This window comes from Dasypus novemcinctus, chromosome 8, assembly GCF_030445035.2.
Source record: "Dasypus novemcinctus isolate mDasNov1 chromosome 8, mDasNov1.1.hap2, whole genome shotgun sequence".
Classification (NCBI taxonomy): domain Eukaryota; kingdom Metazoa; phylum Chordata; class Mammalia; order Cingulata; family Dasypodidae; genus Dasypus; species Dasypus novemcinctus.
This window is the reverse complement of record NC_080680.1, coordinates 53,110,946-53,183,034: the sequence shown is the minus strand read 5'-3', so window position 1 is coordinate 53,183,034 and position 72,089 is coordinate 53,110,946. Positions and strand designations below refer to the sequence as shown.

Genomic DNA, 72,089 nt, shown 5'->3' with positions numbered 1-72,089 from the left:
TCTCTCTCTCTCTCTCTTTCTTTCTTTCTTTCCTCCTGACATTCAAGGAAAGCTCTGTCATAACACTAACTGTGTACAAACTTAAGGAATGAATGCCTCAGAGTCTAAATTCCAGTAATAATATTAAAATATCAAAATGGCCAGGTTTCAACAAGAGTATAAAACATAAAAAAGCACAAAATAGGAAGAAGATATAGGCAAAGGAGAAGATTAAAGTATTAGAAACCATCAATGAGGAGGATCACTCGTGGGGTGTTCCGACAAACACGTTTTTAAAAAGGATGCTAAATATGCTCAAAGAACGAAAGGAAAACATGGACAAAGAACTAGAGGAAATCAAGAAAACTATAGATGAACACAAACAGAACATAAAAAAGAGAAATGAAAATTGTGATAAAGAACCCAAAAGAACTAAAGACCATGGAAACAGAAATTAAAAATTCCCTAGAAGGTTCAATAACAGATTGGAGTTGGCATAAGAAATAATCAGTTAACTTGAAGATAAGACAATTGAAATCATTCAGTCTGAGGAGCAAAAAGAAAAAGGAAGGAAGAAAAGAGCCTGAGGAACCTGTGGGAAACCATCTATAGTACCAGAACACACATTGTCCAAATCCCAGAAGAGAGAAAGGAACATAGAGAATATTCAAAGAAAAAATGGCTAAAACCTTTTAAAATTTAACAAAAATCATGAAAATACATATCTAAGATGCTCAAAAATCTCTGGAAAATATAAACTCTAACAGACCCATACAACACCATGTTATAATCAAATTGTCAAATGCCAAATATAAAGAAAGAATTCTGAGAGATGTAAGGGAGAAGCAAAATGTTACAGTCAAGGGATCCTCAGTAAGAGTAAGTGCTGATTTTTCATTTTAATCATGGAGGCAAGACAGCAGTGGGATGAAATATTTAAAGTGCTGACAACGAAAAAATTGGCAGCTAAGAATTCTATATCCAGAAAACTGTCTTTCAAAAACAAGAAATAGATTAAGACATTCCAGAAAAACAAGAACTAGGGGAGTTCATCACCAGTAGACCAGCCCTATAAGAAATGTCAAAGGAAGTTTTAGACAATAGTTCAAAGCCACATGAGGAAATAAGGAGATCTGGTAAGAGTAATGCTGTTTGTAAATTTAAGTACCAGTGCTTGTTATTTTTGGTTTGTATTTCTACTTTTTTACTTCCTACATGATCTAATAAGCACATTTGTAAAAGGTAATGATAAATCATTGGTTTTGGACTCATACTGTACAAACATACATTCTGTGACAAGAGTACATAACTGGGAGGGGTGCTTGAGTGTAAGAACATAGTCTGTGTAGACCATTGAAGTTAATGGTATCTAGGCAAATGAGAGGGCTGTAGATTGAGGATGTTAAGTTTAAGCTCCCTGGTAACTAAAAAGAAAATATCAAATAATAAACAAGTTCTTAGAGGCTGAAATTAGAGTACAGGTTGCCAGGGCAGGAAGTCAAGGGGAATGATGAGTTAATACATAATAACCAGAGGGTTTCTCTTTGGGGTGGTGGGGAAGTTTAGGCAATGGAAGGTGGTGAGGTTACTACAACTGCAAATACGCGCAATCCCACTGAATGGCAAGCTTGGGAGTGGTTGCGATGAAACATTTTATGTTGTACATAAGGTCCCATAATTAGAACAAAAGAGGAACTAAATAAACAATGACAATTAAATGCCATATAAGGCACTGGATGGGATCTATCAAGGAAGGAGAAAAGGCTCAAAAGGACATTACTGGGAAATAAGAAAAAAAAACTGGAATATAGACTGTAAGCTTCATATCAATGTTAAATTTCTTGAACTTAATAAGTGCACTTAAGATGGTTAACTAGAGGAGCAGATGTGGCTCAAGTGGTTGGGTACCTGCCTCCCATGGACAAGATCCATGTACCAAAGGGGGAAAAAAGTTGGTTACCTAAGTGAGTATCTTTGTTCATAGGAAATGTACATGGCAGTATTAAAGGTTCACAGGTCATGATGTATGCAATTTACTCTCAAATGTTCAGAAAATGGATTGATAAATAGACTGACAAATATACCGAAAGACAGGTGGATTAATAGATTCATGGGTAGATAGATAAAATGATAAAAACAAATGTTTAAACATGTTGAAATTAAGGTATCTCAGTATCGGAGGAGATAGGGATATGTTAGAATACTCTGCTTTGGGTTTGAATTATTTGTATAACTACCTTGTAGTTTGAAAGTATTTCAAAATAGAAGTTAAAAAAAAAAGTTGTTTTTTAAAATTATGACCCCAAATCCTGTCTTCATCTTCATCTTTACCCCTGCATCACTCAGGATATATTTTATATCACCAATTACTGAGTTATTTGGGGATTCTGTAGTACAAATGGGGTGCTTTCTTGCTATCAAATAGTTGTTTCAGGATTCAGCTTTTTCAGATCTTGTTCTAGCTCTTGCATTTTTAGTTTTTCAGTAGTCTCTTCCCCATTCTCTTTGTCACACTGTCTTTTATGTCTTTACAAAATATTTAATAATGTATTATAATGTTTTAGATTATGAGATATGTTTTAAATATTAATTCAAAGGCCTTTGCATTTCAAGTCAAAATAATTCTTTGTCACCATTACCTCTCTGGGGAAAAATAATAACATTACTGCAGAGTTAGGCTGAGTAGGTCAAGACTCAGCAACGGTTAGGTTACTATATATATTTCATCCCTGCTACTTAGTACCTATGTGATATTGTGCAAGCCACATAAAGTGGATAAAACTAGGCCTCAATCAAGCACCTGTGATATTAGGTTAATAATATCTCTTACTCAATGCTGTTCTGGAGATAAAATTTGATAATATGCACAAGCATGATAGGTGAACACCTGGGCCCTAGCTGATGGAAGACTCACGCCTGATCTGTTTAATTTTATCTTAAGGTTTGAAGTTTATCCTTAAAAAGCTTTGACCTCACATGAAGTATCTAAAACTTCCAATTTTTGGACTTCCAAAGGTGCAAGGACTGTTTAGTGTTCTTAGATAAAGCATCAGCAGGGTACACAGATATAAGAACAGTTTGGTGGTATTTCCCACAATGTTCCATGGATCTCAGCACAAGCGGCCTTTCTTCCTCTTCCCACACAAGGATTTTGACTCCTTTTATACTATCTTCTCTAGTACATTTATCCCCTTGATTCTCTCTGCTCTAATCAAACACAGTTTCAAGGAGTGAGGGAGGAGGGGTTCCACCAAACAGGCATGCATTTGAATTATTCTTCCCACAATTATTTAGCTATTTCTCTGAGACTTTGTGTATGGTTTTATTTAAAGAATACTTGCTTTTAAATTAACAATAATAGATCAGATAAAATGGAAAATGAACAGAAAGAAAAAGGCTAATGTTTGTATTATAACACTTCTACATTTACAAATAGCTTAATAAACTATTTTGTACAAAGTATGCCCCTAGAAATTTCACATTTTCCACATGCATTTTTCTTTGTGATTTTCTAATTATTAATGATAATTATAATGTTAGATAATATATACTGAAGGGCTTCTAATACATAGTACCTCATGATCCACACAACTATTCTTTGCATGGATGCCTTAATTTTTCTTATTTTCTGAATGAATCTTAAGTAAATTAAATAATTCCCCCAGCTTTTATATACTCGCACCAAATGACAGCTTCCTATCCAATTGATTTTATGTTCCATGTACTTAATCATATATTAGGGGACCCAGTTTTTTTTGTTTTGTTTTTTTATTTTATTATCTTATTTCTCTCCCCTTCCCCCCCCCGCCCCCCTTGTCTGTTTTCTGTGTCTATTTGCTGCGTATTCTTCTTTGTCCACTTCTGCTGTTGTCAGCAGCACAGGAATCTGTGTCTCTTTTTGCTGCGTCATCTTGTTGTGTCAGCTCTCTGTGTGTGTGGTGCCATTCTTGGGCAGGCTACACTTTCTTTCACGCTGGGCGGTTCTCCTTACGGGGCACACTCTTTGCGCATGGGGCTCCCCTACATGGGGGACACCCCTGCGTGGCACGGCATTCCTTGTGTGAATCAGCATTGCGTGTGGGCCAGCTCCACACGGGTCAAGGAGGCCTGGGGTTTGAACCGCAGACCTCCCATGTAGTAGGAAGACACCCTAACCACTGGGCCAAGTCCACTTCCCAAGGGACCCAGTTTTTGAGTCCTAATTTCTTTCATAACTCACATGTATATACTTGACTCCCATATACATATATTGCCAATCAGATCGCATAGCTGACTATCATTTGTGAAGAGTTAAAAATAAACGCCTATGTGACATGGTTGATGGATACTGTAGAAATAAATGATCCCTCCCCCAAATTACTTCTTAAAAATCTATTATTGTAACATTTAATTTTGTAAGTATTCCATTAAAATGAATATATGATGTCATGGAAGTAAGATGAGCCCTAAATTTTTTTCAGCATAGAAAAATTTTTCACCTTGGAAATGCAGGCAGAAGACTTGACACTGGGCAGGTAACTTCTTATCTGCAGATGGACTCAGGTAGAGAAATGATCACTAATGATATGATCGTGTATCTAAAAAATCCTGAAAAATCCACAGCAAAGTTACTAAAACCTAATAGATGAGTTTAGCAACGTGGCTAGCTACAGGGTTAATATGCAAAAATCAATAGTATTCCTATACACTACTGACAAGGAATATGAGGAGTTAATTTTTTTAAAATCCCATTTATATTAGTAACTAAAACAATCAAATATTTAGGAATAAACTCAACCAAGGATATAAAATATATTCAGAACAGTACAAAACATTGCTAAAGAATCCAAAGAAGACTTAAATGGAAGAGCATTCCATGTTTAAGGATAGGAAGATTAATGTCTTTAAGATGTCAATTCTACCCAAACTGATGTATAGATTAAAAACAATCCCAATAAAAATCCCAATAGCCTCCCCCTTTTTTTTCAGAAGTGGAAAAGCCAATTATCAAATTTATTTGGAAGAATAAGGGACCTCAAATAGTCAAAAATGTCTTAGAAAGGAAGAACAAAGCTGGAGGATTCTCACTTCCTGACTTTGAAGCATATTACTTAGTTCAGTGGTAAAAACAGCATGATACTGGCATAAAGACAGACAGATTGAACAATGGGACAGAATTCTGACTTCAGAAATAGACCCTCACCTCTATAGTCAATTGATTTTTGACAAGGCTGTTAAGCCTTTCACAGAACAGTTTATTCACAGTCTATTCGACAACTGGAAAACAGGATATCCACATCCAAAAGAAAGAAAGAAGACTCCTATCTCACATCATATAAAAAAATTAGTTGAAAATTGATCAAGAAACTTCATATAAAAGCAATAACCATAAAACTCCTAAAAATGTGGGAAAGCATCTTCAAGATCTTGTAGTAGGCAGTAGTTTCTTAAACCTTACACCTAAAGCAAAAGCAACAAAAGAAAAAAAATAGGTAAATGCAAACTCCTGAAAATTAAACCTTTTGGACCTCAAAGGACTTTGTCAAAAGAATAAAAAGGCAGCTGACTCAATGGGAGAAAATATTTGGAAATCACATATCAGATAAGGGTTTAATATCCATGATATATAAAGAGCTACTACAACTGAGCAATAAAAAGACAAACTACCTGATTAAAAACTGGGCAAAAGACTTGAACAAACATTCGTCCAAAGATGAAATAAAAATGGTGAAAAAACACATGAAAATATGTTCATTACTAGCAGTTCAGGAAATGCAAATCAAAACCACAAGATATCATTCACACCTATTAGAATAGCCAGTATTAAAAAGCCAGAAAACTGTAAATGTTGGAGAGGTTAGGGAGAGATGGGAAAGCTTAGTCATTGCTGATATGAATGTAGAATGGTACAGCCACTATGGAGTACTGATTGGCAGTTCCTAAGAAAGTTGAATATAGACTTTCCATGTGACCTAGCAAAACAATTACTAGGTATATACCCAGAAGAACTGAGAGCAGAGACATGAACAGATATCCGCACACCAATGTTCATAACAGCATTATTCATGATTGACAAAAGATGGAAACAACCCAGGTATCTATCAACTGAAGAATGGATAAACAATTGTGGTGTATACACATGATGGAATATTATACAGTGGTAATAAGAAATGAAGTCGTGAAGCATATGACAACATGGAGGAACCTGGAGGATATTATGTTAAGTGAAGCACAGAGGACAGAAAAGGACAGATTACTGGATTATTGCACTATTAAGAACTAAATATATTGTATAAATTCATAGTGTTAATATTAGAATTTAGGTCACCAGAAAATAGAGTGAGGATAGAAAATAGAAAGCTGAGGGTTAATTGGTCCAGAACTGATAAAAAATCATGGTTTATAAGTCTTTGGAAACTAATATAAATGGTGAAAGACATCATAGTGTTTGTTACTAGCAGAGTTGTTAAAATGGTATGACAGTGATTGAGAGGGAAAGTCTAAAGACATGTATTTACTAGAAGGAAAGCTAAAAAATGTAACATGAAACTGTATAATATAATGAAACCTCATGTGAAGTATGAATATGGGTAATATTTCATATATAAACCTGTTTTTACAAAATATAAGTACAAATAAACTAGAGAGATGGAAACAGATTAGCAGCTATGTTCAGCAGGAGAAGTATGGAGATTGAGAAGTGGTGAGTTTTATTTGTTTGTTTGTTTTTGTCTGTTTTATTAATATTATTGGAATAATGAAAATGCTTCAATGATTAAAGTAATAAATGATTAAAGTAATAAAGTAAATAAATCACACAATTATGTGGTTATACCAAATACCATTGATAGTACACTGTGGATGGTTTTATGCTGTTTTAATATGTATCAGTAAAATTGATTTTTTTTTTAAAGTAGGAAACTATAAATCATAAATCCATGCTGAGAGTCTTTGCCTGGGGATTGCTCGTGGGGATCAGAGAGCAGAGCTGTGGAGAGGAGCTCTGGCGCAAAGGGGGCATCTCTAAAGACAGACTTCATCATTTTGCCTAGAGTCAGCTCCTATCTGAGATGCCAAATCCATGGCTAAGACAATTATTTTGATGGCTTCAAGTCTTTAACCATATTATTTTTAATGAAATGCCTTTTTTTTTGCCTATAACCCCATTGTCTTACTAATGTAGAATAATTTGTATAATGAGAATTAATGAAATTGTGAAAGTTTATGAATTTTTGGCAGGGTCTAGGAGGACTAGAATTCTAAATAGCATTACTTCCCTCAAAGCAGCTAAGAAACAAATCTCATCTCTAGTTAGTTTTTTGTTGTTATTTTTTTCCACAATTCTTCAAAATAAACATACCTAAACTGGAATTATTTCAACCAAATGTGGTAAGATTGAACAATTGGTTTATCTACTATATATGATTTGAGTCAGATGGCAGAGATTCGAAAATAAAATATGATTCTGGGATATATATGTGTGTGTACATGTGTACATGTATGTATTATTTGAGTATAAGCAGAGGAATAAAAGGAAGCAGTGAATAAGTAGGTTATACATGATAATTTCCCTCCAATAACTATTTGTCTATAGGTTATGAATATCTGTTAGTGATTATACAAAAATTCATTTCATATAAATACACTTCAGAAAGGCCACAAAAGCCAAGATGAAAGAGAAAATGAGCACATTTGAAAGTAGTGCAATTTGGGATACTGATAAGCCATCTGGCACTAATCTAAATAAGGGGAATCAGAGATCATAAATTCAAAATGAGGCTGGACTTTGGTGTACAGGAGCTGAGCATAGTTAAGAATAGCATCCTTATTTCCTTTAATGAAAAATCCAAATATGATGACAAGTGGGTTAAGAAGATAACCTTTTTTGAATGTGTACCATATGCCAGATACTATTACAGGCCTTATATATGATATTGCCATTTAGTATTTACAAAGACATTGTGCAATAGTTTGGATTTATTTGGCTTTGATTTAATCATTTTTAGCAGTTGATATTCTGAAAATTCAGACTGGCATCAAATTTTGTGTTCTTTATTTAATATAAATATGACACTTTTTTTGGATTTGGGCAGTCTAATCCTCCATTTGAAAAGTGAAATTACTTTGTATTAAAAAGAGACCTGGGAATCTATTTTGCTTCTAACCTCCTCATTCTCCCTCATTAGTACTTCGCTATTAGAAATGTCTACTCAGTTGCTATACATTGTTTTGGCAAGACAGGAGTCATGTTAAAATAAAATCCAACTCCAAATTTTAAATAGTTGAAGGTGCACACTTTCACTTACACCTTAGTAAGAATGAGTCTTATGTGAATGTAAATGATGATGAAAAAGACAGCATTAGACTTGTGGACTTCTGAACAGACAGAACGATCATGCTAAGAAAAAAGGGAAATTATAATTTTGAATAATTTCACTGCACTCAGAATTGTTTTACGTGTCGAATTCTTCCAACAAATCTTGTGAGGCATATAGCAAGTTCACAGATAAGGAAAATGAGGTTCTCTAAATTTAAATTTTACATTCTTACTAAAATATCATCAAGAAATGATGTTGCACTGTGGAAAAGTGCAACAAAGGGAGTCTGGGACACTGCAAAGTATACTTTACTTTAAAAACATGCGTGGAAAATGGTAGAAACCCAGCAGAACCAACATTTGCTGTTTGTAAGCAAGTCTTCAGTTATTATTAACAATAAGAAGCAAAGAGGTTTTTTTTATATTTTTCTCTGCTATTCAGGGCTTCCTTGCCATTTTTTTAGAATAAAATAGGGCTTTGTACTAATATTGCTCAGTTGACAGGGGAATACTGGGCTTTCCTGAAACTCAGACCTTAGGTTCTACCTCTTCAACACCACTAAGATTTGAGCATGGCAACATTCAAATATAGGCCTACATTTTTACTGTTTGTAAAACTCTCCTCAGGTATTCTTTAAGAACTTTCCTATCTTGAATTTTGTTCCACTTGGAAGTTCAAAGCAATTTTATAAGCAAATTTATTCTTTTTAGTGTAACTTTCTTTAATTTGCTTGTACTTGGTAATAGTTAAAACAAACAAAAGGAAAAATAGTATATAAAGGTCTGGACTGGTAACTAATAATGTAGTGATATGTCTTTCTGGAAGAATACATTCTATTGTGTAAGATACTTATATCTTAATGAGTATCCCTGGAATTACAGTCTCCATACAATACAAGCTCAGATCAGATCCTAAATGTTAGCTACCAGTTTACCACTAAGTGCAGTTCAAAGTGGGGCTTGAATTTTACTCAGGGTAAAAAACTATTTTGGGGCTTATTGTTCTACTTCCTTTTATTTATTTATTTATCTGTTTATCTATAAATGTATTTATTTAACGCAATCATCTTCCTTGACTTGGTTCAAGCATTTCTTTCTCCAGGCAAACTTTAACTCCAAGCTAGAAGCACCATTTTCTTGTGTTTGTTCATGGGGCCATTGCATTAACTTACAATATGGTATTGAAATCATTTTCTTATGAACCTTTCCTCTTACATGTTAAGTTCCTTGAGGACAGACACTACATATTATTTTCTTGGTACAAACAATATACAGGACTTGACATACAAGAGCTGGAATGTTGACATCCTTTATATAACATAATAAATTAATTATAGTTCATGCAACACCCTGATATGATCTTAAGATAATCTTCACATTAGGGAAAGGAATGCTTATATTTATAGCATGTCATAATTATTTATACTTGTTTCAGTTTAATTTTATTACTTTCATTGAAACTTTCTATAAAAATATCCAGAGGATCTTAGAGAAAAGAGACAGTAAGTACATGACTCATGGGGAGAAATCCATATTTTATAGACCACACTTATAAAAGAAGGATAAAATATTTTGGATTTTTGCTAGAAATTATCTATTGTGCTAAATCCCTATATTAGTAAATAGTAGTGTTTTTGCTTTAACTCTTTATTTATTAAGAAATATTGAATGCAATAGGTCTTCTATCAATCATATTAAATTTTAAAACATATTTTTCCATCTAGATTTTTAATGCAATGAAAATACTGTTTGCAATATGGTCATTTTTTCCTCTTATCATGTTAACATCATAAGGGCTCCTAATACTGACAATTGACTTCTGGAGAATTTGCCAGTGACTCATAAAAATATCCAATGGCAGAAGCTGATGTGGCTCAGTTGATTGGGCTCCCATATACCATATGCCATATCCTTGTGAAGGCAGGCTGGCCCACACCTGCAGAGAGCTGATGGCCCACACCCATGGAGAGCAGACAGCTTGCACCTGCAGAGAGCTGGTGCAGCAAGATGACACAACAAAAAGAGACAAGCAGACACAGAACTCACAGTGAATAGACACAGAAAACAGCAAGCAAGCAGCAAGGGAGGGTATAAATAAATAAATAAATAAATCTTAAAAAAAAAATCCAATAGGTGGTTTTTGCAGCTCCAAGAAAATATGAGTTCAAAACACATAAGCACTTACTCAAATTAGAGTTGTCCTCTGTAGGCAATAGTAGGACCTATTAAAGTAGAGTCCATCACTAAATCTTGAGTCCTACAGAAGGACCAAGATACGGGTAGATATACTTAATGCAAATATCCCACAACCTACCCTAGCAAAGCAACTGAAAAATTGTATATCAAATAAGACAGAATTTTAACCTTTAATTACTTTTTAAAAATTGGTATTTTTCACCCAATTACCAAATTCTTGGCACTCAATTTTTAATAACCATGAGATGTTTGACATTTTTTTCTAATAAAACATTAGTAACATAATTAAAACTTTTTTTACAATAAATTAGCAGATTCTAAATCTTTCTTTCTTCAAAATATTACTCCCAATTACTTTCAGGTAGTTTTTCTGGGTACAAAAGGAAAAGGTGGAGTTATAGCTAGTATAGAGGAAATTGTATATGACATGTAACTACTCATATTATGCCAAATCTACTAGGGAACAGATTTTGCTGATTTACTGTTCATAGTTGTGCTAATTATCCATTGAGCTCTATGGTACAAACACCCCTAATCCAAATGTGTCATGGCCTAAAACATATGGACACGACTTTTCATGTGTCACTGACTTGAAAAAAATAATTGGAACCACTGCCCATCATGCAAACACCTTAGGAAGAGGAACTATGTATTTACCATCACACGCCTTATGTTCAATGAAGTACTATGCCCACAAGGGGCCTCTGTAAAATGCCTAATTAATAACTCTGATGGACTAATTTAATGATACATATGTGTCCACACTGGTCCATGTCAGATTAATTACTTTGTGTGTTGATATAAGAGCTGTATATAATTCTTAGTATCTTGATATATTTTTTTAGTCAAATGAATTTTGATACATATTAATAAAGCATAAATCCATCCAAAGTGTAAAATCAATGGTATTCAGTATAATCACATATTTGTGCATTTATCATTTCAATCACTCTTAGAGCACTTTCATTATTCCAGTAATAATAAAAAGCAAAAACAACAACAAAACTCATCACTTCTCAATCTCTCTGTGCTTCCCCTACAATACATAGGTACCTTCTTTCCTTTTTTGTAGTACATTTGTATTTATATTTTGTAGAAAGTCTTAAATATGCAATATATATAAGATTTCTTGATACCTTTGTGGATTTTTTTTTTTAAAGGTTCTTGATACTTCTGGTTTTCTTCTTTTTAAAAGTTTAAATCCATTCCCATCAGTCAGTTTTACTCAGGTCTTTGCAGATTCCAGAAGCTGCTCTTCTTCAAGTTTCTTGAAAAAGAAGGAATATATGAAAAGACGTTACAGTTTCTCTTCGCTTTTGATAACATCAAGGCCTGGTGGATGACCAGCTGAAATTGTTAATGGCAATTTTTATGCTTTGGATAGTTTCCCTAAATGTGTCACTGCTATAAGTATTTAAACACGTATGCACGTGCACACACACACATACACAGGGCATTCTTGACATTTTATTGTTCAGTTATGTGTATTAGACTTAAAATTCAAAATTAACTTGGCACATGTGTTTATAAATTTATCAGGCCTTCATTTTATGTTGAAAGGGATGATATAGGGTTGGAGTAGCACTACTGTCTACATTTTCAAAATATCCAAGAATATAACTTTAGGTTGAAGGAGAATAAACACATCAAAACAATTTGCCATCTTCTACAATGTAAAATGTATTTCTTATGTTGTAATTAGTTTGAATAGTGAATAATAGAGAAAAAATTCTGTTCTTTCTAATGATTTCTTTTTTTAAATTTTCCATGTATTAATCAATTTGTGAATATTGAAGAAGAGCAAAAATAAATATTCATATTGATATTTTTGGTGGATTTTCTTTCAAGAACAAAAATTGATCCCTATTTATGATAATGTGTTTTAGAAGAAAATTGCTTCTAACTTCTAAACAATTGAATTTGCAAATGCAGATTTGGAATACAACATTTTTATTCAGGAAGTTTCTTGTTTATTTTGCAAAATTACCTCCTTGACCAATATCATATTTTTCGCTTTGCATGTGATACTTATTCTTCAACCCATATTTTATTTCTTTAAACTCAGTTGTTCAGTTTCCAAGGACTTTAAACCTTTTCAATTATATTCTCCCAAATTCAATCATTTCACTAAGTTCTTCCCTTGACACTCCATGCAACAATGGTTCAGAAAAAAAATGCTGTAAAACAACAATTGTTGTGAACATTGTTATGAATCTCATGTTCTAGGTATGATGCCTCTCTGAAGATTGGGAAAATGTCTAGTTTGTTCACTGCTACACTGACTACAGCTAATACTATGCCTGGTGTTAAGCAAAGATATTTAGTTATTGTGTGCTTGATTTTCATGACAGCCTATGGGAAAAGTAGGTTTATCCCATTTTTAAAATAAGGAAACTGTCTTAGAATGAAACAAGCCACGTTTTCTAAAGCTACTTAGCTAATACATACTAAAACTTACTTAAATTTATTTTGCCTGATGTGGCAAGCAGTGCTTTGTAATAATGCCATACATCACTTTCCCAGAGAAGAAAGATTAAGTAACTTCTTGAAGGCTACAAAGCCTGTGATAGAACAAAGACTTCTATCATATTAATTCCAATTTTCCATAGATATACTTTGCTCAAGAGCATATTTCACTGTGAAACAACATCTCCTAGTTGAATTTACTTCTGTCAGTGATTCTAACTTATCAAACACAGTGAGCTATCCAGTCATTATCTGGCCCATTCCATTTGTCTGAGTTTTCCTTGAGTTTTCACTAGCTGATTTGTAGGAATTTTATAAATTTTGTGACCTAGTGGAACCTCACCACTGGGAAAAAGCTCGAAGAACCGCTTCACATAGAATGTATGGAGCACCAAGGTCATTTGGGATTTTTTCTTTCCTGTTCACAGACAGTAGTTTAGAGACCCCAGTGGCTGAGTGCTTGCAAAATGAAAATTAGAAATTAGAGAACATTTTACATTTTTCCCTTAGAACTTATCACAGTCTTTCTGACACAGAATCATCAAATTTATATTCAATCTAAAGAAGAATCTATATGAACCCCCCCACACACGCTAAAAATGCAAAAATCATTCATTCAATGCTCAATGTATCCATAGCATTTTCAGCATACGTAACCTGACAATCATCTTACTGCTTTAAAATGTAATTATTTGTAAACATTTCTGTCTCCTCTGGTTGGTCTTGGATTCAGGGTAACCAAGAATCATCCATTAACTCAATGATATTTTACACATCCCTAGACCAAAGGAGAACTCAAAATAGTCATCTGTGTTTTTGTTAGATCAGCAAATGGACAATCATGTTGGAAAACCATGAGATAGTAGGAGGACATATTTTCTTAATACTGCATAAAAGGAAAAGATTTATTTTCTTTCTATTATCTTTGTTTCAGAGATGGCAGTATTACTATTTATTCAATATTTTTAAATTTATAATTCATTTAAAAAATTCCCTGCATCTTCTGTTTGCTTGGGAGGGGATAAATTTATGGAAATTTTGGATGCCTAGTTTCTGTCTACATATTAATAATGATGTATTTTGTGGATTATTATCCTTATTTTGGTACGGTATGTTTCTAGGGTAATATGGTGGAGATCAATATAACCTGCAGAGTTTGTTAGTGCCATTTTAGCATGAAAGCAAAGCTAAAAGCAGTGCTCATCTTTGCTCAGAGAGAAAAGCTTGACACAGGTTTAAATAAGCCAAAATTGTCTTTACTTCCCTAACATTTCAAAATTTCCTCCATTTTAACCTCATTCTCCTTCCATTTAAAATGGTATTACCCTTATCTTTTGAAAAGTCATGAAATGACTCTATAGCTGCATCATTCAACACAGTAGCCAATAGGCTTATATGGCTGTTGAGCAACTGAAATGTGACTAAAGTTAGTAATAAACTTTTTAAAATTTAATTTTAATTAATTTAGCTTTACATTTAAAAGTTGAAGTACTGTGAAATATTCTTCTGTTGAACATAACCAAGAAAGCAAATACATAACTCACTTTAATAGTAAGCATTGCAGTGTCGCATATTTCAGGCATGTGTCTTTTCTATTTTACAAATCTTATTATTATGAAGTTTGATTTAGTTCAAATGATTTTTTCTCCTCACAGTAGTAATGTGGTTTTTTTGCATAATAATTTTTTATTATCTTTTTTAAGGATGCATAAATCATACAAAATGTTATAGTAGTAATGTTTTAATGTATTTATTCAACTATCTAACAGTAACAACTATCTAAATTGTAATGGTATTTAAAATGTAACATGTATTTAATACTTCCCCCTTTTGGTTAAGGTATATTTCCAGATGCATCACTAATCAGCACTTGGTAATAATAATCCCTTGGTGCCAGGGATGCTCATCCTCGGAAGTCATGTCCCACTCCAGGGGAAAGGTAGTATGTATATAGGCTGAGCTTGGCTTAGAGAGAGGCCACATTAGAGCCACAAGGAGGCTTTCTTGAGGTAACTCTTAGTCAATATATAATACTAGGCTAAACGTCAATTTCATCAGAAAAGGTTCCTAAGTACCACTATCAATATTGCAGGCTTAGTGTAATGGTCTGTCCTCCGTTACTAAGCACTACCCACGTACTTATGGAATTATTTCTTCTTTATTAGAGAATGTGTCAGGACTTCCCAGAAAGTGCTTTCAATATTCCTTCAGCTATTGTGTGGGTCTTCACTCACCAAGACAATGCCCAATGACCACATAAACATATCCATAGGCCTTAGAGGTGTGCCCCAGGTGCCCCCTCCCCACACATCCTCCCATCACTGACACTCTGCACCAATGATCCTCCCCTACCACAGTTGTGATCCTTCTGTGATCCAAAACCTCCCCAAAAACAAAGCCAAAAATTGAAATAAAATTAGTAAGAAAATAAAATAATAATAAATGAGTTTTTATGGCTAAGAGATTTCAAAGTGAGTTCAGAGGTCATTCCAGAGTTTATGCTTATGGATGTCTCAGCAGGATCTCATTGACTGTCACAGGAAACAGTCTCAAACAGTGGGATGCCCAAGGGCTCTAGACACATCGAGATACTATAGGCAGGACAGACAATCTTACGAATTCAGCATGCTGTCAGTGGGCTTTTCTTTGGAATATATGCTCCCCAATGAACAGACTTAGACATTTATAATTTCCCTACAAATGGCTTTTCTACTTTTATTTGAACCTATAATTAGCACTATACTTGTTAAATATATGTCCCAGCTGCTTACATTTTCAGTCTATTCAGATGCTGATTGAGTCCTAAATCTCAGCAGAGTTGCAACACCTAATCTCCAGTTCATTGGAATCACCCAGGACAACTAACAAAAGGAAGATGATGGACAATGCCCATTCCAAAAATCAGAGCATCTATAACTGCAAGCAAGACAGTTCCATCCATCTGCCTCATGGGATCTAAGCCCCTTCTCAATCAGAAACAGAGTGGGCATCACCCTCCCCAAATCTTCAAAAGCAAGGAATGAGCATACGTGATGGGGGCATGCAACTGTGGAGTAAAGTAGAATTAATATCATTCTAGCAATGGAAGAACTCGTATCATTGATATAAAGCAGTAACCCCCAGAGGTTCAGAGGCAAGGGAGAGGGAAGAATAGGTGTAAGATGGAGCATTATCAGGGCATTGGAATTGTCCTGTATGACATTGCAATGACAGATGCAGACCATTATACATTTTGTCAAAAGCTATAAAATTGCATGGAACAACGTGTGAACAATGTAAACACCCAAAGTTAGTAGCAGTGCTTTAATATGTGTTCATCAATTGTAACAAATGTACCACACTAATGAAAAGTGTTGTTAATGGGGGAAATTATGATAGTGGGAGTGGTGGAGATGTGGGAATCCCCTATATATTTGGTGTAACATTTATGTAATCTAAAGCTTCCTTAAAAAAAATATTAAAAATAAAAAATGTAATATGTATTATTAATTATAATATAATAAAATGACTTTTTCTATTTAAAAAATCAGTAAAGGAATTTTTAAAAATTTAAAACAAAGGTGTGATACTAATGCAGACTGAGTATAGATGATAGTACTATGGAACAGTAAAGCAAAAAGAGGCTGAGAGAAGGTAGAAATATGATAAATTGATTTGAAATTTGTTGTATCTGAGAAGAAAAGAAAAACCTTTGATGGTATAAGAATATAAAGATGATAAAATGGAGACTATTGAGAGGCATTTTCACCAACAATATAGTTAATTGATAAGATTTCTCACAATGTTCAAAAGAAAAGTTGGTGAAATTTGCTTCCTGAACTAAGAATTCAATTTCTAACAAAGCTTTTTAAATGGCTCTCAGTTGACAAATTATAAAATGGTTTTTAATTTTGTGTAAAAGAGAAAGCCAGTTTTACATGGAAAGGTTGCAAGAGAAATTATTTCAGTTGTGGAAATTTTGTACCAAAATTATGAGAAAAAGGGTAAAATGTTATGGTACAAAAAGTGAAAGCCATCACAAAAATGTCTATAGAATATCTGGCCTTTCTAATCATATAACAAAAACAGTTGATTCAAAATTTGAAAAATTACAAGAAATTTAGATGTGTGGTGCTATATAAAATACTTTGGAAATTAGTATTTTGCATACATTTTGTCTCTAGAGGATCCTGATTTACAAAGAAAACCATCAATGTGTAGCCTAAAATATCATTTTTGTAACATAGACAATTTTTACAATTTTTGTAAGTGAATAATTCCATCTTGATATAAAAAAATTATTTTATATCATGATTGGATAGTGCTCCAACTAAGTCAGGTGAAAGTTCTGGATTTATTTGAAATTTAAAACAAGAAATGGATAGTCCCCCTATTGCTATATTCCTCCATCAGATATATGTGGGAATGATTTGTATACAATTTTCTGAAGCAGATTTTCTGAAAAGTATCATTAATACAGTTCTTAAAATCATTTATTATATAAAGAGAAAGATGCTATGAAACATCACCAGTTAATGGAACTGTTCAAAATATAGAAGATAATGAGCTAAATGATCCTCTATTCTTTGCTAATAATCACTGTTTGAGTCATAGGAATGTTTGCAAAGACTTCTGTATTTTTAACTCCAATTCAAGATTTTCTTGAAGCAAAAGAAATTTTTGACAGAATATTAAAAAACCTGAGACTAATGTTTTTTGCCTTTGATTTACATTTACAATATTGTTCTGCATGTAAATGAGCTGAATTTGAAGACCCAAGAAAAAGAAATCTAATTTGTGGCTTAGGTAGTTTGGGGGCAATAATTTATGCTGAAATGGATATTTTTCAAATAACAAATCAATAATACTGATTTTACATGGTTTCTGGTATAATCAATATGCAGAAGTTGGTAATTGTGATTAATGGCGTAATACAAATTGGTTATGAAAACTACAAGAAAATTTTGAATACCGTGCTTATATTGATAAATTCAGAATTGCTTTTCAATATATGTCATAATCATTTTAATTCTATGTTAATTGGCAGAAGAGTTAGTGAAATTGCTTAACATGGAAAGGTATAGTTTTGAAAATAAGCTTTTGTTTCAAAGCTAAATCATTTTTTCTAAAAATGGAAATTGCTTAGGTAATGGGAGTACAAATATTAAAGTAAAATAATGTTTTTAATACTTATATTATTGGAAAACTTGAGTATGTAAGGCGACTTCTTTAACTGTAATTTTATTAAATTTTAATACGGATCAAGTATATCTGATGAAAATTTAGTGTCTAAATTGTTACATCCTATAAATGTAAAATATACACCAAATTTTGAAGACAGTATGAAAAGTATGTAGCATACTTTATTAATTATATTTTATTGATTACATTTTATGATGTTTATATATACATAAAATATATATTGCTAAATCTAATTTCACCTGTTTCTTTTTTATTCTTTTCATGTGGATGCTAGAAAATCTAATATTAATATGAGGCACACATTATGTTTCTGTTGGACAGTACTATTCTATATCTTTCACATTATCAATGGAACCATTTCCTCAAATGACTAAGAACCATTGCTTCAGGAAGAATACTAAAATCAAAAATCCTCTACTAGAATTAGCCTATGAGTATTTTGACCACTATTCATTACATTCTACCTACTGTGCTTCTCGGTGATGTTTACACGGGCATGGATGGAGGTTTACATGTAAAAAGGTGATTTGGTGCATCCAGGCCTGAAAGTATAAAGCTAATTAGAGATTGAAGTCAACACTTAAATTTACACTTAGAAACAATTTTCAACCTGAGCAAATGTCAGAGCCCAGATGTTATCTGATTTATATGCAACTAAGACTCTTTGGAAAATAAGCAACTGATTTTAGCACTTGAAGCTGCCAGGAGGTGTGACACTTCATCTGTACAAACAACAGCTTTAGACTCTCCAGCCTCTCACTTTGACAGTGCACTTTCTAATTGTCAAAAGAAAACATTCAACTCCCCCAAAATATCTTCTTTTTGAAAACTAGATATTAAAATCACTCAATTGCATAACACACACCACATTCAAAATGTTGTTACTACAGTCTCCAGTTCTAATCCAGCCAAGGACTTGGTGAAACAAATGCCATGGTTTTGTACAGTAAATGTAACCTTTCTAGAGAATGCATGTAAAAAAAAATCCTCAATTGTTGACGAGAGCTCCTTCAATTGTTCCCAATTTCACAAATACGAATGCAATTCATTAGTATATAAAGTTTAGAAAATAACAGCTAAATTTAAATACATTGATGTGTAATACAATAATATGAAAATGAAAATCATGCCTTGAAATGGAAATAATAAATATGAATTTACCATATATTGATGTTTTAGCACAACTCTTTTGTCCCTGACACTTTCTATATTTCACTTTTCTTGGTGGTAATGTCCTTCAGCTTTGTGCACTTTAGCGCAGAAAGATATTAAATCAGAAAATATGTTAGTCAAATCTAAAGAAAATTTCAGCACACAGAGTCTAAGACATAGTTTTAACACATTATGATTAAACCTAAAGCTATTCAAGATCTCTACTGAGATTGAGATGAATCAATGGCAATGAAGGACAATAGAATGCCTTGTCCATTGCTTGAAGAATGAGAGGTTGCTTAAAACGTCATGCCCTATGCTTTACAATTGGACTTCCAATTTTCAGGACTTAAATAAATATGCATGAGATTGAATAGTTTAATCTCTTACATGATTCTACATTTGCTTTAGGAAATCAAATCTCTCCAGTCTATCATTATCATAGAGAATCAGTAAAAGAATGTTGAATAAATGATATTTTACCTTATAATAGCGAATCTATGATGATAGAATGAGAAAACTACAATGCAAAAATTTCATAGGCTGTAAAAGAACTTATAAAAAACATTATGTCATTTATTTTTGTTATTCCTAGAATATCAAGTAATGATAAATCACTTTTTGTCTTCTTCCGGTTGACCCCTGTTTTATCCTCCTAAATTGCCTGCCAGATGCTTCCTTCCACTGGATGTTTTTCTTCACAAAGGAAAAACAAAAATAAAACTAAGACCAAAAGAATCTTTTCTCCAGGGGTGATTTTGAGATAATGACTCATCAATTAGTGCTGCTACTGAATAACTAACTATTTAGTTAGCAAATTAAGATGTTATGTGTTAAAATAAGTTTCCTATAATATGCTTATAATTTTTATGTGTCCCTGAGTTACACAATATAATTTGAAATTAGAAAGCCTTTCCATAGCAACATACAATTTTCTAATTCAAACTTAAGTTTGATGGAACACCTACTGCAAATCAACATATAAAGTCAGGAAAAAAGCAAAGATAATTAAAGCTCTCATTTTGGATGAATTCATGGAGAAAATGTTAATTTAACAAGTGGTGATATGCCAGTATTAAAGGATGGGTTTCGCATGCAACTGGCTTAATACAGAGGAATCCTGGCAATTAATTATGTAAAATGATGTCAGTATGTGACATATCTAAATATGGTGACATGTACTCTTCTTCTTAACAGCAAATAATGCAGTGTGGATTCTCTGGGCAAGTGTGAATATCTCAGACAAATAATAACCTCCAGTTTCTAAAGCTCTACTCTACAGGGTAGAAGCAATGGCGTTGATAGCTTGTTACTGATGCTGTTGCAAATTTATTTGTATCTTAGTTTTATAAGTAGAACCGCTAAAGTCAAAGCTTTTATAATTATAAAACCATACATTTGCTTATGTGAAAATTGCTTACAATTTAGAGCATCTAAAAAGAATGTGTCCCTGAAGAAGGTCTTTGGAACTGTGAAATGTTTGGAATGATTATAGGTGGACCTAGATTTCAATTCTGACTCTAACAATTGTTGAGTAGGTGGACTCTGGCAAATTTCTTCCATCATGTAAAAGGCTGGTTACTGCTCTGTATATTAGGTTGTCACAGGTGTTCTGAGTATAGCAGGTAACAGTATAAAATGACAGCTTCCCACCAAACTGAGAGGGATATATCAGACCAAGGAAAGAGTCAGACAAGTCCAGCTTGGTAAGCAAAGAGTGTTTAATAGGGGACTTGAGTGGGGCCTTGCCCTCAGTGGTCCTGAGGGGAGATCCTCTCGGAGAGTCTGAGCCTGGTCATGGCCAGAATCCTCATCCGTGGTGAAGGGTGAAGAGTATGGCCTTCTGAGGCTCCAGATGCCGACCCAAGCCTGGCCATAGCTTATATCTTTGTGGTGGGCAAACATTGTTGGTGATTCCACACTTGACACAAAGCAAGAGGTGTCTTTTATACTACGCATCTACATGTGGACGGGGGTGGGGGGGCAAGTCAAGGGTAATGGACATCCACATTGTTTCTCAGAGGGAAGAAGTTTACTTTCACAGTAATTATTAATATTAATAATTTAATATTATTATTACCAATTAATATAAAAGGGATGTATTGATACAAAAGTAGCCAAGCCATTCACTGATCAGATTATTCTTAAGAGTTTCCTGGGAGAGAATTCTAAGCACACTTTATCAGTCATGAGCTCACAAATAGTTATTTCTCAAGGCTTGCTGTTCAACTTTTAAGAAATGAAATACTGACTAAAGGGGAAAGAACTGAAAGAGTTGTGGGAAAAATACAGTCATATATGATACAACAGGGATTAAACAAAATTTTAGATAGATAGATGTAGATAGATTGATGATAGATAGATTGATGATGGATGGATGGATGGATGGATAGAGAGATAAGAGCTCAACACAGTGACTGGCTCATAATAATGATTCAATTAAAACAACTACTCTTTTAATAGCAAAATAGGAAAAGTGCCTGGCATTATGCAAACTCTCAATAAATAAATTATCAGGTATCATGTGAACTCAATAAATAAACCATGAACACCATTATGATTTAATAAATGTAATTTGTGACTCCTGAAAAAAAAGGTAATAAAATGTTGATAATTAACACATGAAAATAAATGTTGACCATAGTATTAGAAAGCTTTGTCTAATGCTATAATCTCAACTAAAGATAATTAGAGATGATACTGCCTCCTATCACTGTAAAAAGCCAGACTATTCTTGAATAACTTTTTGAAAATTAATGAATATTTCTAGACAAGATCATTATATTTATTAAGTGTCAATACTTGAAGCTTAAACTTTTTGAAAAGCAGATGCCTTATTTTGGTTTCAAAAATGAATTTTATTTTCAAATTGCACAACAAGATAAAACTTACAGTATTTCAATCAAGGTTACTGGAAACTTCTACATATATTTATGAAATTTACAAATAGAATACCAGGATATGTTTAAAAGTTTGCATCAGCTTTTACCAAAATTAGCCAGCTTTCAATTTTCATTAAAATTCAATTTCCTTTGTTCATTAGAAATGCATCTTTTGCTTATATCCAACTTATCCATGTTTTCTATTATCATCTAGCAGCACCCGCCCAATTACTAACACTTAACAGTTCTAAATGAAATTAATATCTATTAAAGGTAAGCCTCAACTAATTATCCTCACTGTTCTGTTCATTTCTAATCAAACTTTTGATTAGTCTCACAAGAGCAGAGTGTTCCAAACACTGTGTATCTCTAACATGATGTTATTAACTTTGTTCAGTGACGACCTATTTATGGTGCAGGCATCAGAATGTGGACAGAAAACAAAATAAAGGTTATCAAAACCTATTTATTAAAGAACCTTATATTCTCTTGGCAGTCTATTTGGTTACACATGACATGTTTCTCTCCTGATTTGTTTTTTGTTTGTTTCTTTGTGTTTGGTAGGTGGGTATATGTTAATTATTCTCTTTACTATACATAAATTAGAGTTTTACTTAGGCTATATCTAATAATTATTATAAGGAAACACATTTTAACAAGAGAAAATAGAAAACCGCAGGACTCAGTCATGACAACAGACATGGGCCTCTCTGAAATGGGAACATAGTTTGAGGCTCTGAAGAAGGTCGAGGGTGAGCACTGTGGAGGCCTCTCATCACAGCAGGAGCTCTTGGGTCTTCACTTTAGTGCACTACATTAATGTAAACTAAGAATTCTCTTTGTTTCTGTTTTTCTTTGACTCTCCTACTTGTTCCTTCTACTAACTGAATGACCCCTTAGGCATAATTCTTGTGCAAAATTCAAGAGAGAGTCTACTGACCCTACCTAATCTCACTTGTCCCTATTTAGGGAGAGTTTTCATTTAAAGCTGAGTAAGTCAGTGATATATTTTAGCATCCATTGAACCAGTTGTCAATTCTACTCTAAAATTTTAGCCAGTGTCACTTGATATTTGTCATAGTTTGCTAAAAGCTGTTAGGAGCAGTATACCAGAAATGAGAAGATGTTTAAAATGGGATTTATGAACAATTTTGAGGCTGTAAAAATGTCCAAATCAAGGCATCAGGAGAAGGTCTCTTAGAAAGTTGGCTGCCAGCATCCAGGACTCCTGCCACATGGCAGGGCACAATGGTGGCTCTACCCATCCCTGCCTTCTCCTCCAGGCTGTGTTGCTTTCAGTTTCTTCCTTTCATGGTGTTCTCTTTACTTATGGGGTCCTTTTCTGTCTCTACATCTTTTTTTCTGTGTCTATGGATTTTTATTCATCCATTTATAAAGAACTCCATTAATAGGATTAAGAACCACTCTGGGTTAAGAAGTGTAATCAAAGATCACTTAGTCTAACAAAAATTTGAAGTAGTCAATTTAACCAATAGGTCCTATCTATAATAACTTTGCATGCAACGAATGGATTAGTTTTAAGAACATGGGTTTTGGGGTCCACAAAATAGTCAAAGACAGCTCTGTATTGAAGAGGTGATTTCTGCCTAGGCTTTCTTGCTCAGCAGGTGTTTGGGAATGTAGTGGTTTCGCTCTGAAAAGGGCAGTAGGTTTGGTCAGCATTATGAATGCCCTCTCTAAACTTTCATCATTTCTTTTGAGCCAGAGGGGAGGTTTAAGGGTAACAATGTGTTTAAATATCTGATCAGTGTTCTCCTAGTCAGTGGCTATTTTCAGAGTTCAGAATTTCAGATAACAGTAACTGTGAGGGGAAAAACGTAGAACTGGAATAGAAATAAAACAAAACAGAAATAAAGAAATAAGTTTCCTAGGTAGGCTCAATTTCTAGGAGTGGTCCTTGAAATAGGAAATAACAGATGAACACTTGGAACAAATCAACAAACCAATCAAACTTATAAACTGAAGGTTGGAGACAGTTCAGAAAAGCATGACAGAAATGAAGTAAGTAGATCTTAGATTTGGGAAAGAGGCAGAGTGTTGTGTATTTCTGAGGACAAGTAAAAATGTTGGGCAACAAATTGAAAGAAACATCACTGAGCAAGTTCAAATATCTGAAGCAGATTAAATTTATTTTTGTTGACCTCGTCATTGTTGTTGTTGTTTAGTTCTTAGTAGATAAAACCAGACCAAATGCCTCTTTACTACTTTCAAAAGAAGACAAGAGACTGAGAATTCTAAGACATCTAAGGCAATAAGTGAGCTATCCTGGATGTTGGCATTATTTTAAAATTTGAGCAGGAGAATCCAAAGAACTTTAATAAGACTTCTACTTCTCTCTCTCTGTTGATTGAAAATAGGCTGGCAAAAAGACAAACGTGACCTATAATATTGGTATTTTGTCCAAGTAAATTAGAAGGATTGGGAGTATCTGAGCTATTCAAATTAATCCCTAATCATAACTAGCTGCAAGAAACTTTGCCTCAAAGCCCATGGTGGGGGGGGGGGGGGGGGAGGGGGAAACGACTAGTAAAATAGCCTAAAATTGTTTAGCCTAATCCAGAAACTGGTAAAATATAGCCTGTACATCAAATCTAGCCCATAAACTGTTTTTGTAAATAAAATTCTTTGGAACACTGTCACACTCAATTATTTCAGTATTATCTATTACTCTATTTGTGCAACAGAAACAGAGCCAAGTGGTCTCAATAGTACCTTTATGGCTTGCTGCACCTAAAACATTTACTATCTGTCCCTTTATGGAAACATTTATTGAGACTGAGTCAGACCCATGTATCAACAAAAGATTTTTAAATACAAATTTCCCTATACTTGTCAAAATGAAGATCAATTTTCTAGTTGATGATGTTGTTTAGTGGTACTGATTCTAAGAGTAAAATAACATGTTTACCATAGAAAAGCAGGGTCAATAGGTCTGGAGTGAGAAGAGGAAAGATAGGGAAAAGGGAGGCTGGGAAGAGTGAAGAGGAAGAGAGGAGAATGGAGATGGCAATAGAGGACAGGAGATAGGAGATCAGGATACAAAAAGGTTGAAGAGGAAAAGAGAGGGAACTAAGGCATAGTTAGGAAAAGAGGTGTGCGAGGCATCATCCAAATTCTGGTTACCAAAAGCAATAATGACAATTTCCAGTAAAGGCCAAAAGTATACAAAACACTCCTGGAGAATGGGAGCTCCTGTAAAAATGGGACTATGGAATAAGACTTAGCAGGGAGCTACCACTTCTTCTTATTGAAAGAAATATCCGTATTATGCATTTATATTAGACTACGAGGACTATAAATTTACTTGAAAAGGCTATGTTACTTTTCTACTACTGGAATCTCTTCATTGAAGTGGAATGCAGATAATTATCAGCAAAAACTTTAATAATATATAATGAGTTGTATTTGCTATCAAAATCTATTGATATTAGAAATTGCAATGTCTGGATTTATCAAATTAAAAATAAAAGTTTACTTACCATGATCTTAAAAGTTTCGGGCAATTTAATAGCATGTGTTTACAACCTTATCGTTTGTTAAAATACTTGGCAATCAAGCCACTATAGTCAAATGGACTCCTTTTCTCTTAAAACATTACCACTACACGTGAAAAGTAATAAAGTCAGTTAAATGAAAGTGAAATTGGCTCCTCGAGGTTATTCTATTTTATATAAAGCACACTAATAGGTATTTAGCTCGGCTATTATAATGGATTCTTTGGGAACTAATTAAAACCTACCAAAGAAAAATATTGGCTTTGTTATGTCTCTACACTCAACTTAAATAACCGCAATATGAGTACTTACTGTACACAAAGTAATGTGCAACTCACTGAAAAAATAAAGAAGGTAAAGATACAGACCTGTCCTCTAGCAGCCCAATAGTTCAGAAGAGTCAGTCCAATAATCTTCTAAATATCACAGATAGTCTTAACTGAAATAATGGTAGAAAAATATATTATAAGAATGAAAAGCAAACAACATCTTCTCCTGTTTTCCAGGCTGCAATGACAAATACCCCACAATGTATTGGCCCCAACAATGCGAGTAAACTGGCTCACAGTTTTGAATGTAGGAGAAATCCAAACTTGATGTGTCATCAAGATGGTATTTTCTACCCAAAATCTATAAGATGTCCTGGTGTTTGGTGACCCTTGCGGTTCCTTGGCTTGTAACCCTGCCTCACTTCACATGTCTGTATCCACTCCTTTCTTTTCCAGTGCCAATGGAACTTTGGAACTTTGGAATCCTCACTTTGACTTTTTCAATAAGTCTGACTTACTTTTGCTTCATAAGTACTCCAATAGAAGAATGAGAAAAATACAACAAATGTAACCTGTGGACTATAGTTAACAGCAAAACTGTAATATTCTGGCATTAATGCCAAAGCTGTACTGTGTTAGTAATAGGGGGTATGGAAAAAATATACCAAATGTATACTATAGACCATAGTTAGTGGTAATAATCTGAAGATATTATCTCAAAATCTGTAACAAATGTTCCACAACAATGTAGATGTTGATGGAGGGGTGTCGTATGGGAGTTCTACACTTGGGATTTTGGTTTTGTAAATTCACAACTTCCCTTATAAAAATATATATTTTTTAAAAGTACTCTAATAATCCAGATTAAAGCCAACCCTGCTTTAGTTGGCCACACCTTAACTAAAAATAATATTTTCAAAAGATCTTATTTATCATGAGTTCACACCCATGGGAATGTGAACTAAAATTAAAAATATATCTAGGCAGCGGACTTGGCCCAGTTGTTAGGGCATCTGTCTACCACATGGGAGGTCTGCCGTTCAAACCCTGGGTCTCCTTGACCCGTGTGGAGCTGGCCCATGCGCAGTGCTGAGGCGCGCAAGGAGTGCCCTGCCACACAAGGGTGTCCCCCGCGTAGGGGAGCCCCACGTGCGAGGAGTGCGCCCGTAAGGAGAGCCGCCCATTGTGAAAGAAAGGGAAGCCTGCCCAGGAATGGCACCGCCCACAGGGAGAGCTGACACAACAAGATGATGCAACAAAAAGAAACACAGATTCCTGTGCCACTGACAGCAACAGAAGCAGACAAAGAAGATGCAGTAAATATACACAGAGAACAGAAAACGAGGGGGGGAAAGGGAGAGAAATAAATAAATAAATAAACCTTTAAAAAAATATATATGTGCATATATATATATATATATATATATGTATAAATGAGGGTACGTGATTCTATTTACCACTTCTTCATTCAACTGAAACCTGAATATCCTAGAAATTATACCCATTTCTCCTTCCGCATTTGTTCTTCTAATGATATTTAGCGTAGTGATAGGTGTTCATATAAAAATCCATTTGATATACACATAGGAGATACTTCCATAACACAATTATTTTTTCACAGCATTTGAAAAGAGAAATCTCTATAGGGTGAGAACCTACATAGTAACGTGTATTCAAAAGATGTTAAGAGAACAGATAGATAATACATGAATATGATCAAGAGAAAACTTTGAAAAGAGCAACTACTGTTAAGGAAATTGTGTTTTGAATGTGAAAATATTAACTGCCCACAATTAATCTAAATTAATCTAAATTTTTATCTTTTTTAACCCATAAAATCTTCATTATCTAAAAATTTAAGTGATTTTCCTTGACCTTCCTTAAATATTTTCCTATTTGATCTAATCCCTATGTCCTTTGTAATAGTGACTGTAATAGGCAAAATGATGGTCTCCTGAAGGTTCCCAAACCTTAGACATGGGAACCTATAGATATTTCTTATGTGGCAAAAGAAATTTTTTTGTAATTAAAGGTAAGGACTCTTGAGATGGGGAGGTTACACTGGATTATCTGGGTCAGTTCAATTTATTCACAGGAGTCTTTAAAAGCAAAAGAATGGGTGAGAGAGGTGAACCATGAGAATGGCTCAACCCACTGCTGCTGATGTTGAAGTTGGAGGATGGGGGATGCGAGACAGGAAATGCAGTAGCTTCTGAGTCTGCGTATGGCCTTCATTCAACAGCCAACAAGAATACCTGAACCTAAGTCTTACAACCTCAGGGAAATGAAATCTTCCACAGAGACTCACGAAGAAATACAGTGCTTCTAACCCCTTCCTGTTAGCCAGTTGGAACCTATGTCATATTTCTGCTCTAGAGAAACGTAGGGTAATAATTTTGACTGTTTTAAGTCACTAAAGTGGTAATTAGTTACAGCACAATAGGAAACAAATATACCTAGTCATTAATTCATGAATAAAATTTATTTCACTCTCAAGTCAAATACATCCTGATTAGATTCTTGATCAACTTCTGCCAATAAACAAAATCCTAAGCCAAATGTTTTCAAATAGTCCTGTTAAATTTAATATAATGTGGAGTGAAGAAAACTTCTTATATACAAGCTATTAACATTTTCAGAATGGATTTGCTAGCTTCTCAAGCTCTAGCTACAGGATCTATATATTAGACAATAAAGAAATTTTCTGGACCACTTACATAGTTTAATTTATGAGATAAAAATGAATCTTTGAGGTCCATTCTAAGACACCCTGTAGTAGCTGCCAAATATATGACATCAATAAACACCTAGCTGAGGAATTCTGCTTTTGTCCCTTGGTACTACTCCCTTTAAACAACATCCTCCAATAGCTCTTACTTCTAGTGCGAATTCCAGATTCAGATTTCACTAATGGTTCCTCCCTTACCTGGGTCCCAAGTCCAGGCTTTCCCAGACTGGGCCATATTAAAGATCATTACAGTTTTTAACCCCCATCATGAAAAATTACCTGACATACACTTCTCATAGTGGGACCCTGAATAGGAAACACCAGTGAATTAAATATAAATTCTATCCTGTTCAAGTGTAGCATTGTTAAATGAATTTTATATGCTACCTAACATCTCATAAAAGAGATAGCAATAAGGCTTACTGCTCACTCTAGCATATTTTTAACAAATCAAGTTTATTGATACTTATTAATAAAACATAAATCCATCCCAAGCATAACATCAATTGTATTCAGTATAATCACATAGTCGTACATTCATCATGTTAGTCATTTTAAAGCTTTTTCATTATTCCAGTAATAAAAATAATAATAATAATAAACAAAACCAACCAACCTACCAAACAGCAAAACTCACCACCTGTCAATCTCTCTAAGCTCCCCTTGCCATATATAGCTGCTACTGTTTCCTACTCTCTAGTTTATTTGTATTTATATTTTGTAAAACAGTCATATATACAATACTTCCCATATTCATATTTTACATGAGGTTTCACTTTGTTATACTGCCCCATGTTACATTTTTTAGCTTTCTTTCTAGTAATATACATGACCTTAGACTTTGCCTTTCAACCCTGTCACACCTATACAACAGCCCTACTAGTCACAAACACCACGATGTGCTCTCAATATTTTCAATTCATTGGCAAAGATTTACAAGCTTTTTAAATCAATTCTGCACAGATTAACCATCAGCTTTCTATTCTCTATCCTTCTATTTTCTGGTGACCTATACTCTAATTACTAACTCCAAGAGTTTACATAATTTATTTAGTTCATAATAGCACACTCATACAATATTTGTCCTTTCGTGTCTGACTTTCATCACTCAACATGATGTCCTCCAGGTTCATCTATGTTGTCATGTTTTTAACAACTTCATTTCTTTTTACTGTTGCATAATATCCCATCATGTGTATATACCACAATTTGTTTATCCATTCATCAGTTGATGGACACCTGGGTTGTTTCACCTTTTGGCTATCACTCATAATGCCACTATGAACTTAAGTGTGCAGATATTTATTCATGTCACTGCTTTCAGTTCTTCTGTGTTTCTACCTAATAATGGTATTGCCTGGTCCAAAAGCAAGTCTATATTCAGCTTCCTTAGGAACTGTCAAACAGTCTTCCACAGTGATTGTATCATTCCCACCAACAGTGAATAAGTATTCCTATCTCTCCCTAACCTCTCCAACATTTACAGTTTTCCCACTTTAATAGTGGCCAGTCTAATAGATGTGAAATATAACATTGTAGTTTGATTTACATTTCCCTAATTGCTGGTGAACATTTTTTTCATGTGTTTCTTTGGCATTTGTATTTTACTTTGGACAATTGTCTTTTCAAGACTTTTGTCCATTTTTTGTATTGGGTAGTTTGTCTTTTTATTGTTGAGTTATATGATCTCTTTGAATATCATGGATATTAAACCCTTATTGGATTTGTGATTGCCAAATATTTTCATCCATTGAGTAGACTGCCTTTTCCACCTTTTGACAAAGTCCTTTGAGGCCCAAAGGGTTGAATTCTGAAGAGGTCCCATTTATCTATTTTTTCTTTTGTTGCTCATGCTTTGGGTAAGTTTTAAGAAACTACCACCTATCACAAGATCTTAACGATGTTTTCCTACATTTTCTTCTAGGACTTTTATGCTTGTTGTTTTTATATTTAGGACTTTGATTATTTTTTAGTTGATTTTTGTATAAGGTGTGATATTGTTGTCTTCTTTCTTTCTTTTGGATATGGACATCCAGGTCTCCCAGTAACACTTGTTGAAAAGACTGTTCTGGCCCAGCAGGGTGAGCTTAACAGTCTTATCAAAAATCACCTGACTGTAGAAGTGAAGGTCTCTATCTGAATTCTTGATTCAGTTCCATTGTTCAATCTGTCTCTATATACCAGTACCATATTGTTTTTAAGATTGTAGCTATGTAATATGTTTTAAAGTTAGGAAATGAGAGTCCACCAACTTAGTTCTTCCTTTTTAGGACATTTTTGGCTATTTGGGGTCTATTAGTGATCCAAATAAATTTGATTATCATCTTTTCCCTTTTTGCAAAATAGACTGTTGGGATTTTTATTGGAATTGCTTTGAATCTGTAAAACAGTTTGGATAGGATAGACATCTTAAGGATATTTAGTCTTCCAATGAAAATGGTATATCCTTCCATTTATATGTTTTCTTCAGATTCATTTAGCAATATTTTGTAGTTTTCTGAATATATGTCCTTTATGTTGTTTATTCCTAAACATTTGTTTTACTCACTATTAAAAATGGAATTTTTATCTGATTAACTCCTCAGATTGTACATCAGTAATGTATAGAAAGGCTATTGATGCTTACTTACTAAGCTCATAGCCCACCACTTTGCTAAACTCATCTATTAGCTCTAGAAGCTTTTCTGTGAATTTTTCAGGATTTTTTGGATAGAGGAACAGATCATCAGTGAATAGTGAAAGTTTACATTCTTCCTTTCCTATTTGTGTTCCTTTTATTTCATTATCTAGCTAATTGCCCTAGTTAGAACTGCTAGCACAATATTGAATAATAATGGTGAGAGTGGGCATCCTTGTCTTGTTCCTGATCTCAGCAGGAAAGCTTTCAGCATTTCATATTGAGTTCAATGCTAGCTGTAGGTTTTCAATATATGTACTTTATCATATTGAGGAATCTTCCTTCTATTCTTATCTTTTGGAGTGTTTTTATCAGAAAAGGATGTTATATTTTGTCAAATGCCTTTTTTTCATCAATTGAGAGGATCATGTGACCTTTCTTCTTTAATTTATTAATGTGGTTTAGAACACTAATTGATTTTATTTTATTGAACCACACTTGCATACCTTAGATAAAGCCCACCTGATCGTGGTGTTTAATTCTTTTAATGTGCTTTTAGATTCTGTTTTCAAGTATTTTGTTGAGGATTTTAGCATCTGTATTCATTAGAGATATTGGTCTGTAACCTTTTTTTTTTTTTGTAGTATATTTATCTGGTTTTAGTGTTAGGGTGATGTTGGCTTCATGGAATGAATTTGGTAGTGTTCTTTTCTGTTCAGTTCTTTGGAAGAGCTTGAGCAAGACTGATATTAGATCATCTTTGAATGACTGGTAGAATTCACCGTAAAGCCATTTGGCCACAGGCTTTTCATCTTTGGAGGTGTTTGATGACTGTTTCAATCTCTGTACTCATGATTGGTTTGTCGATGTCTACTATTTCTTCCAGGATCAATGTAGGTAGTTTGTGTGTTTCTAGGAATTTGTCCACGTCCTCTGTATTGTTTAGTTTTTTGGCATATAGTTGTTCTTACTATTCTTTTATGATCACTTATTTCTGCAGGGTCAGTGATAATGTTCTCCCTCTCATTTCTTATTTTATTTTTTGTGTCTTCTCTCTTTTTTTCTTTTTCAGTCTCACTAAGGGTTTCTATTTCGTTGATCTCAACAAATCAACTTTTGGTTTATTGATTCTCTCTAATGGTTTGTTCTTAATTTCATTGTTTTCTGCTCTAATTTTACTATTTCTTTCCTTTGACTTGGTTTGGGATTCATTTGCTGTTCTTTTTCTAGTTCCTCCAGGTGTGCAATTAGATCTTCAATTTTAGCTCTTTCTTCTTTTGTAAAGTAAGCATTGATGGCTATAAATTTCCCTTTAGTACTGCTTTGCAGCATCACAATAATTTTGATATGTTGTGTTCTCGTTTTCATTCATCTCAAGAATATTTGCTGAATTCTCTTGTAGTATGTTCTTGAGCCACTGATTATATGAGTGTGTTGTTTATTCTCTTTGTATTTATATCTTTTCCCTTTTTCTGTATACTAATTTGTTTTAAAGATTCATGTATTTATTTATTTCTCTCCCCTCCCTCCTCCCCGGTTGTCTGTTCTCTGTGTCTATTTGCTGCGTCTTCTTTGCCCGCTTTTGTTGTTGTCAGCGGCACGGGAGTCTGTGTTTCTTTTTGTTGCATCATCTTGCTGTGTCAGCTCTCTATGTGGGCGGCACCATTCCTGGGCAGGCTGCACTTTCTTTCCCACTGGGCGGCTCTCCTTATGGGGCACACTCCTTGTGCGTGGGGCTCCACTACATGGGAGAAACCTCTGCATGGAAGGGCACTCCTTGTGCGCCTCAGCACTGTGCATGGGCCAGCTCCACAAGGGTCAAGGAGGACCAGGGTTTGAACCACAGACCCCCCATATGGTAGACAGATGCCTTAACCACTGGGCCAAGTCTGCCACCTCCATACATTATTGACTTCCAGCTTCATTCCATTATGATCAGAGAAAGTTTTTTTAATCATTTCAATCTTTAAAAATTGTTTGAGTCTTGTTGTGTTACAACATACTGTCTATACAGAATACATGAAAAGAAAATATATCCTGCTCTTTAAGGGTGTAATACTCTACAGATATCTGTTAGGTCTAGATCATTTATCATATTAATCAAGTTCTGTTTTTTCTTTATTTTCCTCTGTCCAGATGTTCTACCCATTACTGAGAGTGGTGTATTGAAGTCTCCAATTATTATTTAGACACATCTATTTCTCCCTTGAGGTTGCCAGTAGTGCCTCATGTATCTGGGGCACTCAGGTTAGGCACATAAATATTTAGTATATTCTTCCTGGTGAATTGCCTTTTTTATTATTATATAATGACCTTCTTCATCCCTTAGACAGTTTTGCATTTAAAATCTATTTTGTCCAATATTAGTATCGCTACTCCAGCTCTTTTTGTTTACTATTTGCAAAGAATATCTTTTTCCAAATTTCCACTTTTAACCTGGTTGTGTCCTTATATCTGAAGTAAGTCTCTTGAAGACAACATACAGATGGCTATTTTTTAATCCATTCTATCAGTCTCTGTCTTTTGATTGGAAAGTTCAATCCATTAATATTCAATGTTATTACTGTAAAGGTGTTATTTCCTTCATCCATTTTGTCCTTTGACTTTCTTGTCATATTGTACTTTGTCAATCTTTTTACCCTTTAATTTATCCTTCCTAATAATCTTCATTTTACACTTTTCTCCAAGTCTCTTGCCCTTGCTTTCTTTTTTTTGTTTTTGTTTTTGTTGTTGTTGTTTCTCCTTTCAGTTTGCAGCACTCCTCTTAGTATCTCTAGTCATTCTGGTCTTTTGGTAACATAGTCTATCAATTTGTCTGTGAAGACTTTGAATTCACCCTCATTTTTGAAGGACAATTTTGCTGGACACAAAATTCTTGACTGGCAGTTTTACTCTTTCAGTACCTTAAATACATCATACTGCTTTCTTCTCTTCTCCATGGTTTCTGGAGAGAGGTCAGCATTTAATCTTATCAAGGGTCTCTCATATATGATACTTTGTTTTTCTCTTGATGCTTTCAGAATCCTCTCTTTATCTCAAATATTTGTCACCCTGAATAGTAGGTGTCTTGGGATAAGTCTATTGAGGTTTATTTTGTTTGGGATGGGTTTTCCTTCTCGGATATTGATATTTATGTCTTTCATAAGGGTTGGGAAATTTTCTGCCATTATTTCCTCAAATATTTTTTCTCCCTCTTTTCCATTCTCTTCTCCTTCTGGGACACTGATAATGTGAATATTTGTGTGTTTCATGTTGTCATTTTTTCCATTCCCTTCTCTTTCTGTTCTCCTGCCTTTTCCATGTCAGTTGCTCTGTCTTCCAATTCACTAATTCTGTCTTTGAACAACTTAAATCTGGTCTTAAGTGCCTCTAATGTATTTTTTTTTTTTTTTGCTATTCATTGTACACATTTTATTTACAATTTTGTATACCTTCTTAATATAAATGGGGCCACTTCTCTACTTGAGCCATCTCTAATCAAAGCAAAATAACCTAAGTAGAGCAAAGTGTTAAAATACAGCACACATATACACAAACTGAATTTCTAATTCTAATTAGGAATATAATTATTATGTTAATTTTTTAAAATCCACAATTATATTTAGGAAATCACACAAACATTGATCACTGATTTGATTTAGGTGCATAATTTTGTAGCAAAGCTTTGTAGGTATTAAAAAACATTAAAGTTACTAGAAAATGCACAAAATTAACATTTATTCTAACTTTGTCTTATTCCAGGAGCCTTCACAAATGTTACATGAAGAAAAACAAAAGCAAAATGAATATATAACTGAAATCAGAATCTCTAATGTTATCAAATAGGAAAACAAATAAATTAAAATCTAGCAGCCATCAGCAAAAATGCAGCAAAGACAATGCTGTAAAAAGAAACTAAAGAAAATGGCTAGAAAATTCTATGCATCATATTCTTTCAAACCAGCAAAATATGCTCCTGCATACAATGGGATATAAAAATAATTTTTTTTTTTCCTGCAAGGTATAGAAAAGCAAGTTCTTTTTTGAATACTTTTTTGAATACTGTAATGGAAATTCTAAGATATTACAGAGTGGACCAGGAGCACATTTATGGAATCTGGGGGCAACAGGCATTGTAATTCTATGATTGGCATAGTGAATAGACAACCCAAAAGTTTAAAAATGAGGAAAATAATATATAAACATGAAAGTAAAAGACAAAGACAAATGAGACTTTTCATATCTCTTAGCAATATTTAGATGGATATCAAATTTAAAAGTAGTCCACTCTGCTTTTGAAGAGGCTTTGGTTCAGCTCCCAAATCTTGAATACTTGATACAGTCTCCTGTGTGAATTCTCAGAAGGTGTCTTCTTAAACAACAAACCTATTTTTAGTGCTTAGTAGCTATGTCTGCATGGTACTGACAACCAGTCACTGTCTTTGGAGGAAGGCCTAACCTTTCCTTGTAGACCCTCCCTTGTAGAGAAAACAGCTTCTTTGTTTTCCCATTCAGTAGTCCATATTGCTGTCTTACCATCTTTAATTCTAATGTTAACAATAACTACACATACATCATCACTCTAGTCATGAAATGAGTCCCCAGTAAGGTACAGCAGTGTCTCTAACCAAAAGCAGTTAAGTACACTTCTTCTCTGCTCTTTGTTCAATGTAACTAGCCATCATCATCCTCATTTGTTTTTGTTTGTTCTTTTGTTTTTTATCTTCCCATATAGGCTCAAAACCATCATTAAAATTGAGTAGTCACAACCAGGCACTAAATTAATAGACAAATGGATATGATTGTACATAGCCCAAAAGTCTTTAACAGTATCAAGCTTAGAGATTGGTCAAAGGTTAGCTTGCCAAATTTTGCTTTCATCGCTTTTAAAAAAACCAAAATGCCTATTTGTTCTGTAGTGGAAATTTAATATAGTGTTCTGGGTTAGCAATCTCCTGATTAGGTTCTATTTTCTGTGCTCCTATAGGCAGGGGATTAGAAGTAGGGGTGGTTTCTGGTTCCACAGTCACCATTTTAGATTGATCTGATTGGACCTCTATTGTACTTTTAATCTTATCCACCATATCAACTCATTCCTATAAGTTCTGTTACCTTTCTTTGCAGGCTTTCAAATTGTTCTTTATGTTCACCCAGTCAATCAAGGGGGTGCTGATATAAAATACCAGAAATTGGTTGGCTTTTATAAAGGGTATTTATTTGGGCTAGAAGCTTATAGCTACCAGGCCATAAAGCACAATTTGCCTCCCTCACCAAGGTCTGTTGCAATGTGTTGGAGTAAGATGGCTACCAAGCTTTGCCAAGAGTTCAGGGTTCCTGGGTTCCTCTCTTCCCGGGGCTTGTTCCTCTCTGGCTCAGCTGCCCTGCTCTCTCCACAAGACCACCTGTAGACTCTCAGGAAACTGGCTCTGTCTCTCTCCCCAGGGCTTGATTCTGTACAGGCTCAGCTGTTCTGCTCCTCTGTGTGCTTACTTCCAGGGTTTCAGCTCAAAAACCTACAACCACCCTTCTATGTGGTGAAGTTTCTCTGTGAATCCCTGCCCATCAGGGTGACAGGAACTCAGTGTCCTACTGACATGGCCCAATTCAAGCCTTAATCATTATTTACTTGAGCGAAAGTAAAACATTTGAATCCAATATAATCTAATATGCTCAGAGAATAAGACCAGTTCACAAACATAATCTAATTTCTATTTTTGGAATTTATGCACAATATCGAACTGCTACCAGTGTCTTAATATTATTTTATCTCTTTAATCATATTTTATTTCAATTCTTTGAATAAATTTAGGAGCGTTGTATGATTATCATTAACTAATTGTCTTAAATCCTGTATCTCTTCAGTACATTTAGTTTGTTTCCTTGGCTGAACCATCTCTCCCTGTTTACTAGGAGGGCTTTTAAGTTTTGCTGATGTCTAGAAATCTGAATATGTTAGTGAATTTACACTGATGGCCAATTTCTCTCTCTTGTCTATATTCTTTTTTTTAGTCACAGCTCTTCTTTGATATTGGGTCAACTTATTCTGTCTCTACAATGGCCTAACTTTAGTTATCAAAATTGTGCCAGAAGCCCACTAACAGGGGACAGATTTTCTCTCAGGAGTTATGGTATGGAGAGAACCAAAAGCAGTTTTTGACCATGCAATTTCCAGACAGGCCTGAAGATGGTGCTTGTCAGCACAACTTTCCACATAGCGGTTTCAATCTGTTTTTCTCTATTTTGGTCTGGCTAGAGTTGAGATTCAAAGTGGACTCTGCTTGCTGAATTCACTGATGAGAAGCCCCCCAACTCCCCCTCCCTTTTCTTTGTAACAGCGGACAGGCAGGAAGGTGTCTATACCCCTCTCAGTCAGCTGCAGTGAGCCAGGGGTTTTACCAAGCTTAATATCTTGGGAGTGTGGGGGGAGTCCTTCCTGGCTGCTGCAGGAGTGTGGTAACTCACATTTGTTGTTTCAGGTTCTTTGTCTCTCTGTCCCTCACCCTCCTGGGAGTTGTGAAGCACTTTCCTGCTCTGCCAATTCCCAAAGCATTGTCCCACGGACAGCTTTTGACTCTTTCTTTGTTGTTTTTGTGAAAGAGTTAAATCCTGCCTGGCTAATCCAATCAATATATATAATATTATATATTCCAATAATATATATCCTGCAATCAATATATATTTTTGTTACACTAAACTTTCTGGGTAAACTAACCACTATCTTTGCTATTACTTTGTTGTTATAATTTTTCTATTATCTAAATTATTTTTTATAGTTATGTTCCTTAGGATAAATATTTTAGTCTCTTTTTGGAAAAAAAGACGATTCCAAGTAATAAGAAAAACCATCCAATAGGTTTCAAAACAGTTTTTCTCATGGTAGATGTTTTGACCCTGTGAAAGCTATTGGAAAGAGTTAAACTAAAATGGTTTTTTTTGAGTCCATTCAATTGACACAATAATTAGTAGACATATGCTTTCCTTCTGTTTTTCTCCCTCCCTCTATTCCCTCCATTGTTTTATCTATCATTCAGTCAAGTTGCATTATAACTCTTTCTATTGTAAAATGCTGTGAATTCTAAAGTATTTAAAAGCTGTAAGAGTAGTTTTATGGGTTAGCATCTGATAGGATTATTAGATTAGTAAATCACAGACATGATTCTCAGCTATTGAATTTATAAGGGATATGAGATACATGCACAGATAATTCTAGCACAAAGGCAAATGTATAAAGTGTTACAAATGTAAAAATAGACTGGGAGTTTGGAAGAAGAGCTCTGTTTCAATAGAGGGAAACATTGTAAGACTTTGGGTGGAATTTGAGATAGGCCTTAAAAATGAGTGTTTTTGATTTTGAGGAAGGGAAAAAGTACATTAAGGCAAAGTTTATTTGCATATGCAAAATTACAGGAATGAAAAGTAAAATGCATAATTCGAGGCTTCAAAAACTTACTCATTTGATAGGATTATAAGACATATAAAGAAAAAGACAAATTAAATTGAACAGAAGCTTTGGCCTAGAAGAGGGTTGGCAGACTTTTCCTGTAAGGATAAATAGTAAATATTTTAGTTTTTTTGGGGGGTGGGGGTGGGGGTGGGGGTGGGAGTCACATAGTCTCTGTTGCAACTCCCTAACTCTACCCCAGCAGCAATAGATAAAATATTTTATACATGGGTTTTTATGTGTTCCTATAAAACTTTATTTACAAACACAGGCAGTAGCCAAATTTGTTTCACAGGTCATACTTTGCTGATTTCTGTCCTAGATAACAAGAGGTACTTTTGTACCATTCTTGCAATTCTGAAAGTATACCCAAGAAGACATTCACAAAATATAATCAGGGTTGGGGATGGCACATTGGGATAGTGTTATGTGGTTGAGAGTAAGAGCTATAAGAAGCCATTTGCTTTCCCAAAACCACTTAAATGATTAAAAATATAAATTTGTAAGTTAAGCAATAAAATCTATCAAAATCATTGTTTCACATATTACACTAGCTATCAGACTGACATTAATTCATTTCCATTCCTATAAATATGATCTGAAATTATTTAATAGAATTTTCAAGCTAAATAGAATATGAAAATAATCCTTAGATATTGTGAATTGATTTCCAAAAAAGGGAAATTGTAATTTGATAGTAGTAACATTTGCTCTCTCTGGTTTATGCCATTGTTATACCAAAAGTTAAATTTATTGTATTATACACAATTATTATTTACTTTTAAATGATATAGTAGTTGTTATATCCATGAAAATATTCTCAAAAAGGTTTTAAGTAAATTATTTATTTGTTTAATGTTTACACACTTGAAATTGGACTTCAGTATGAAAAACAGATTTCATATATATATATTTATGTATAATACAGACATTCTTGCTTATGACACATTTCTAATATCTGCAGTGACTATTCAAAATTTTAGATGTTTTTGGAAGAAAGCATGTTTTTAATACAAATCCATAAGCCAATGGTTAAAGTATGTGAGAACGCTTTTAATAATTTTGAAATCCTAACATGCCGTTCAGCCTTTGTTGGACAATCCTTTGGCAGAAACCCATGTAGGGAGCCATTTTAAAATTGGTTATTTAAGAAGTAAGAAGGTAGGAAGCATTCTATTGTACTTTTTGGGGAGTGAAAAATGGAAATTTCCCTTTCTTATGTGCAGTATGTACCATGTAGTACAATATTTTGCTTGTTCATACATTAAGAAAAGCTGAGGCTGATTAAATAAATTAATGCACTTTATTCTCAAATACAGTGTGAATTCAAGGATTTTTTCTGGCATAGCCAATCATTGGATATTAGATCAAGGGATCTGTTACTTTATAACATGGAGACTGAATTTTGATGAATCTATATAACTTAAGAATTATATCTGATAATAAAGGTCTAAGTTTTCTTGACTCCAAGTCAAGTGTTCTTTCTATTTCAGGAAATTAATTTTTCTCCTTCATTTAGAGAGTCTTTAGCAGCCATATCCAGTGGAACCAGTCTCCCTCCTTTCTATTTTTTAACCTGTCCAAAATAGCATTTTTAAAAATGTTGGATAGGAGGCTATTAACCCTCAAAAATGTATTATATAGTAACAATATAAAGGCTCTCTGTTTTTCTGAGTCATAATCTGTTTCTCTAGCTGTGATAAACTGCTCTGTCTTTGGCTGCCTAGTTTAGCCATTTTTGAATTGGATTATAGTCTCATAAAATAGAAGAGCAACGATATCATTGCTTAATTATAATCATTATTAAAAGTTTTGAATCATGCCATTATCAAAAAAAGGACAACTGATGTTACTTGAATGAATGGCTCTCAAAAAACATTTCAAATTATTTTGTGTCAGGAAAAATAAAAATACATTTGGAGTGTTATACACAAAGTGGGAGACAATAGAGTTTGCTAGTAAGGGTTTGGTATTTTTAATCAGATGGGAATGTTTGCTTCACATCTCCAAAATTTAATCATTGTGAGACCTTTGATTCTTCATATGTATAATATAAATATATTATTTTATCTGCTAAACTTGTACAGTTCCTGTGAAAATTAACTGAAATCATAGGTGTTTCAGGTTTAATATAGTGACTAACCTCTAGTAAGTACATAATAAATATTAGGAATTTAAAATAATATTCACAAAAATGTGATGACATTGATCCCAATTTGACTATGTGTTCTAGTTTTTTGAAAAATTCAAAAGAAATGTAGGGAAGAGGATTTGGCTCAACTGATAGAGCATCTGCCTACCATATAGGAGATCCAGGGTTCAAACCCAGGACCTCCTGACCCATGTGGTGAACTGGCCCACACGCAAGGAGTGCTGTGCCACGCAGTGGTGTTCCCCGCACAGGGGAGCCCTACGTGCAAGGAGTGCACCCCGCAAGGAGAGCTGCCCTGCATGAAAAAAAGCACAGCTTGCCCAGAAGTGGCACTGCACACATGGAGAACTGATGCAGCAAGATGGTGCAACAAAAAAGAGACAAAGATTCCTGGTGCCGCTGACAAGAATGCAAGAGGACACAGAAGAACACACAGTGAATGGACACAGAGAACAGACAACGGGAGTGGGTGGGAGGGGCGGGGAGGAGGGAAGAGAGATAAATAAAAAAGTAAATCTTAAAAAAAAAAAAGAATTATAGTCCCAGTCATTCTATTCTGTACATTCAAAATAGTCAACATTTTGGGTTTAGTATTATATTATATAATGCTCTGTATCTCAAGTCATCATATACAGATCCTGTCTACAAAGTACTGAGCTACTTGATTGGGACTATTAAATGGCAAATTAATTCATTCAGTAAGTATTTAGCAAATATTTGTTTTGTGTCAGACACTATGTTAGGAAAAGAAAAACAGTTCACAAGTTTAGTACATCACAAATTATAATTAGTGCTATGATGAAGATAAGATGAAAGGTCTAAAATATCAGTGACAGTGACAGTGAAACGGGGAAAGTTACATGGGTGATTTACTGTAAAATATATCACTTTCCCTAAGTGTTAAAGAGCTAAAAGGGACCTATTTCTGAGACTTAGATACTGAAGAAATTGTGACTAAAGGAGTCAGAGCTTTGAGCTAGGTCTTTAAAGATGAGAAGAGTTTTAACAGGTAAAGAATAAGGATAGAGCATTTCAGACCGATAAAAATGAGCAAGTATAAAGTTATAAAACTTTATGATTGTATTTATGAAGCAGGGTTATATTATGTAGATTTAGAGCAGGCAAATTTTAAGTTTTGAATTAAGTTAGTAGATAATATAAAATATAAATAGTAGTTAAAATAAAAGGGGTTCTGATTAGGTAGAGCAGAAAGAGAAAGTAGAAAGTGAAGATTGAAAATATACATGCTAAAATATACCTAGAAAAATTAGGTATAGAATTACCATATCATCTGGCAATCCCGCTTCTAGGTATATACCCAAAAGATTTGAAAGCAGGAACTTGAACAGATATTTGCACACCAATGTACATAATGGCGTTCTTCACAATTGCCAAAAGGTGGGGCAACACAAATGATGAATGGATAAATAAAATGTGGCAAATACCTACAATGGAATATTTTTCAGCTGCAAAAATGACTAAAGCTCTGATACATTGAAAACACAGAGGATCAGTAAAGACATTATATTGAGTTAAATAAGCCATACACAAAAGGACAAATATTGTATACCTCACTGATATGAAATAATTAGAATAAGCAAGTTCAACGAGTCAGAATCTAGAATATACATTACCAGGGGTTGGGGTGGAGGTAGGGATCAGGGAGTTAATGCTTAAATTGTACAGAGTTTCTCTTAAGGTTGATTGTAAAGTTTTGGTGATAGATGGTGGTCATGGTAGCACAATATTGTGAATGTAATTAACAGCACTGTGTTATACATGCAAATATGGTTAAAAGGAGAAATTTTAGGTTGGATATATGCTACTAGAATAAAAATTTTCAAACATACATAGAACTTGTGGTGGTTTGAAGAAGTATGTATCCCAGAAAAACATGTTTTTAAATTTAATACATTTCTATGAGTGTGGACCCATTGCAACTAGGACCTTTTGATGAGGCTACTTCTGTTAAGGTGTGAACCACTTCATTATACAAGTCCATGTAAGAGAATGAAATTCAGACAAAAGGAGAGAAAGCCATGGAAGCAAGAAACTGAAATTAACAAAACCCAGAAGAGAATAGAGACCAGCAGGCCCTACCATGAGCCTTGCCATGTGACAAAGGAGTCAAGGATCTCTGAAGGCTGGTGGAGTATAGTTAGTACAATTATAAAAATGCTCTTTCATGAATTGTAACAAACGTACCACATGAATACTAGGTGGCAATAATAGGGTGGAATATGAGAACTCTATATTTTATGCATGATTTTTCTGTAAACACACATTGTCTCCAATAAAAAAATAGGTGCTGAGAGAACACTGTACACATGAGAAATGGATTGTAGAAGAGGGGTAAGAAAGACGTTTGTCAAGTTATACCTGCATTTTGAGTCTCAGTTCCTGGCAATCAGGAGAATAATGCAGCATCTTTCATTGAAATATGGAGGGCAGAAGATGGAAAGTATGATATAAGAACAGATTGAAAGATTTTATTTCAGAAATGTTGAACTTCAGACTCAAAGAGGATATCCAAGAAGACATGAGCAACAAGAATGCAACAAATACATGCATGTTATATGAGAGACTCAATAATTTCAGAGGTTGCAAATGTCAAGATAAATAGAAAGAAGACACAAACCAGCAACTATTCCTTTGGTACAATAGAGGAAGAAAAGGACACAGAATTCAAAGATATACTCAATGCCAGGATAGCAAAAAACTTCAACAACTCTCTAGATTTAGATAGCATAAAATCTCACCTTGCTACAATCTAATGTGACATTCGATACTGTAAACCATTTTCTATTCTTGAATATTTTATCTTTTGTCTTTGAACTATTTGATGGTAAGAGGATTTTGTTTGTTTGTTCTATCCCAAGTGTCTTCTTTAAATGATCATGCAATTAACTGAGACAATCAGTGATAATTCTGGGAACATATAATGACTTGGAATTAAGTTTCATGAGGCCATAAAGAATGCAGATGAAGAAGTCCCATAGTTGGAAATATATATCAGATACTTGAGAGAAATATGGTTTAGGGATTATATTATGGTAATGACTGGCATATAGATATTTAAGTAAATTATGGGAGAGGGTGAAAAAAATAAAGAGGTTTGAGAACAACAAGTATATGGTGCTAAGAAGGACACAAGTATCTTTGTTTTCCAGTGCTGCTATGACAAATGCCAAGAACTGGTTGGCTTAAATAATAGGGATTTATTGTCTCAGTTTGGCAAATTAAATGTCCAAAATCAAGATATCCCCAGGCCTTGCTTTCTTCTGGAGCCTGTAGCATTCTGATGCTGGTTTGCTGGCAATCTTTGGGGTTCTTTGACTTTTTTTTTTTTTTCCAATTTGATGTCTTTTATTTCTTCTTTCTTTTTTTTTTAATTTAAATTATTTATTTATTTTTAAAAATTACATTAAAAAAATATGAGGTCCCATTCAACCCCACCACCCCCACCCCCCACTCGCCCCACATCAACACTCTCTCCCCTCATCGTGACACATCCATGGGACCTGGTAAGTACATCTCTGAGTATCACTGCACCCCTAGTCAATGGTCTTTGACTTTTTTTTTTTAAATATTTATTTATTATTATTATTTTTTAATTACATTAAAAAAAAAATATGAGGTCCCATTCAACCCCACCGCCCCCGCCCCCCACGCCCCCCACAGCAACACTCTCTCCCATCATCGTGATACATCCATTGCACCTGGTAAGTTCATCTCTGAGCATCACTGCACCCCATAGTCAATGGTCCACATCATAGCCCAGACTCTCTCACGTTCCATCCGGTGGGCCCTGGGGGGATCTACAGTGTCCCGTAATTGTCCGTGAAGCACTATCCAGGACAACTCCACGTCCCGAAAATGCCTCCACATCTCATCTCTTCCTCCCGTTCCCCACACCCAGCAGCCCCCATGGCTACCGTTCCCACACCCATTTCACATTTCCTCTGTGGACATTGGATTGGTTGTGTCCATTGCACACCTATGTCAAGTGAGGGCTTAGATTCCACATGGGTACTGGATGCACTCTTCCCGCTTCTAGTTGTAGACACTCTAGGCTCCATGCTGTGGTGGTTGACCTTCTTCAACTCCATGTTAGCTGAGTGGAGTAAGTCCAATATGGTCTTTGACTTTTAAAAGTGTCTTTACCTCCATCATATGGTTGTCTAGGACTCTTTCTGGATTTCTTCTCTTTATAAAGACTCCAGTCATACAGACTTAAGTTCCATCCTCGTTCAAGTTGGCCTCATCTAGGTAGGATTTCAAAGCTCCTATTCATGAATGGGTTCACAATCACAGGCCTGGTGTTGGGACCTGAACATAGCTATTGTGGGAGCATGATTTAATCCCCAACAATGAGAAGAAGAAGAATGTGCTTGGGAAGAAGATGGGTGTTGACATTTTTCCTGCCTGAGCTCCTATATTTTCTCTTTGAAGTAGAAGGTAAGATGATCAAGGGTAAGAGGAGAACACAAGATGTCAAATGTAGATTTGCTAGAGTGGCTGTTGAAAATGTACAATACAATAAGTCAAAGACAAGTAAAAGAATTCCAGGACTTAAGAAAGAAACAGCTCTTCATCTTGTGAACCTTCTTTATAATTGAATCACTTTATTCACTTTTTTATTTCCCAGTCAGGAAGAAAGTAAGTATTAGTAGAATGAGAGTTGAGAGGACAAGAGGGGTAGTTTTAAATTTATATCACAGCATCTTAATCATTGAATTAAAATGGGACTCAGTTATTTTGTAACATAGGATTGGAAACATGGTCATTAGTTTGTGCAGATGAAGAGAAATTTGTAGGAACTAGGGGCAATGGCTCAGGAAGTACTTAAAGACACTCTATCAAGAAAAATCAAGGGGACCATTGTTCTTTAATATTCTTCTATAGGTACAATTTTAAATTAATTTCAAAATGACTTGAGACTATTATGTTCCTGGATATTAAAGATGGCACTATGAAATGAACAATGCTTCTCTATATAATCATCTGAGTCACTGTTACTTGTCTGCAAGAGAAAAGGCCAGCTGCATTTCCTTGCTAACTCAGCATGCCACACTGTGTGGCCTCATTACCCTTAAACAACCAATTAAAAGAATATATTATAAAAAGTAAAACCATCTGCTCTGAGAAGAGAAACTGAAATACAGGTTTAGCAAAGTTCTAATTTAGGGATTTGAGTTTTGGATAGTATTGTTTAATAAATCTATAGTATTTAATTTTAGAGATTAGTGATACTTAATCACACAAAACAGGTAAAAGGCTGGGCCTAAGACCCTGTCAGGGCATACTCTCAAATGTAGTGATTGATTGCTCACTGCAGTGTCTGCAATTGCGCTGTTCTTTCTTTATTTCCTCATTTTTTTTTAGCAAGCCATTAAGATTCATTTCAAAATGGCTTTATTTCTTTATTCTACCAATCCTTTCTTTCTTTCATCTATATCTATCTACACATTACCTATCTATCTATCTATCTATCTATCTATCTATCTATCTATCCATCTATCTATCTATCTCATCTACTTATATCCAACTAGTTTCATTATTCTTATCAAACTGTTGGCATTAAATAGTAGTGATTTTTCTTCTGGAATCCAGAAATATAGATTTAATTGGGAACAGCTAATTTAAAAAATTTTAGCAGCAATTTTATATTTTTAGCAAGTATTTTTTTCAGTATCAGGGAAAACTAATTTTTGATGAGTAATTATGCCTACTGAAAATTATTTCTCTATAAATCCCCAGAAAACAAGTCTAAATCAATGTGCTTTTGAATCCAACTCATACATTGTGTCTCTGCCTACATTCACATATATGAGCACATATATCTAAATATTTATGGAAATTAAAGAAATCCAGCTTTAGTTGTTTTTTCTGTCAATAGAAAGCAACTATTCTAGAATTTATAAGTATCCACACACTTTACTCAAAGGAATAAACATTTCTAATGTTTTACTTTAAAATAAAAACTAACAGTATTAAACCAATAATTAAACAGTCCTGCTAGATGAGATTTTTTTATTAAGGAATTAAACACGCCTGGCATAGAGTTTTAGAAACCCTGAGATGACATAAATTAAAGATATCCTATAATTGATATCATACATAGTAACCTGCATAAATGCAAAACAATGAAACTTATAAGAAGGGATCTAATTGGCTAGTATCTAGTTGAGTTTCTATTTTTGAAGCAAATATTCAGAAGTTGTTTTTTTTAAATTCTGATTTAGTAATAAATCCCTGATGTTCCACAAAGTGATTGATCATGAAGATCACATTTTTTCTGCAAAGGGCCTCATCTCTGGATTTTATTTTGTATTTCTAGATAATGGCACTGATTTTAGAGACTGACAGTCTTTCTCCACAGGCAACTCTATTTAGGATAGTCCCATCTGCCTTCAGTAAAGTTATTTTATGTATCTGTGAATTCTTTAGTAGGTTCATTTCTTCTTATGGATTGATCTGTGTCCCCACAAATGATACGTTGAAGTGCCAAATCCATTCCAGTTCTGTGTATGTGATCCTATTTGGGAAAAATATCTTTAAAGATATTATCATTTAAGATGAGGCTAAACTGGATTAGGGTGGGCCTAATCCAACACGACTGGACTGGTGTCCTTATAAGAATGGAAGAATTGGACACAGACAGACAGAGGGAAGAACAACATGGGACAGAGGCAGAGACAGAGTTATTCTACAAGCCAAAGAACACCAAAGAGTGCTGCCAAGCTACCCCCAGAACGCTAGACTTCAAAGGATATAGGCTCTACTAACACCTTGATTTTGAACTTCTAGCCTCCAAAACTGAGCAAATAAATTGTCCTTATTTTAAGTCATTCTATTTGTGTTACTTTGTTTCAGCTTGTCTACATAATGCTAGAATGCTGTTAGACTGCTTCATTTGATCCACTTGTCCAATCTTTACATGTCATTCTTGAAAAATTACTAAGAAATAAATTATGGAAATTATCAAAACTTCCAACAAATTTAGTTCACTTTAATTGTGGTTCTGATATTAAATTTTTGGAACATGTAATCAAGTAGAACAGTTGTTTTTTTTTTTTTTATTTTGTTTTTTTTTAGTCTGAACAAAGTAACTTCCTTCCTACCTCTAGGATCTTACTGTTTTGTTCTCTGATTTCTCCTATGCTTTCTTTTCCATGATAACTTTCCTTTATCAGGTACTTTGTTAACTCCATTTCTGTGCTCTAGCTACTGAAATAAATAGTTGCACAGATTTGTGGAATCCTGATATTCAAAAAAATTACTTGCCATCTGCTATACAGATAATAGTATTTCCCATTTGCAGCTGCTAAGATTTGTTGCACCATTCTCCATCTACCTCTCTCACAGGAATATATCAAGGATGTTATCTCCTCTGGCATTTGGTAAGAAAAAGCAGTTTTTAGTTTAAACCCAATTTAATAAAGATTTCTTCACTATAAAAAAATAATACAGCTTGACAATACATTCATTTATGATTTTCAAACATTTCTCTTTTATTTGTAGCTGGTATTTATTCTACAATGTTGAGTACATATTATAGCTCTTTCAAGACATTGGTGATGTAGAAGTCATCAAGAAACGCAGTGTCAACCTTCACATAGTATTCACACTAATTTAGATAGCTTATCAGAGACAATGCTATATTTTCACCCAATCCGTGATTTTCCCTGATCACACACAAGGTCTACATTTTCCAGCCTTTCCTGGAGTTATGTTGGGGCCATTTAATGGGGATCTGGCCAAAAATATATTGGACAAATATGTATACAATATCCAGTCCATCCATGAAATCCCTGCTTTATACTTAAAATTCTACCTTTCTGTCCACATTGCTCTTGAAAGTACCATGATGAATATAGAAGCATTTATAAGATGGGAGCAGCCTGGGTTCCTGAGTCTCCAATTGAAAGAAAGATTCCTAATCCACATTGTGAAGTCAGAAAAAAATAAACATTAATTACATCAAGACAATGAGACTTACTGTTGTTAGTTATAGCAATTAGCAAATACTCATTCATGCTAATAGTATGGTTACATGAGGAAGACATCAAATCTCCTTTTATAGTAAAATTCCAAAGTCAGAGGCTGATGCCTATCCTTGGCAAGATTTACACATAACGGAAAATGAGTAAAATGTGTGCCCATAACCTCTTTGGATACCTTATCTTGGACAACATCTATTTTACCTTTATGTTTACTTCTTTGTATTTCGGTGAGAAAGAAAACCTTGCATCTCAACATAAATGGATAGCCTCCTGGGGAGAACACTTTCTCCCACAGGTGTATATGCTGAGAACTCAAAAAATGTGTGAATGAAAGTGACTGAATGGTTTCTAGTGGAACCTTAATATGATGGAGCACACTATTTTGAGTGTAGAGAAAGAATGAATATAAGTATGTAGGAATAATATTTTATAACACTATGTTTTCCAAATATGGCAGAAATTTTTAAGGTAGAAAATATAGACATGATTTTATTCTGAGAGGGAGGAAAGAAGCTAATGTGTATAGTATGGTAAGACTTGCATACATTATGTCATTTAGCCTCAGAAAAACCTTATAATTTATTAATCCCACAGATGAGAAAGCAATAAGTCAGAAAGGTTAAATAATTTGCCCAAGATTACATAATTTGTAAGCAAGAGTTAAAACAAATTTACTCTGAAATTCAAACTCAATTTCTAATTTTGCCACTATTCCTTGTTATTGTCAAACAGCCATTGATATTCACTAGCTGGTGAAAGTATTTCATTAAACACATGGATATAATAAAACTGCCTAAACTTTTGCTATTGACTTTTATTTCATTTTAGATAGTAAGATTGTAGGTGCACGAGGTAATGTCCTTTTAAACAATTTTTATTTTTATAATTCTGAAAAGCATTAGCAGGTGCTTATGTTTGTTAATTTAATATTGTACTATCCTGAATACTGACTTTCAACTAGACTGTTAATGTTTGATTCTGCAAATTGGTACAAGAACCTCAATTTCCACACTTACACACAATGTTTGTAGTCACTTCTGCCTGCGTGATTATTTAGCTATAAGCAAATGATTTTATTTGCCAATTAGTGATGTAGTGCACAAATTCTGCACTATGTTATTTTTTTTAATATAAAAATTTCCCTGGTATCTACTAGTTTTTAGAGATTTATTTTTGTTTGAAAATAATCAGTAAAGCCAATGCTCATTTTTTTTCCAGGCAACAGAAGTTGAAAGCTTGGAAAACAAAGTCCTAGATTTTTATTTTAACTGGTTCAAAATTCTCTTCCATGACACTGGCCAAAACAGGAAACAAGTCAAATGAACAGACTTAGATTTATTTTTTTCCCTTTTAATACAAATGCACTCTTTTTTAAAGGTGTGGAAATGAATACATTGCATGAATAACTAAAACAATGGAGGAAGAGGAAAAAAAGATTAGAACCACAACCTCTAGAAGGTTAGCCAAGATAACAAGAAGTCTCTGGAGAATTGTTGGCTGATCATGCATTTCCTTGTTTTCTTCAGAAGATGGAGATCTCTTAAAAGACATTTTCACAATCCTAGCTGAACTCTTTCCCTATGAATGCAATATTTTCTTATAAATATTAAATGTAAAATTTAAATTAGTGTAGTATTTTCCTGCATTTACTTAGCCCAATAGAGGAGGGGTGCTCTTAACATATGAACCTCTCGGTCAAAATGGGAAATGAGCAGGTATTTATAGAATGACATGGCAAATACAGCAGCTCCTTTGCTCTCAAAAGAGAATCATCCGGAAATGAGAAGGTTGAAGACTTGCCATTGACATTTTAGAAAAATGAAGAGAAAGCGCTGGAGTGTAGAAATTATTTTAATCTCTTTGTAAGGAGGTATAAAGTACCACTGTCATGGGACAATATTGGTAGACATAGCATTCTGCTCAAAAATCTGGAGTGACTTCCAGAGTAATATCCAAGCTACTTAGCATGTCATTCATATTCTTTCAAGACATAGTCTCCTCCTACCTCTCCAGACTCAGCCCTTATTCCTTCTTTAAATACTTGTTTCTACAGTTTTAGTGGAAATATTCACATATCCATAAATGCAGAGCATATTTGAATAACACTGTGCCAAAGGTTTATCTAGAATGCACAACCAGCCTCCTTCTTTAGTTTGTTCTGGATTGAACCAATTGAGAATGATGTGGAAGAATGATTTTCTTAGCTAAAAATAATGTGATCACTACCACTTAATTAGAAGTGTGTGCAAATTTCTTGCAGAACAGTCCACTCCTTTATAAAATCATGGCCGAATTATATTAATAAAACCCTTAAGTCTCAAAACTAGCTATTCAAAATAAGATTCCTTTGTAGACATTTTTTCAAAAAGTTTAACATTTAAGTGTGCTTTCTTGGAAATTAAAAATGCAATATATTCTTGATTTCATAAACTAGTGTTCCAGAAAATAAAATTCCAAGAAGTCCATACACGAATTGCTTGCTGGTATCTGATATAGACTCTCATATAATCCCTGTTTTAAGCATACTTTGCTTCTAATAATCTCAGGTTTCATTGGTATCCTGGCCTAGCAGTAATAGAACGCTATGTTTATATCTAAATACAAAATATTTGGAGAAAAATATTTATTTCCAATTAAAAAAAAAAACATTGGGAGGAAAAATGCGTGTGGATTTTTTTGCATTTTAAGGGGATTTTTTTAAATGCCCCACAAATGAAGACTTCTTTTTTTTTTTACAATTTAATTATTCATAGGTAACTCCAAGAAATTAAGCACTATATTATCTTTTGTGTAAATAAGATTTACATTGTTTGAATACAGTTGCAATTGATCATGATTTATACAGATTTTTGGATTATCTCCAGCTTTTTTCTTAAAAGAGATAATATTAATTTCTATTTTTAAAAAGACCTTTATTTCTGTACAAAGCTTCTCAGATTTGCAATTATAAAATTTTAAAAGTTTAGAAACTCTTTTGATATTGCACGAGAAGAAAATCACTTTCATGGATAGTCCATCCCAAACCCCCACAGTTCTCACCCTTACATTCCAGCACCATTGACCCCATTCATATCCCGGCACCAGCAACACCTCCATTCACTGCCAAACCATCCCCTTACACCTTATCTTGGGTTTTACCCATATTGAGTATCAACTCCATGGAAACAATTTTGGAGGAAGGAAGAGGTGAACTCTGGGGATTTGTAGGTCTGTGGTTGAAACTAAAATGATTGGAATGTTTTTTGGCAAATATGGCAGGAAAGGGTCACTGGTGCAGGACATCGGTGGTGTGGGGATATATGGGGAAGGGTGAACCTGAGGCATCCTCTAGAGTATATGAATGTGTTTTATTCATCTTGGCATAGGTGTTATCTTAATGGATGGAGACTCACACAATAAATGAGAATATTAAACTATCCTGGAGATTCCTGCTACATTCTCAGATAGTGGAGCAAGAACCTCTCGAGTACATAGACAACACCTAAAAAAAGAAAACAGACCAGACCAATATGTCAAGCATTCAATATTAATACATGTAACTATGAAACTGATTCTTCAAAATTGAAACTTAGTGGTTGCCACAGGTTTTGAGGGAAGGGGGAAGGAAGAATGGGTGGAACATAGGCATTTTGGGGGCATTGGAATTGTTCTGCATGATTTTGCAATGACAGATACAGGCTATTGTACATTTTGCCAGAACCTATAAAAGTATAGGTAAAACATAATGTAAACCATTGACCATGGATAGTAGCATGCTATAGTATTTTTTCATCAATTTTAACAAATATACCTTACTCATATAGCACGTTATTGGTAGGAGAGATGTGGGGTTGGTTGGGGGGGGACTAGTAAACTAAAGCTTTTAGGAAAATAAAGTGAAAAAAAAAGGCACAGGTGAAACACACGGAAGGAATTGTCAATATACATAAAAGATAACAGTTCTCATGGTGATGAAAGGCACAATGCAAAAATATGCTTTTTATTTTATTAATTTATTTTATTTTATTAATATTATTAATATTTTTGTTGGCTTTGTTTTGGGGGAGATTTTGTACTGCAGAAGGATTGCAGCTGTGGCAGGGAAGGATCACTGCTGTGGGGTGTGAGCTGTAGTGGGATGTGTGGGGAGGGGTCTACCTGGGGTGTGCATCTATGGAATATGAATGTGTTCATATGGTCATGGGGTGCTGGCTTAGTGGGTTAAGACCCACAGAATAACTGACGGGATATTGTATTCCCATCCTGGGAAGTCCTGCTACATTCTCTCATAGAGTGGCAAGAATCTCAAGAGTACATTGGCAGTGCCTAGTGAAAGAGGACAGACCAACGTGCCAGGACACTGATATTGATAGTTAAATTATCATCCTTGTTCTTGTGAAATTGAAACATAGCCTAGTATTATATAATGCCTAAGAGTTACCTCCTGAAAACCTCCTTGTTATTGAAATGTGGCCCTTCTCTAAGGCAAACTCAGTATATAAACTCACTACCTTCCACCTGACGTAGGACATGACTCCCGGGGATGAGTCTCCCTGGCACTTGGCATTGTTACCAAGCACCAACTAATGATGTATTTGGAAAAAGACCTAGACCAAAAGGGGGAACTATTAAATACAGGTGGGTTTCTATGGCTAAGAGACTTCAAAATGAGTTGGGAGGTCATTCCAGAGGTTATGTTTATACATGTCTCAGGAGGATCTCGGTGACTGCTAAGGTAAACAGTGCCTCAAGTAGGGGTGCTCCTGAGGGCTCTAGTGAAATCTAGACACTATAGGCAGGGCAGACAACACAAGGAAATTGGCACCCCATCAGTGGTCCTTACCTTGGAACATGTGATAGCCTATTTCCTCAATGTTTCAGAGTTAGACTCATTTATAATTTTTTATTGTTATTACGCCCCTTTTATTTGAACCTATAATTAGCACTATACCCACTAAATACATGCCCCAAGGAACTTAAATCTTCCAGCTGTTCAATATGCCAGTCACCCTGTTAATCTCAACAGAGTTGCAGCCCACACCTACTCTCCAGTTCATCAGACTCACCCAGGACAACTAACAAAAGAATGATGATGGACAATGCCAACCCCGCAAAGTAGAGAATATCTACAAATGTAAGCAAGACAGTTCCATCCATCAGCCACATGGGATCTAAGACCCCTCTCAATTGGAAGCATTGTGGTCATAACCATCCCCAAGTCCTCAAGATTGAGGAATGAACAAACATAAAGGGGGGAGGGGGAATGCAACTATGGCCTAAAGTAGACTTATTATTCTAGTAATGGAAGGCCTTGTAACATCGATGTAAAGACAAGGACTTGTAACATTGATATAAAGGCAGTGGTCACCAGAGTTTCTGAGGGGAGGAAGAGAGAACACTAGGTGGGCATTTTTGGTACATTGGCCTTGTTCTGCATGACATTTCAATAATGGATACATTTTGTCAAAAATCTATAAAACTGTGTGGTACAAAGTGTAAACCATACTGTAAATTGTAGACCATGCTTAGTAAAAAAGCTTCAATATGTGTTCATCAATTGTAATAAATGTATCACACTAATGAAAGATAGTGTCAACAGGGAAAATTGTTGAAGGGTACAGGGGTGAAGTATATGGGAATCCCCTATATTTTTTATGTAACATTTATGTAATCTAAAGCTCCTTTTAAAAAAAATAAAAAGGGAAGCAGCTGTGGCTCAATCGGTTGGGCTCCTGTCTACCATATGGGAGGCCCTGGGTTCACATCCCGGGGCCTCCTTATAAAGGCAGGCTTGCCCCAACATTGCAGAGAACCGCCAGCCCTCAAGCACCATGGATTGCTACCCAGCCTGCAAGCGCTGTGGAGTGCTGCCCGTACACAAGTACGTGGAGAGCCGACTCAGCAAGGTGATGCAACAAAAAGGGAGACAAGCAAAAAATGCAGAAGAACATGCAGTGAATGGACACAGAGAGCAGACAGCAAGCAAGCCACAAGGTGGGGGGGGGGGGTGAAATAAACAAATAAAAATAAAATACAGACAGAGAAGAACACATAACAAATGGATACAGAAAGTAGACAGCAAAAAAAGAAGTAAATCACATGAAAAAAGTCTCTTAGTTTCCTATATAAAAGTGAGAGCCCTCTTTACAATAAAGAGCTGATTCCATCTGCTTCCAGAGCCTGAAGTGGTTGGCTCACTCCTAAACAATGGCCAGCTTCAACTCAGAAACAGTAAAAAAAAATTTAACTACATTTACCTATATGCATTGGCTTCTTTGAAATTTTGACCAAAAGTTTTACGCTTTATTGAGCAAGGGCTTAGAATCTCATTATATATAGTCCATGTACTTAAATCATAGGTGATAACAAGACCACCAGGGTTTGGGACTTAAGGAAAGGCTTTGTGGAAAAACCAATAATTGAAATGTACCTTGAAGGAAGGGTGGGTTCTGAGAAGTTACAACAAAATAAAAAGGTATTTCAAACAGACCAAATGGTAACAAATAGTTCCTTGGACTTTAAACACACTTAATGGACTATTTTTGTCATAAATCACTATCGACTAAATAAAGGACAGATTTTCCCTTTATTGTGTTTGACATGGCAAACTTGGGGCATGTTTACACATAAGCAATTTTTTAAGAAGCTTAATCAGGTAGCCATCTTTAAAATAATTCAGTAAATGAAGAGCAAGTCAAGAGTCAGATTTTTTGGTGCCCTGCTCAATGTGCCAAATCATTTGTCAGAAACAGACAGCTATTACAAATCATCTTCCAGGAAGATTCTCCCCACCTGGAGGATAGCAAGAGCATAACAATTCTTGCCACCAGGAACAGCAGTCCTAGGGTTTCAAACCCTCTGTGGTTTAGAAGTCTCAGTGTTGCCAGCAAAGTATAACTCACATTGGCACTGGAAGGAATGTTTACTTACAGAAAGAAGACACAGAGCAAGATTAGTTTCAAAAGTGGGCATCTGTCCCATCCTAGCAGCAAAGCCAACATATCTGGTTCGAGCACAGGGTTTATTTGGGGCAGACTGTCCTGGACTTCCACAGACTTCTTTAGAAATAATTCAATAATCAAAGCATAAAACAATGAAGGTTTAATAATTTGTGTTAGGAATGGAAATAACACATGCCTAAATCAAGTTGATTTAAAAGAATTGACAGCTGGTGGTGGTGTTTTCACTGTGGAATAGAACTTTTAGTCTAAAAGCCCAGACCAAAAAAAAAAATTATGACAGAAGTACAGAAGTCAGGAGACAACAGAAGAACATACATAAAGGAGATGTATGATTAGGAGATTTTACTTGGGATTTGGAAGACTACCAAGTAAAAAAATCTCCAAGTATGAGGTACTTGCATGTAGGAATCATAATGTATCATAGCTCTGCACAGATATACAACAAGCACCAGTCATTGGAAGTTACAGATGTATTCACACTCTCGGAATAAAAAGTAAATTTCTTTTCCAACAGTAGTTATACAAAATCATTATTGATCCAGATGGATTATTTTAATTAATGAGTATGTAGAAAGGGTTAAAGAAAAATGAAGTACATAAAAATGTATCTTTTCTCCAGTCCTTCTTAATTAAAAGCAAGTGTTTTGTTTTGTTTTGTTTTGTTTTGTTTTGTTTGTATGACAAAACTTATAGAATACTGATCACAGGAATAATTTGCTAGTTGCACTGAGTAATTGTTGTTCATATACTAAAATATTGTTATTTTACATTTATCTGGCCTACTCCAACTCTTTTTTGGTTACTATTTACGTGGAATACCTTTTTCCAACCTTTTACTTTTAACCTGGTTGTGTCCTTATACCTGAGGTAGATCCCTTGTAGACAACATATAGAGAGCTCATATTTTTTTTTAATCAGTGTATGTCTTTTGATGGGGGAGTACAATCGATTAACATTCAGTGTTATTACTTTAAAGGCATTACTTACTTCCATTTTGTCCTTTGGTGTTCTGTTGTTATACCATTCTATTATCTGTCTTCTTAGCCTTTATTTAAAATTCCTAATAATCTTATTTGTAAACTCTTCTCCAAATATCTCACCCTTATTTTTTTCTTTTAGACTGCAGCTCCCCCATTAGTTTCTCTTGTAACTCTGGTCTTTTGGAAACATAGTCTTCTGCCTCATAAAATTATGAGTTGGCACATTGTTATCTGCTGTAATTCATTCCAATAAGATGTGAAGAATTACCAAATAGGAATTTGATTATACAGAAAGAATTATGGGTTAAATGGAAATTAAATAACTAAACTAATAATTTATATCATTCTTAAAGATTATGTCGAATAGTTAGACATATTTATAATATAAAATTATAATTATGTTATCATTAATTTATATTCTATTAGAATTATTATTTACATTTATAAATGTTTGTTGCTCTACTACTTCTTAGAAATGATTATATTAAATCTAACCTGGCCTTGCACTCTTTCAAAATTTGTAATTTCTTTCAATATATTTTTCTATTTATTTTAGAACTTTATAATAAAGATCTTTTTGCCAGCTTTTAAAAAGGACATTTATTATACATTCTGGGTAGATTATATGGTATGTGACTATATCTCAATAAAACTGCTTAATAAACAAATAAATAATTGTGCAAGAATAGCCAGAAATAGCAGTTATGTACAACAGGGTAACAGAAAGATTGAGACCAGAGGAATTTCTGTGTTTGTTTGTTTTTATTATTATTTGTAGAAGTTTGATGCTATTGGTGAATTTCAAAAAGAAATATTGGATTATGTTTGTAAACTGGTCTTTTCCTCTGGGGCATATTACGTTATATTGGATTCATAGGATTACTTGATTAAGTAATTATGTAAAACCTCTTGTGCCAGTAGAGCATTGAGTCCCCACTCTTAAGTGGGTGGGAACTCACAGATAAAAGGCATGGCAAAGAACAGAGGTAAGGACTTTTTGATGTTGGAATTTTGATGTTGGAGTTGGATGCTGAAGCCTTAAGCTGGAGCCCCAGGAAGTAAGCACACAGAAGAAAGAGAAGCCAGCCCCAGGAAGGGAAGAACCCAGGAAGCCTGAACCCTCGCAGATGGCGGCAGTCATCTTGCTCCAAATAGACTTTGATGAGGGAAATAATTTATGCTTTATGGCCTGGTCTCTGTAAGCTCCTACCCCAAATAAATACCCTTTATAAAACCAACCAATTTCTGGTAATTTGCATCAGCATCCCTTTGGCTGACTAATACATTATTGAAATAATGAAAATTCTTTAACAATAATTGAAGTAATGAACACACAACTATGTGATTGTACCAAATATCATTGATTGAACACTTTGGATAAACTGTATGCTTTAGTAATATGTATCAATAAAATTGATTTGTGTATAAAAAATTGGATGGGTTGTGGGAAAAGTACACCAAATGTAAGATATGGAATATACTTAGTAGCAATATTTTGACTATGCTCTTACATACTTTGTAACCACTATATCATTACATTGCAAGGTGTTGGTGGAAGGGTGATGTATGGGAGCCCTATATGATGTTATGCATATATATTTTGTAAGTTCATAACTTTTACTATACATTTATCATTTAAGTATGTTCATGTGTGAATGATATATTTCAATAAAAATATTTTTTAAAAATTAAATTTCTAAAAATGATGAAATGGGCTGTCAGAAATTGACATTAGTATTTATAAAGATGCCAAAAAATGTACTTGGTAATGTCGTTATAACGATGAAAGCTTTGCAAGACTTTTTGAAATGTCTTAAATATTTCTTTAAATCATTTTTCAACTTTTGTGCAGATTACACACCAATTTCATGTTTTTCTTCTTCATAGTTATACACAAATGGAAATTAGATAATATAAAAAGGCAACTCAAATAACTATATTTCTCTCTTAAATATCTCAATATTCCCCTTGAATATTAATTCTGTCTTAAATTATCTTAGATATTGCCCTTTCTAATATCTTGTCCTTCAAAATTTTATGCTCTGGAAAAAATTTTAAGAGCACTTCAGAATGAACAGCTTGTAATTAGTATTTAGGAAGATATTTGTTGATCTACTGGGTTACTAAACAGCCCTCCCAGCATTCATAATTCTTAGAAAAATATGTTTCTTTCTCATTTCTATTTTTAATACCATGAGTTTTTTTAGATAAATAATTAAGGCTTTTTGTAAAATATTTGGAAAACATAAAAAATGTATTTAAAAGATAAGATAAATTTTAATAACAAACATCCTTGAAAAATATTTTAGTATTTCTTTTCTTTTTTAAAATATTTATGATCATATTTATATTTACATATATGCATGTGTGTGTATATAAGAAAACTTTGTTATATGTGTATTCTTTGACATTATAAACCTGTGATTCATATATAAGTAAATATTTTGTGAAAACACGATTTACAGCTCTGTGTTAAATGGGCATGCTATTCAGTTTCCCATCTTCATTCATATTTCTTTGATGCATCTTCTCCTACAATATCTATTGAGGGGAGTGAGCCATGTGATCCAGAAACCTTGGTGACTCTTGATGTGACCAGAGGTAGATCTTGATCAGAGATGGGATAATCTGTTTCTTTATTGGACACAGAAATTAAAAAAATGCAGATGAAAGTAATCTGTATTGATAAAAAATGAGAGTGAAATAGAAACAAAAATGAGAGCCAGGGAAGTAGTTCTGACTCAAGTGATAAGGCCTCTGCCTACCATATGGGAGGACCCAGGTTCGATCCCTGGGATCTCCTGGTGAAACAAAGAAGAGAAAGTGTGCCTGCACAACAAGCCAGCGTTCATGCAGTGAAGCAAGGGCCTGCATGGTGAGCCAAGTGCCCATGTGAGTGCCCGCACGGTGATCCAGTGCCTATGCAAGTGAGTCACACTGCAAGATGATGATGTAACAAAAGAGAGGCAAAGGGGAAAGTCAAAGCAAAGCACAGCAGAGACCAGGAACTGAGGTGACACAATTGACAGGAAACCTCTCTCCACATCAGAAGTCCCCAGGATCAAATCCCTCTGAATCCTAGAAGAGAAAGATGAGAAGACAAAAAGGAGAAAGAGATACAGAAAATAACATAGCAAATGGACACAGCAAAAAAACAGCAGGGTGGGGGCAGGGGGAAAAAAATAATTTTTTAAAAAATGAGAGTCAATTTCGTGCTAGAGAAAAGAGAGACAGAAGACAGAGAATGAGACAGAGATAAGAGTCATTGAGAGAGACTGTGAGAAACTGTGCTGCTTCCTGCAGAATTTCCAGATATTGTTCCTCATCTCTCCTAAAACCTTGAAGCATACGAGACACCTTGTTAGGATTGACAGATTCAGCAAATAAAAATACAGGACACCCAGTCGGATTTGGAATTCAGATAAACAATTAATAAAGCTTTTAAATATAATGGTACAATATTTTGGATATGTTTATTGAAAAAAAAGATTTGCTGTTTATCTAAAATTAAAAATGAACTGGGTATTCTGCATTTTATCTGGAAACCCTATACCTTGTTTCCTTCTTATAATGCAATCCCCAGTTTTGCTATAGATGCCCTAAGAGGTCCTCATTATTTGAAACAAAACAAACCAGGCACAACAGCATCATTCCACTGTATGGCTATATCATGGTGTCTTTAACTGTTTAAGTATGTTTAGACATGTATGATTTCCCCACTGTCAGATAATTTTGGAAATCTTCTTGGTTGCAGGAATATAAACACATGATGTGCCCCTTTAAAACAAACAATGAAATGAACAAACTTTGATTCATCTATTTCTTGGCAGTCTCTATAAATTACAATTTTACAGTCTCCTGCGCCTTGTTCTGAAAATTATTTCTCAAAAATGTATTTATCCTTGGTAGAACTTTATAGAATGAGAAATAAACAGGATATCAACAACTTGAAAATAAATGTTCATTTATTTTAAGACTTTTTTTTTACTATTTTCTCCTCAGCACCTGCTTGATTCTCACTGTTCTCTCCCAGTCTGTCAAGAATGCAGGCATCTCTAGCTACCAGGTGGTATTTACTTTAAGGTTGAAAAGGAAAATCAAGACTTTGCTAATTTTCTTTATTAATTTTCTGACCATGAATTCATATGCCCTGACTCTTTTTTCTAATTACTCAGAGGTATGTAAAGGAGATTTTTAAATTTTAATTTCATATGTATAGAATTCTGAACAAGTTGAGGGGAAAGAATGCAACCAAGTGGTGTCACTGGTAGATGACTGCTGGGATTGTGTCTTCAACCTTGCCTGGTGAGGATAGGCCAGAACTTTCTGTCTTCTGATAATTGTATCAAAGCAAGGTGCTTTTGACAAATATTATACATGTGGTCCCACATAGACAAAGGGTGCTACACACTTGATTGTCTTTGAAATGTGTTTTGGAAATAACCCAGAGATATACAGTGCTTATATGAAAATCCGTAATATCTACCTGGTGCTTAACTCTACTGATAATACTCTTCTCTTTGGAATGTAAGTACTTACCCATTTCATTTGAATCATTTCTTTCAAGCAGCCTAGAGTATATAATTCCTCAAGTTGTGAGTGCCTAGGTGTCAAGAGTAGATTTTTTTCACTGCAGTGCCTGTTAGATCTAAATGAAATGGAAAGAAAAAAAATTCCTTCTCAATTTATCAGCTCATTTTCCTAACGTCCCTTATATTGGGTATGAAATGATAATTGCCACAGAGACATTAGAATCTATCAGAATGTTATCTTTTAATTTAATTTGGACTGAGAATTGAAAGCAAAAAATTTCTTTTGGTCTCCCTCAACAAAGGTATAGTACTTGTATGCATATGTGTTTATCTCACAATTGCATTTGACTACTGTTCTAGCTTAGAGAAAGTTCCTGAGTCTGTTGCCTTCAGTTTCACCCATGTGCAAGTACTTGGCAATTTCAGTTTTGTACAACCAGTCCCCTGGATATTCAAGGGCCTACCTTTTATCTCATGATCCTGACAAAAAGAAAGGTCATGTGGCATAAGTAGGATGGGGGCCTAATTTAGTTTAATCTAAAAACACAAAAAGCATTACTCTAACAGGGAAGGGATATTCTGCCTCTCATCAAGGAGAATAGCATGAGGCCAACTAGAAAGAAAACTAGTTTTCTTTGACACAAAATATATGGCCCACTCAAGTTGGTGCCAAATGATCTGTGGATTCCAAATGAGGTTCCATGCAGCAACTGGATGCTGATATTTGAGAGTAGAGTTTATGAATCCTTGGATACTGACACAATTCTGGTCCACTTATAAAACTAATTTTATCCATCAGCAACTTCTGCCTTCATGTTTCCACTTCCATTTTCTTATTGTCTGCTTGAGAATCTTTAACTCATCTTGAGAGTTACGGGTTAGGTAAAATCTTTGCTCCCTCTTACCATGTATTCCACAAATTTTTATACACCTGACTCCCAAGGGTGAGAAGAAAAGTAAATCTCTATTTAATATTGAATAATTTACAGAAATTATTCTATATATTAATTCTACTATACAGACAAATGCTGCCTAATAGCCAGCAGATTGAATTACAGTTGTTAAAAATACATTGAATATTATTACAAAAGAAAAACAAATATAAACATTTTGTGCTATGATGAACATTATTACTTCAAGATAATAACCCTTCTAAAGAGGACTCTAATATTCTTTAGATTGCATTTTGACAAATAGGCTTGACAAATATGTTCTAGTGAAGATAGTTGAAACTGTCTGTAACTCTTAAGGATTTTGAAATATTCCATAATTAAAACCTAAAATTTAAAACATGAGTGAAGACAGAAAATACATGAGGATATGGAATCGTTATTGATTCAGGAACATTTTAGAACTCTTTTAATAATCTTCATATCAAGTCAATTCATTTTCTCATTCAAATAACTTTAGGGATATCTCTAGTTAACTTAATTGTGATTAAGCATGGTTATAACAGAAAAAAGAAAATAGTGTCACCATACATACCATCTTTCTAAATTCATCATGGAGTAGTTAATTTCATATACCCTTTAATTTATATTTAAAAAGGGTCTCATTTACAATCTTTGAATTTAACATGTATGTCTTTTCTGTATGTCAACTATATAGACAATACTCAATTAAATGAATTTATTTGACAGGACAATCACTTCATTGCAATCAGGCATGTTCAACAGGCATAAACTGTTCAAAATAATTTTAAATCTCATATAATCTAGGTATGAAACTAAGACACAAAGGAGCATAGGGAAATTAACCATTTATTAGGAAAGAGATTGAAAGTACCCAAAGAGCCCATTATTCAATCAGAGAAATTTTATATATGGGACTTCTTCCTAATTGTGGGAGTTGATTTTGCTTAAGAAAGTAAAGGGAATTTACCGTAAGTATATAAATGTATCTTAAAGAACCTAAGAGTTAGCGTACTTGTAGATGGCTTCCTCTGGTGCCACCAATACCAGGAATGCCCATCGTGCTCAAGTCACCTATGCCACTTTTGCCTTCTCAACCTTTGTCTCTATATGTTCTGGCCTCTATTAGCATGATATGGGTCCCTATCATCAGCAGTCACTTCTGTATTTTTCTTATGAACCTACTATCTTCATTTCTCATATACATGTGACCAACAAATGGTTTCATCTTTAGTCTATCTACCCAAAGGGGGAAAATAGTTTTATATTCAGATTCTAATCACCAGGTGGGATTGTGGATACCCTTGATTCAGCTTCCCACCCTTGAACAGATCCACTTTGGTCATTGCTGTGAGTTTGTAGTTCTACCATGATCTTGTGGTTCAAGTGGAAGAGAAGCTGTTCTGAAAAGAAGGTCGATAGACAGTCACATACCTTCCCACCATCTGACTGTCAACACTATGTTTATTCTGAATTCAGCCAAGACTAATTTTTGCCTCACTACTTAACCACATGACACTACTGTTATTCCTCTTCAGGAGTTTTGCCTTTGAATATGAAGGACTGTATAAAAAGGGCATAGTAATTCTACTTGAAAAATATCATTCATTCAAACATATCTCAATCCTTTCTAGATCTCCTTACTATATACTTTAACTCTTTATTTGCTTATATAATGCTGCACTATTGCAATAGCCTCTGAACTGAGCTTCCTCATTTTAATTGAATCCTTATATATTGTAGGTACCATTGTTTTCTCACATAAATCAAATTTAGTGATTTCAAGTCCTTACTTTTAAACTTTCTAAAGCTCTCCAAGTCCTAAGTTATGCTTTGTAAATTGCATGAATAGTAATGGATAGGATTATTTGTAAAAATATATGAAATCTTAATAAATCAAATGGTTTAACATGATTCAGAAACCATGACTGGAAGGTTGGAAAAGGACATTTTGTTTGTCATCCTTTATCAGTAATTTTCTCCTGGCATTTATCAATTATGAGATGTATTATATTTAATTTATAAGTATACCATCTGTCTTACCAGACAGTAAGCACCTTAATGTAAATTGACATTGGAACAATTCAAAGTTTAACATCATGATTTGCACTAAACTGCTTTAGAACATACAGTAGTAAAAGCAAGAAAAAATAAAAAATAAAGGGTGAGACAAAGGTTAAAGACAGAAAAAAAGAAACAATGAAGAAAATTGTAAGAGCTAAGAGGAAAACAGAAATTGGAAGAGTTAATCATTTGAAATTTTATGGACAGCATAGCTGAATAAAAGGTTTAGCACTTTTGGCAGCACTGTGCATAGCAATCTGAAAGACAGTGCACTAAAATGCAATATAATAGCTATTTACAATAATGAAGAAAGAGGATTTTGTGTAAAATGTTAGCCATTTGCTTGCAGTTGAAGCTTAGATGTTATTAGCTGTAGCATCAATCATTCATATATTTTAATCTAACACTACCTGCACAATTCGAGATATCCCATCATTTTCTGGACAAATGTCCAGCTGGTTCTATAGAAGGGAGAGAGAAGAAGGAAGCCCCTTTCTCCCCTATATTTACTCCTTTTGAAGGTGGAAAGGAAACTCATTGTCATTAAATTGAACAAACAGTAGTTAACCACAGTATAGCAGAGAATCTTATTTGATTAAAGCACAGATGTTTCCAATATAAATATGAATGTGTAGATTTTTCTTTGATAAGTTATTACTAATACCAGCAATTTTCTTGAAAATCATATCATTGCCTGAATGTAGCTTCAAAATATTTTATTCTTACTTGAGCTGTATCTATACAGAGTGGTTGAAAAAACATAGGTGACCATTTCCAATTAAATGAGAAATATTGGAAATATAAATCACTGGCATGGAGACACAAATATCTCCTGATATTGTGATATCTGTGAACCACAAAGACAACAGAAAAAATGTTTGGGCAGGGTGATGACAGTCACACATTCTATGGAAACAAACCATTTCTTTTTCATGAGTGCTGATAGATAAGGCTACAGGGCAGGCTGCTAACAGAAGCAGCCACCACTGGAAAATGTTTTACAAATGCCAGACTGAGCAGTTGGAGTGACGGTCACTTTTCCAAGGTAGTCACAATTATAGTCATTTCCTAGGATAGTCTCAGAGAAACAGAAGGGATTATTCTACACAGAAGGTACATTCCTTTGTTTCAAGAGACTTGAATGGGAAGATATAGGTACTACTCAGCTTCCTGTCCAAAATATGATCCAATACAATTAAGAGGACAGAGCTGGAAAGCTAAACTTTATCCAGAAAGATAGCATTGTTTATCAAAGTGCATGCTGTTAGATGTTTGCTAACACACCAAGACCTTGGTGATGTGAAAGTAACTATGCATATAAAGAAGCTTTGTGCCCAGTGAATTACCTAATATTTGAATTTTGTCTTTCAGTTTTAAATACTATTATATGAGTCTTTGATTGGGCAATTGTGGAGTTAATGAGCTGATTTATAGAGAGGATGGCTATTATATCTATTTTTGTTAAAATACATTCTTCTCTGAAGTATTATGTTATCTTTCTAGCCCTTAAGCTCTTCACTTGTAGACAGAAATAATGGGAATTTTCTCCTTAAATATAGGTGAGATTTTAAGTTGATATATGTAGTTAAATCAGCTTAAACAAACTCAAGAGGATAATGGTTGCTAAATCATTTTGTGTTCTTGTTTCTTTTAATCATAAGACATTAATACATAGAATTATATTATTACCATAAATCCAAAGGGTGGAATATTTTTGTCTCAGACTATGAGAGTGGAGTTTACAATTTTTTTTACAAAATTTACTATTTTTTAAATCAAAGCAAAATGTAAATTATAATGAACATATTATATCTAACATTGACTCAAAATATGTATTTTGATCACAAATTATTTAAAATAAAAAGCATGCATTTGAGTGACTAAGCAACAAATAATTGATTTCTGAGAAAGGCTGTCCATCTAAATCCATGAATCTGTAAAACTACACCGGTGACCTTGTCATTGGTCTAATTTGATAATTCAAACATAGCCAGCATCTAGGTGAATGGCATAAAAATCTCTCCAAATTTTCATATGGCTAAAATTATTAAGTAAGCTCTGTTTCAGTATGGTCATTTGGCATATAAAGTACTAACTTTAGGAAATAGAAATAGTGGATTTTTTTTCTTAAGAGGAGAGTATATTATGAATTATAATATGAATTACTGTAATTTAATGAACTAAACAAAAACTGAAAAAATTCTGAAAGAATAACTTTTCAGCTTTAGCTATTTTTCAGTAGATACAGGAATAAATTTTCTATTGATGCCTAGAACTTGTTTAAATGCATGGTAACTTGTAAAGTTAAAGATATTTAAGAAACTATAGAGAGTATCTTGTGATTACAGGGTTGAAAGAGTTGACATACGTATGCTCAAGTCAATTATAAGTGGGTCAGCACAGAGAATAGGAAGTAGTATAAGATGTATGTGAAAATATTTGGCAAACAGTTATTTACGTGTACAGGGTAATATTGTTGTCACTTCAATAACATTCCATGCCTGTGTTCTTTGTTTAGCTGTCTTATACATTGGGAAATTGACCCAAGCTCAAAAGGTCAGTTTCGATTGGACACTGGATATCACTGATCCCCTTGATGTTAAGCCCAACCTGAATTAAAAATAATCTAAAAGTATGATGACATATGGAAATCATGTTAAGTGATATTAATAAAAGCTCCACTCCAAATGTTCCTCTCTTCTCTGGAAATAATGATTTCATTATTTTATTTATATTTTTTAAATTATATATATATATATTTTTTTCTTTATTTTCTTTTAAATGTTACATTCAAAAAATATGAGGTCCCCATATAACCCCCACCCCACCCACATCACCCCACCCACATCAACAAACTCTTCCATCATTGTAGCACATCCAGTGCACCCAGCAAATACATTCTGGAGAACCACTGCAGCACAAGGACAGTGGTCCACATTGTAGTCCACACTCTCCCCCAGTCCACCCAGTAGGCCATGACAGGATGCACAATGTCCAGCATCCATCCCTGCAGCATCACCTAGGACAACTCCAAGTCCTAAAAATGCCCCCACACCATATCTCTTCTTCCCTCTCCTGACCATCAGCAGACACCGTGGCCACCCTTTCCACATCACTACTACAATTTCTTCCCTTACTAATCACAATAGTTCCCCAGCAGAACACCCAGTAAGTCCACTCTAATCCATACTCTATTCCTCCATCTTGTGGACCTGGGATGGCTATGTCCAGTCCCCCTCTACATCAAGAGGGGTTTAAATTCCTCATGGCTGATTGATGCAATTCTCCAACTTGCAGCTGTAGACACTCTTGGTTCCCTGGTGTGGTGGTTGACCCTCTTCACCTCTTCAGCTGGCCAGGGTAAGTCCAAGAAACCAGAGGGTAGGAGCTGTAAGTCTGCTGAGGCCCAGGGCCTGGCTGTCACATGGAGAGTTCAGAGATTCAGGTCTCCTGTGTATACACCAACCCGAACGCCAACCACAGGTCCGGTAAAAGTAACAGAACAGGCATGTATAGAAAGGTTATATCTGAGCCCATCTCCATCACACTCAGACACAAACTCCAAAGTAGGGCCAACTGACATGGCACTGAACTCCAGAGCCATCTGCCTTGACTGTAGAACCTGTGGGTCGCTGTAGACCTCAGGAGAACCAGCACCTGGGTTTCCATCTACCTTGAATGTCTCTGGTACCCTGCTGAAGCATGCATATGCATCACTCCCTGATGACCTCCTGACTATTTTTTGGAGACTCTTAGCCATATAAACTCACTTGTCCTTTCCATTTCCCCCTTTTTATCCAAAGTCAAAAAGCAGTTTTTAACACCTGATATTACATGTAGGCTGAGATATTCTGCAGGTCTGAGTTGACCTCTTTGTTCATGTCTTTTTGTACTTACATCATCAGCTGGTGCTTGGTAATAATCCCTCAGTGCCAGGGAGGCTCATCCTCGGGAGTCATGTCCCACACTTGGGGGAAGGTAATGCATTTACATGCTGAGTTTGGCTTAGAGAGTGGCCACATTTGAGCAATGTGGACACTTTCAGGAGGTAATTCTTAGGCACCCCACAGTTATATGCCTTGTTCATATTTCATGCACACAGGCTCATAATCAGAGCCATCAGTATCAAGGGCTCATCATTGGACCATCCATCTTTATTGGTCTTTGCCATTGCACTTGGGGGATGGTTGTTGTTCCATTGCGGAATGTGAAAGAGCTCCTCTGGTCAGAAATTCAGCACTCTCCCATCTGTCGTTTCCAACTGAAACCACTATGAAAATATCCAAACCTTTCTATGTACCCTGTATACATGCCCTGGGGAACTCCCACCCAACCATGTGCCTCCCACTAATGACACCCCACACAAGTGCTCCACCCCCAACATAGTTGAACCTCTCTGTAGCCCAAAACTTCTCAAAAAGGAAGCCTAATATATTGCCAAGTTCCATTAATAGAAAAATGGAATATCATGATGGGTTTAAAGGTTAGATATAGATTACATAGAAATTTAGAAAAATTAAATAAAGGAAAAATAAATTGGGGTATCAAAGAAATGAAACAATGAAAAAGCTTTGTTTTTGACATTTTGCCTTTCATCACTGCTACAGGTGTTGCCCTCTATGTACAGTGGCAAGGCAATTTCTTCCATTTCTTCCTCAGTGTCTACCTCCTTTCTTTCTTTTTTTCCTGATTATTAAGTTTCTCTTGACATAAGTTTTAGGTCACAATAATTCACATGTACAATATATGGTACTCCCATATATCCAACATCAAACCCTTGGTTCCTTCCCCAACAGTGATCTTTTTATATGTTCATATTATATTTGCTGCAACTAATGTACATATATTGAAACGATAGCTTGCAAACATGGTTCCATTTGGATTTACATTATGGTTTATATTATAGACTATACAATTTTCTAAATTTATAGTTATCTTATGTTTTACATTATGGTTTACATTTTAGCCTGTAGACTTTTATACATTTTTGGTGTAATTTAACATGACCTATATCCATCATGGCATGATTTGTGGAACACTTCCACTGCCCCACAGTTACCCTGATTCCATGTATTCAACACCTCTTTCCCCTCCCCTCAGGGCCCACCATGACAATCAATCTTCATTACTTGAGGGACCATATTCAGAGATACTTGCAAAAATGTTGAGGGTTTGACATACTTGACTGCCTTAAGCCATTGGGAGCCCCCAATTCTCTCAAGAGATACAATTCCCTCTGTTTGAGAACATAAGGTCTACCCAGGATGTGGGTATAACTTCGCACTCATTGTATGGGTCTCCACACAATGATATAATCCACTATGACTAAATGAGCACTCTCACACTCCCTAGAAGCTTGCCCTGTGTCAGATGCTCCCCCTTTAAGCATTCCAAACAGGCAAACTTCCATATTACATTCTCTAAAGAGTTTTCCCTGCATCACAATTTCAACCACATATCTGACAGTCTCCCATGATCAAATGTTCCCCTCACCTTCTCCCCAATTTCTTGCACAATCTGAGCCATCCTCCCATCCATAGCACCCCTAAAGCCCACACTGCCCAACCCAAAGTTATTCCTATGCCCCCATTTTATCCCTTCCCTGTACAAATACTTACCTCCAGCTTATCATAGATTTCACCCAAGTAGCTGTCAGCTCACAACCTTTCTCTACCCTCCTTAAAGTTTATCATCCAGTCTCTAGCTCTCTCAGACAACTTGGTTTACTTATTTCATATAAGAGAGGTCATGTAGTATTTGTCCTTCAATGCCTAGATTACTTCACTCAACATAAGGTTTTCAAGATTCATCCATGTTATCACATGTGTTTGTACTATATTTGTTCTTATAGCTGAGTAGCATGACATTATATGTATATACCATATTTTATTTATCCTTTCATCCATTGATGAGCATTTGAGTTGATTCCAACTTCTGACAATAGTGAATAGTGCTGCTATGAACATTGGTGGGCATATATCAGTTTGTGTCCTTGTTTTCAGATCTTCTGGGTATATACCCAGCAGTGAAATTGCTGGATCATATGCAAAGCTATAGCTAGTTTTTTGAGAAACCGCAAAACTGTCCTCCAGAATGGCTGGATCCTTCTGCATTCTCACCAGCAGTGGATGAGTGTTCCCATTCCTCCACATCCTCTCCAACAATTGTAGTCTTCTGATTTTTTGATAGCTGCCAGTCATACAGGAGTAAGATGGTATCTCACTGTAGTTTTGGTTTGCATTTCCCTGATAACTAGAAATTTGGAGCATGTTTTTCATGTGCATTTTAGCCATTTGTATTTCTTCTTTGGAGAAGTGTCTGTTCAAATCTTTTTCCCATTTTTTAAATGGGCTGTTTGTCTTTTTACTTTAAAGATATAGGAGTTCTTTATATATGCAAGATACAAGTCTCCTATCAGATATATGGTTACCAAATATTTTCTCCCATTGTGTAGGCTCTCTTTTCACTTTCCTGACAAACTCCTTTGAGGTGCAGAGGGCTTTAATTTTGAGGAAGTCCCATTTATCTATTTGCTCTTTTGCTGCTCATGCTTTTGGTGTGAAGTTCATGAAGCCGTTTCCTATTACAAGGTCCTGTAGATACTTCCCTACTTTGCATTCCAAGGTCTTTATGGTCTTAGGTCTTATATTTAGGTCTTTGATCCATCTTGAGTTTATTTTTGTATAAGGCGTAAGTTGGTAATGCTCTTTCATTCTTTTACTTATGGATATTCAGTTCTCCAGGCAACTTTTGTTGAAGAGGCCATTCTCTCCCAGTTGAGAAGGTTTGGTGGCCTTGTCAAATACCATATGGTTGTATATCTGAGGATCTATATCAGAACTCTCAATTCAGTTCCATTGGTCAGTGTGTCTATCCTTGTGCCAATTCCATGCTGTTTTCACTGCTGCAGCTTTGTAGTATGTTTTGAAGTCAGGTAGTGTGATTCCTTCAATTTCATTCTTCTTTTTCAATATGTCTTTGGCTATTTGGGGCCTCTTTCCTTTCCAAATAAATTTCATAGCTAGTTTCTCTAGTTCATTAAAGAATGATGTGTTAATTTTTATTGTAATTGCATTGAATGTTTAGATCAGTTTTGGTAGGATAGACATCTTAATAATATTTAGTCTTCCTATCCATGAACAGGGAATATTCTTCCATTTATTTAGGTCTTCTTTGATGTCCTTAAACAGTGTTGTGTAGTTCTCTGTGTATAAATCTTTTACCTCTTTAGTTAAATTTATTCCTAGGTATTTGATTTTTTTATTTACTATTGTGAATGGTATTTGATTCCTGATTTCCTCCTCTGATTACTCATTATTGGTGTATAGAAATGCTCCTGATTTTTGTGCATTTATCTTGTAAATTGCAACTTCACTGAACTCATTTATAAGCTCTAGAAAATGTTGTAGACTTCTAAGGGTTTTCTATGTATAGGATCATATCATCTGCAAATAGTGAAATATTGACTCTTCCTTTCCAATTTGGATGGCTTTTATGTCTGATTCTTGCTTCAGTGCTCGAGCAAGTACTTCTAAGACTATGTTAATATAGGAGGGGTGCTAGTGGGCATCCGTGTATTTTTCCTGATCTTAGAGGGAAAGATTTTAGGATTTCACCACTGTAAATGATGTTAGCTGTGGGTTTTTCATATATACTCTTTATCATGTTGAGAAAGCTTCCTTCTATTCTTATCTTTTGCAGTGTTCTTATCAAGAAATGGTGCTGTATTTTGTCAAATGCTTTTTCTGCATCTATAATATGATTGTGTGATTTTTTTCCTTCAATCAGTTTATGGGGTGTAT

At 34.6% G+C, this 72,089-nt stretch overlaps 1 pseudogene; it reads right to left on the bottom strand.

Annotated features, from left to right (window-relative positions):
• Positions 1-35,633: 35,633 nt before the first annotated feature.
• On the bottom strand, positions 35,634-36,293 carry LOC101419329 (eukaryotic translation initiation factor 4E pseudogene; annotated as a pseudogene).
• Positions 36,294-72,089: the final 35,796 nt, after the last annotated feature.